We start from the raw sequence: 62,393 nt of genomic DNA, 5'->3' as shown, positions 1-62,393 counted from the left end.
CCCTGGTGCACACACACACACACACACTGGAGGAGCGTGCGGCGCCGGCGCTGGGATCGATGTCCACTGCTCTGCTATTAGACGAGTTTAACTGCAAATAAAAGAGGATTTATCACTGCTGACCGTATGTAGACCAGCACTGCTGCATTCTGGGTAATGAGCTGAGGGGGCGGTGCTCTCCGCTTCACACAGATCATCTAACTCTCAAACACACACACACACACAGATGCCCAGCCGGGAGCAGAGGGAGTTCTTTAGTCTCTCTCTTCTTCATAACAGTAATATATAATATAATAACTCTATAAACCTGCTGAATTATATGTGACGCAGGAGTCCTCGAGGCCTCGAAATGATCAACATGATCTGATAAACCCTTTAGTCCTCTTTAGACTAACTATGAGTAACTTCATGTCCACTAGCGGTCATCAGAGTACCAGTAGAGCGTCTGCTTAATATCTGTTTGATGCTCTATATATATGGTCAAAAGGGAACTACAAGTCCACTCACTCTACGAGCCCGATCCTGACGCTCTGATGACCGCTAGTGGACGTGAAGATGCAAACGGACTCAGAGTTAGTAGAGTTATCTAAAGTGGACTATCACAATAAAGTGGGTTTTACTCCTGTAAACGTAAGAATAACTGATATTATTAGGAATATTTCAAGATGCACACACTTTTAGAGCTGCGAGTGTCTTGAGTGTGTGAGAGAGAGTGTGTGTGTTTGTGTGAGTGTCTGTGTGTGCTTGTGTGAGTGTCTTGAGTGTGTGTCTGAGTGTGTGTGTATGTCTGTTTGTGTGAGTGTCTTGTGTGTGTGTGTGTGTGTGTGGCCCTGAGTGTTGTACTGGTGTGTGTTGGCTGTACTCAGTGAAGAGTTTGGCCGCGGTGGAGGAAGTGAGCGTTTCTAGCCTTTATTCTGTTCCCAGATCAGTTCTGCTCGTCTGAGATAGAAATCACAATCATCTGCTGTCAGAGCGCTGCATGTTCAGGGACACACACACACACAGACACGAATGCCATATGTTGAGACGCTCAGGCCTTTACTTCACTCGTATCAGACCGGCTCCATGCGGCACAGCAAGTGAGAGGGACATTAGACAACATTTACATTTCCATTTATTCATTTAGCTGACGCTTTTATCCAAAGCGAACTACAATTGCTATATATGTCAAGGGGTTCAGTGTGTTGCTCAGGGACACAGTGGATTCGAACCCGGGTCTCTCACACTAAAGGCATGTGTCTTATACACTGCGCCACCACCACCCCTTGTGTATTGAACACCACCAGTTTGATTTATATGATTTATTTTCAATGGAAGCTTGTTAAATCCACAGATTAAACAAATATAAATGGTAATCGCAGCGCATTTTATCACACAAATCTGACTTCTGAGTTTAAATCTTGACTTCTCACGATTCAGATTTTATCTGTAGACTCACTACTCAGAAACTTGAAAATAAACTTTCCCTCAAAATTGTGAGGAAAAAAATAGTCAGAATTGTGAGATAAAAATCAACCTTTTTATTTCTTTCTTTTATTTCGTGGAGGAAACACATTCCCATACTTTTCTTCAGCTGTGTTTCTCCATCAGGTCTTTCCTTCTGCAGTGTGTGTGTGTGTGTGTGTGTGTGTGTGTGTGTCTGAAGTCCGAGTGCTGAGAAGTGAAGTTGGTAAGCGGAGAGCCGTGAGCACACACAGGGAATGATAAATGAACAGATGTCCAGTGCAGGAGTGAATATTACCCTCCGAACGCTCGCTGAGAATTGATCATGTTCTGTGTGTGTGTGTGTGTGTGTGTGTGTGGCCGAGGTGGAGCGCATATAAAGGTGCCTCTGTGTGTGATATCGATCCTCCCCGCGGAGACACACTTTATTTGCTCAGATGTGTTTATTGTGAGCTGTAACGGCGTCTTGTTTGTCGCTGTGATGAGGAGACGCCGCTGAGTACTTCATCATTTCCCAATTCACTTTGTTTTGTTTTGTTTGTTTTCCTCCAGGTCGTGTCCGGCTCCGGCTACAGGAACACACACACACACCGGGAAGCTGACACAGGTCTGATGATGGGCTCTGTCTGTCCCAAACGCATGTGAGCTGATTCTAATTTAGTTCAAACGTAAAGGTGCTTAAATACTTGACTTTTTGACATTAAAGTCCTGGAAAACCCTTGAAAACAGACATTTTTATGAAGAAGTACTAGTAAGACAATATAAAGAAATGAATGCTGGGCAACGATTAATCGCATCCAAAAGAAAAGCTTGATATATATGCAAATATTTCTTAAGTCAGTGTATCCATGCATATTGTGTGTATTATGTATATCATAAATATTCAGAGCCGGTGTCTCGTGAGCTGTGTGTTTCTGGGAAGTTGATTAGTGAGAACTGAAGGAATAACAGGTTATCATCATCATCTGCATATGAACACACTGTAAAACTCCCGCCTGATTAAAATCCCTTTGATCCCGGGCAAACGCTCCATAAACACGGGCCGAAAGAGAGCAAACTCGCGGCTCTCGCTATGCTAATGTTCTTCTGACCTTCTAAAGCGTCTAACGGGACTTTCCTTCAGGCCCGATCCGCCACTAACTCCATGCTGGATGATGAAGACGCGTTCATGCTTCACATGATTCCTCGAAGCCTGGAGGAAACATAGGCTAGGGCTAGATATTAAATATCCAGGATACGTGTACAATAAAATACATATTCTTACAGATGAGTGCATTTAATATGCACTTTTCCCACTTATAATGTGTTAGTCGAGATTTTTTTCTCCTGCTTTCAGATTCGAACCGGTTCGTGCGGCGATGTCACTTTTAGAATGTTTGAGCGAGTTGCTAGGTTACCACCGGCTGTCAATCACGAGCTCCCGCGTTAAATATTCATGTCCGGTGTGGATCAGTGTGAAGACACCGAGGACAGTCAGGAGTCGTTTCTTTCGCTGCTTCTGCGGTTTATGTGTGTGTGTTCGAGCTCTTTGTCTGAAGTAGTAATGAAACACAGTTTACTGCTCCACTGACTTTCTATTAGTCGTGCTGTTTGCAGCCTCTCCGCGAATAAAGCAGCCTCGTGTTGGATCAGATAAACCTCTGCCGCTGTAAAGGTAAAGCATCTGTTACTAGAAGAACATCAGGAGTGTGTGTTAGGGCCAATCCCAATTCTACCCCTTACCCCTTCCCTTTCCCCTAGCCCTACCCCTTGGCCTTCCCCTTGACCCTTGAAACAGAGTGGCAATGCGTAGGGGTGAAAATATTTCCCTAAGAAATGGGACACCACTACGCCTCCGTTAAACGTCATTATAAGTCGTCGCTAGCGCCTACGTCACAGGAGATGCGCCGATGTTTATCACAACTTCCAAGATGCCGTCGACAGCTGCAGTTATCTCAGTCGCGTGGGTTACAGCTATTTTCTTGCATTTATCTTGTGAAGTTCGCAGGAAACAACGGAGACGACGAAAATATGTTGCGGGACTATCGTTAGCAAACTACAGTAATTTTAGCGATTTTTTTTTTTTTTTACAAACGTTTCTGTGAAGAAACTGACCGTAAATATGAACACAATATTGAATGTAACATAAAGCAAATCATTATTTGTCGTTATAATACTTATTAAAGCCACAAATACTTAAATTTATGGGTCTCCTTTGTCGCTTGGGCAGCCAGCCTGGGTTAGCAGTGACACTTCTCATACCCCTTCGTTTGAAGGGCTATCTGGCCCTTCACCCTAGCCCTCCCCCTCCAACCAAAAGAGAATTGGTGCAGCCCTACCCCTTCACGTGGACGCGCAAAACGGAGGGGAAGGGGAAAGTGAAGGGGTAGAATTGGGATTGGCCCTTAATGTGTGTGTGTGACTTAAACTCTACAGACGTCACGACTTTACACACTCACAGCAGCTGTGGAGATACTAGTATGATTCTGGATGCGATAAATTGCATCCAAAATAAAAGTTTGTGTTTAAATAATAATAATAATAGTAATATTTTTTTAATAATTAAATTAAATAATAATTAAACTTTTATGCATAATGTATGCATAGGTAGTGTATATATTAGGGCAATGCAACGATTAATCAATTCAATTCAATTTAAGAAATATTTGCTTGTGTATATATATGATATATACATATATTTAAATATTAATAACACATTTTTACTAACTATATGCATGTGTTTGTATTAATATATACAAAATAATTATTTACAGCACACATTCATTATATAAACATAAACTTGTACTAATAAACTAATATATGCCATACCTGTGCATACATTGTGCAAATAAAAATTTCCAGAGGACACGGTGTGAGAGGCTGTATCCCACAATGCAATGCGTTCAGTCTTAAAAAAAAAATCTCCAAATCTATTCCAGGCGTAATGAGAGTTTGTTTAGTTGTAATGCACACAATTCTTAGTCCTAAAAATGTATTTAGTTTGTTCTTCTGATTTTGTGGGGAGAAACAGTCCAAACATTTTCAGACACCTTCAACATTTCTCACATTATCAGTTTATTCACTATATAGTCGCTGTATGAAGAATATGGGAATAATATGTCAGTTTACTTTATTTTGCTCTCCTCGCGCATATAAGTGGACTATATAGTGTCCTGCACACACTAGAAAAGAAATATCAGAAATGATATCTGGTGTCTGTATTATTTTTGGTTTGACTGAGGTTCTCTCTCCACCTTCAGGTGTGTGTGTGTGGCTGATCTGAAACTGTGTGTTTTCTCAGGTCTGTGAGTAGTTTCGACAGACCTGAGAGTCGCACACTTGATTAAACACAGCGAGAGTTTGAGCGATGGCCAATCACACACTGCGCTTCTGTAGAGACACATATAATCAGCATTCGGCGTGTGTTTGCTTGAATGTTTCAGGGAATATGATGATGTTTCATCAGCAGTGCTCAATTGAGTCTTAACCACGACGTCCCGTCTCCATCCCGCGCGTTCTGTCTGTTCCTCTCCGAGTTTAATTGCCTTTCAGAGCAACTGCAATTATCCTGTCAGACGCTCATAGTCTCGCTCGCTCTCTCTCTCTCTCTCTCTCTCTCTCTCTCTCTCTCTCTCTCTCTCTCCCTATTCAATTCAATGTAAAATGTGCTTTATTGGCGTGACAGATATGTATTTCCAAAGCATTTCTAATTTTACAGTGAATCATCATGTATGTTAAAAGTAAGTGGAACAAATAATCAACATTTTAGAAACAATTTTGTGTGTGTGTGAGAGTGAGTGTTTGAGTATGTGTGTGTGTGTAGTCAGAGGTCAGAGGCTCTTCTTCTCTCAGTGACTCGAGGGTGATTTCGCGTATGCAGGGCTGGTGTCTCAGATGTTGTTCTTTCATTGGGTTTAAACGCAGATAAACCGGTGCTTTTATACGCGAGATCACGGTGCAGCAATTACAGCCATACAGAAACACAAAGCAGCACATTTACATATCTGAGGATTACAGCGGCAATTACTTCGAGAGGCTCACAAGAGCACACACCTGGACCCGACAACACCTGAAAGTGGAGACCAGAGTGTGTTCAAACTCACAGAGGACAGTCCCGCCGCACACAGGGACAAACACACTCCTGTAGCGCCACCAACAGGTGAAACACACACACGACAGCTGACAGAAACACACTCCTGTAGCGCCACCAACAGGTGAAACAAACACACGACAGCTGACAGAAACACACTCCTGTAGCGCCACCAACAGGTGAAACACACACGACAGCTGACTGAAACACACTCCTGTAGCGCCACCAACAGGTGAAACACACACACGACAGCTGACAGAAACACACTCCTATAGCGCCACCAACAGGTGAAACACACACACGACAGCTGACAGAAACACACTCCTGTAGCGCCACCAACAGGTGAAACACACACACGACAGCTGACAGAAACACACTTCTGTAGCGCCACCAACAGGTGAAACAAACACACGACAGCTGACAGAAACACACTCCTGTAGCGCCACCAACAGGTGAAACAAACACACACACACAATCAGTCGAGAGGAAAGGGGAAAGATAATGTAGAAACATGTTTGATAAGTTTGATAAACTCGGAAACACTTTATTCTACAGTGTTATTGTTACACACGTCACATGTACTTACCATAGTAATAACTGCAATATATGCATAATTACATGCAACTAAGTACTTAAATATATAATCACACTAATAATGAATGAGCCCCTCATGTGTTTCTGACGGCTTCTCATCAACTTTTCTCATCAGATGATCTCAGCAAACTAACCTACAGTTCTGCTGTTACTGCAGACAACTATTTGTTTCATAATTGATGGACTTTGACAGTTATTGAACTGAACTGAATCAACATTGATCTGAAATGGATGAATAATGACAGGTTTTTAGCGTGTGGAAGTGTTGATGTCTGAGGCTCGTGTGTGTGTGCTCTGAACTCCACATTCTCCTGCAGGGCGACAGCGCCAGTGAAAACAGCGTTCTCTGGAAACACAGCGTGTCTGAATTCCTGAGACTGACCGATTTCTTAAAAACATCCCAGATCTCATCTAGACGAGTCCTCAGAAATGAACTAAACATGAACGGAGGAGTCTTAGAGTTACTCTTTATTTTAAGGTGTCATTATTACAGTGTAAGTACTGAGAAATAATAATTAACAACATGTGCTTACTATGGGGTTAGTTACATGTAATTATGCATAATTCACTGTTATTACATGTAACAGTCAAACCAAAAATGATTCAGACACCAGATATTATGTTTGATATTTCTTTTCTAGTGCGTTTAGGACACTATAGTTCATTTCTGTGAGTGAGGAGAGCAAAATAAAGTAAACTGTGACATATTACAGCCAGATATTCTTCATACAGCGACTACCAGTCAAAAATATGGCACCAAATATTCTTCCTCCACTTTGAGCTGATGATGTTTTCTGTAATCGCTAATGCTCCTTTTACACACACACTGAACAACATGAAGCATTGCTTGGTCACTGGTTGAGCTAAACTGCTATTATCTAATTGTGGAGTTCAATTTAACAGCTGACCAGTCACAAAACCAGTGAGTTATTATCATATTTCATTACTATAGCGAATATAATGTGAGAAATGTTGGGGGGAAAAAAGACATTTTGTTTAGACTGTAACAAGGACACTGTAAATAAAGTGTTAGTTCTAGTTAATGATAATAAGGCTGATGAACTTGAGAAAGAAGGATGACCGATTACACACACCGATTGACCGATTACACACACCGATTGTCTTGAGTTTAATGACTTCCAGATGAAACACACATTCCAGCCTGTCAAAGAAGGAGGAGAAACAGGGACTACGGTCTCTCTCTCTCTCTCTCTCTCTCTCTGTGATCTTCTGTTTATTTCCAGGTCGTGGTGTCGGTCCGGACGGGAGGAACAGAATGACGGTCCTGCAGCTTCTGCTGATGTGTCAGATGTCCATCACAGCGTCCCTGCACTGGAGGAAAGGTAAGGATCTCTCACACACACTGTTCACATGAGCACACTGTAAAAAATGCTGAGTTGTTTCAACCCAAATTTGGGTCAAATATAGACAAACTCAAATGCTGGGTTAAACATGTAATTAAAAAATTTACAGCTGAAAGTGAAAGTTGAAGTTGGGTTAAAATGTTAAATGACATGTTTAACACAACATTTGGGTTTGTCCATATTTGACCCAAATTTGGGTTAAAACAACCCAGCATTGTTTAGAGTGTACGGATTGCTCTTAAAAGCTTTTGCTTGCTGCAATTTAATTAGTGGACACATATATATATATATATATATATATATATATATATATATATATATATGTTTAAGCATATTAAGCATAAACTATTGAGCTTAAAAGTTGAGAAGCATCTGAGATGAATAAATAAATAAATGACAAGTTTCCTGAGCTGTGGATGAGGTTGTTTGAACCCAAATTTGGGTCAAATATAGACAAACCCAAATGTTGGGTTAAACATGCAATTTCAAATTTTAACCCAACTTCAACTTTCACTTTCAAATGTAATTTTTGAAATTGCATTTAATTACCCAACATTTGGGTTTGTGCATATTTGACCCAAATTTGGGCTTGAACAACACTTTCATTTTTTAGAAAGTGATCAACACGTTTTGCTTTCAGAATCCATATCGCATTAGAGCTGAATATGTGACTATTATTTTATACATGTTTCTACATTATATTTCTTATATATAAAATAAGCTCGTTTCTGCCACAAAATAAAACATTTTAGATAATTGCGACTTTTTATCTCACAAATATCTCGCAATTCTGACTTCATAACTGTGCGATAAAAAGACAGAATTGTGAGATAAAAAAGGCGTAATTACTGTTACATTTGAAGTTCTTTCAGTGTTTTAAGAGAATAATTCACACTGATATTGTTCAAAACCTGCATGTCTTTCCCTGAATAAGACTTGAGAGCTTCAGATGACTTGTGGACTGACAGTGAGTGATTATAATAGTTTTATGGTGCACCAAATAGTAGCTGTTTAAGTCGCACTTTAAAATGCTTTTGAAATATCAAACTCAGATGATGCTCAAGATCTAACTTCACTTTCTGAGCCGCATTTCAATTGCTTTTGTCTTAGCCTATATAGTTTTGCAATGCCACGTTTTCATATTTTTGTCACATGATCCTTAAAAAATCATTCCAATGATTATAATGAAAGTGTGTGTGTGTGTGTGTGTGCGCGCGTGCGTGTGCGTGCGTGCGCGCGCGCGCGCGCGTGTAGCATAACTTTGTTTATTCTTATAGAAGACATACTAACCACCTTGCCTTTCAGTTCTGAATATAACAAGCGTGATTGTTATAAAGACAGAGCGGTGTATATTTTTTGCGATGTGACATCATCACGCACGTGTGGTCTGCATCTCATCTCATCTCCATGGAAACGCAGCGGTCACGAGGAGAAGGCGCAGTCTCGCAACATACGGTGTTTATAATGTTTTAAAGGCAGTTTAAGATGAAGTGTGTGAAGGATGACCGACACACATCTGCAGTTGATCGGTCCAGAGAGCTGAGGAATGCCTGTGATGTCGGCGACATAGCGAGAGAATTTAAAAAAAAATGTTTGGTTTTTTTTTTGCTCTAAGTTAGTTGAGTTTCTGTTTTCTCATCTAAAACACGTAACTTACTATTAAATGTATTAAAAATTTACTGAAGTATATTTTTAGTACATTACAAATATACTTTAATGCCTTTTTAATATATTCAACCATACGTCTAACTTTTTGACCTGCAAGTTCGCTAATATGTTGAATTGAATGACACATCCTTCCTACTTTAAATATATCATGTTGCTGCATTATCCTATTATACGCGCCTCAGATCCCCTGTGTTTCCCGCAACAGAGCTTCACAGATGCCGTTCTTCAGCTGCAGGCCTGTAATGCAGATGTTTAACACAGCTGTAAAGATGTCAGTCATCCGCTCACGTGTTCACGGACAGCCAATCAGAGACGTGCAGCTGCTGAGCACGTGCTGCCAAAACATGTCAGTGCGCGCGCGCGTTACTGGATATCAAAACACGCTGGAAAAATCAATGTCATTTTAACATTTAAAGACTGTACAAATGTTGTTGTTGTTTTTTTACTAAAACCGAGTCCCTTTATATATGCGGTTAAAAACTGTAACAGACGCAATTTTATAGTAAAATACAACCAGAGAATGTCTAATAAAAGAGAATTTGCACTGTTAATAGTTCGTTCAACGTCACCTGGTCTTCAATAACGTTTTCAAAACGTTAGCAAAAAAAAAAAAAAAACATTTATATGTAGCCTATCGTCCATGCAGCGTTTTTTTTCCTGAAACATTAAAATTTTTAGCCTTCTTGGTCTAAAGTTTTTTTTTTCTTTATGTTGCTATAAGAATATTTAGAGAACATGTAACATTCAATTATAACGTTCCCATAACCTTCGCATAAATAAGAAAAAACTAGGAAAACATTCTCAGAAAGTATTTTTGTTTGCCTTGAAAGGAGACATTTTGATTATTTTTCATTGCAATAATGCATTGTTTTTACTTCTGTACATTGGGGTTTTACGTTGTTAAATAAATGTTTATTGCATTATTTTATTGTTATCATGATAGTTTTTGTGCGTATGACACTGTGTAATACTAGCCTATATTTACCTTACCTTGGCTTGTGGAAGAGCTACATTACCCATGATTCTCTCTGTCTCTCAGCGCTGTACCCATCAGCCTTCCGAGTGAGGCGCGGGACGCCAGCTCTGCTCAACCTAGGGGTGTGCGATATGACGATTTTTAATCGTGGACGATTAAAATGTCTCCACGATCTGCTTTTGAAGAAACATCGTAGTATCGTGTTACAGTGCATTCTATCAGTTCAGTTCTGGCGCCTCAGTCTCAACTGTACAACGCGACGTAGCCTATCACATGTTAATGAATAGGTACGGGACACTGCAATTCACAAAAGTTCATTATTTGCATAAGCCTTGCCGGTTAAACATTTAATTCACGCGCTGATGCGCTGTTCTAACGTGCGCTTTCCTGACCGCATATCCACGGCGCTCACAGGCACTAGAAGTCTGTCAAACAGCGCCTGAATACTGGACTAAGTTATCTTTCGAGTCTTATTATGCTAATACTGTTAAATACACACAATGTTTACATAAACAGGCTATGTCTAAAGTGAAAGCAAACATTTGAGAGAATATCTGGTGTAATATGCGTCTATATTAAACGCGTCGCGTGCTGGTCTAAAAGCGACAGGAATAATACTGCCGCATGTCCTTAAAGGGATAGTTCACCAAAAAAAAAAAAAAAAAATCCGTCATTATTTACTCACTCTAATGTTGTTCCAAACCTGTATTCATTTCTTTCTTGTGCTGAACACAAAAGACAATTTTTTTTAATGTGGGTAACCAAACAGTTGCTGGTCCCCATTAACTTCCAGGAGAGAACCTATAAAAAAAACTATAAGGAGACCAGCAACTGTTCGGTTATCCACACTATATAAAATAACTTTTATTTTCAACAGAAGAAAGAAACTTATTCGGGTTTAAAACATCTTGAGAGAGTAAATTAAGACCATTTTCATTTTTGAGGGAATCTCTTTAGTAAAAGAAAAAAAAACACAAGGAGAAAATCACTCACTGACCGAGAACTTTAATAGTAGCTTTAATAAGAATCAATTTATTCAGTGAAGTCTCTGTAGTGTTTTAATTTCATATTTGTTTAATTTAATTACTTTCTTCAATACTACTGCTAAATACACCTAGTGCATCTGAAAAATAAAGCACTATTTATTTAATTTGAATATTAATTTGTGTAATGTTTATCTTGTCTTATTTTTTTAATAACAAAGAAAATAATGACAAAGATTCTTTTACCTAAGGCTTTGTTTTTAACATAAGGACATTAGTTTGGCTGTAATGAACAGCCACTTGCAAAATATTAAAACCAACTTGAAAAAGAATCGTGATAAAAAATCGTGATCGTGATTTTCCTAAAAAAATCGTGATATGATATTTTTTCCATATCGCCCACCCCTAGCTCAACCCCTCGTTTCAGAAATCTGTGGAAGACGCCAGCCTTCTCTATGAGGTGCCGTGATATATACACATAAGCTATGTATATTTGTGAGAAAAATCACAAATCTATCCACTTCAAGGTTATTAATAGCACTTTCACAGTACATATTGTTTCAAAGCAGCTTTACAGGACCTGCTTGTTACAAAGTTTCTTTATGGAGAGATTTAAAGTCAATGTTAAACAGCATTCGCAACCCAGTGAAAGAGAATCTCAGCTAACAAAAATATATTTTTTGTTTTAAAAAAAAATCTTGGTTTTATAAACGTTAACCTTCTGGTGCTCTTCGCGTGTCGGTCAAAAATGACCTACATTTTTTTATTTCAATTAAATGAATCTTCTATATTTTAGTTTGATAATGTTTTTTATTTAATATTTAGCATTTTTATGGGATTTTATGGAACTAAATTATATTTAAGCTGTATTTATAATCCATGTAATCACTTTTTGAGCATGAAAATGAAATGTCCAACTTAATCTGTGGTAAATCTTGCATGCGTTAAAGCACAGACTGAAGTTTGACCTCTTTTCAAAGACAACACTTGGCAGATTATTGCTGAAGTGAAAACAAGCTTAAAAGGGAGAACTTAAACAGAATTTTACGTTTATTGTTATGAAAATTTGTATATATTTTCAAAAAACCCAAGAAATTCAAAGCCATAAATCTAAACAAGTTGTGCTCCAAATTTGAGGTTGATCTCTTATGAGATCAATGAGCGTTCAGTGAGTGTGTGTGTGTTCGGCTGCAGTACCGAACGCCTCCACTTGAGGAAACTCTTCTCACATTCATTTCCGATGCGCTCGTTGTGTTCACACAGCAAGTGCCAAAACCTGAGTTTACTGAGTTTTATACCACTCAGATGAAGAAAAAAATCAGATTATATAGGAATTTAACTTTTGGATACGTCCTGAAACAAGTAGAAACCGTTAGACGAATGAGATTTGTATGAACCACATCTCATCTCGACACTCTCCTGCTATTTTCCCATACCAGTATGTGTAATCAAAAGGTTTCAAAATAGCTCTGCGATTATTCATTCAAGACTGTTTTATTTCTAACAAGAACTTTTTCGGAGCGTAAAGCTTGCTGAGCAATGAAACCGTCCCCCGTGTTGTTTATCCGCAGTGTTTAATGTGATTGGCTGAATGAAGGAAGCGATCAATAGCTCAGCTCTTATTATCTCTTCATACGCTTGAGTTTGCTCAGTTATTGAGTTGTGCTGAGCTCTGCAATCTCTCCTGCTGTCAGACGCACACACACTCACAGACGAGCAACATTTCCATTTAGATCCAATCCCCAAAACAAAAAGAATATTAATATTCCGGCGGCGTGTCTTCATGGCTGATATCTAAAGACTGATGATCGTCACACGCTCAAGACTGATTCAACAAGACATCAGACTGAACTCTCATCAGATAGCAGATATTCATCATCCATAACTGCTGTTTTATTGAGTCGCCTGCTGACTCACTGAATCAATGCCCATGCGAATCAAGAGTTCTTTGGGATCCGTGTGCTTCTTTTAAACTGATATTGTCCGTTTTACAGATCAGCTGACAATTCTTGTGTCTTCTTTAGAGCTGCAGTTTTAACTCAATCTTATAACTCATAATCGATGAATTTTGCATCATTGCGTTATTGAACTGAACTGAATCAACATTCAAATGAGCTGAATAATGGCACTATGGTCTTATAGACTAACATTCTTCCAGTAACAATAATAAAACGTTGTAATGATGTTCTCAAAAATGTTATTAACATCATTTAGGCTATACATCATTCGTGGAAGGTTTTTTCTGAAAAGATTCAGTTGGATGTTCGTCTAATGTGTTATGTTACTCGTTTCAGGACATTCAAAAGTAACAGTTTTTGAAGAATGATAAAATGGAATGTTCAGAAATAATGTTTTCATCATTTAATGGCAAAACCTTAGAACATATTTAATAATAATAATATTACCATTGTATCATTCTTCAAACATTTTGTGATGTTGTTTTTTAATGTTCTCTGAACGTCCTGAAACACGTATACGCTTATGTCCGCCACAGAATAAAACATTTTAAAAGATAATTGCGATTTTTAATTGCGATTCTGACTTCTTTATTTCTCCCAAATGCAAGTTAAAAAGTCACAATTGCGAGTTTATTTCTAACAATTCTGACTTTATATGTGATTGTGAGAAAAAAGTTGCAATTACCTTTTTTATATTTTATTCTTTGGCGAAAACATGCTTCCATTGAAACAAGTAACATTTTAAAAACATTAATGAATCTAAAACATTTCAGAAAAACTTGAACTTCAAGAGTGAATGATGTGTAAATAACATTGTTAGCGTTTTTAAAACATGAATAAAGACCAGATAACGTTCCCTGTTCGCTGGGATTATACTTTCTCAAATGATCCCATAATAGATTTGTGAAATGCTAAAATGGAAGGTTTCCTTAATATAAAAATATCCAAGTTCTTAAGAGAACATTCAAAAGTAAAGTGCTTTATAACTTAAAGGGAACGTAAGCAGAACATTAGACTGAATCTTTGTTATATTCTGTGAAACTGGTTATTTCTTCAGATGTGTTGTCGGTGTTGTTTCACAGGTGTTGTTGTCGGGCGCGTACATGGACGCCTCACGCGGGACGCTCCACGTATCCGATCGGGAACTGGCGTCCATGCGAAAGCTTGAGGTTCTGGAGGTCCTGTGTGAAGACGTGCTTCCCAGAAGCCTCTCTGAGATCCGACGTCTCAGTGCGCAGCTGTCAGTGCGTCGTGGATCGCTGCGGATGGAGGACTTCGAGCGCACGGTCCTCACGATGGTGTTTACTGCACAACAACTACAACACACCCACCCCGGCCACCAGAGGGAGCTGTGGGCAAACGCACTCCTACAACTATATCAAGCCATTAAAGAAGACCTGCGGCCACAAACCACTGCCAATTAATGAGAGGACTGAACACGGAAGTGACTTAATCTGCAGTTCATCGACTGGCCACTAGAGACCGGCTACAAATGAGAGCCAATCCCATAGACCTCCATGTTAAAATGCCCAACTTTACAGCAGAAACAAATGTGTTTACAGCCTGGTGCAAAAAGTAGTTTTGGTCTATATGGTTAATTTTGTCCTTCTTGACGACTGTGAGGGGGTGAATTTTTTTTTTATATAACTCATTCGTTTAATTAATATTAAGCCTTAAAGTTGTGCATAATTAAGGGCGTGGCCACTTGAGTGACAGGTGGATTGCCGCTGATGTCACTGCTAGCCGTTTTTAGCGTCAAGTCTCCTCAGTTAATCCGCATCGGCATCGCTGCCCATTTTCGTTTACTTTCTCCGCCCACTTTGGGCTTAAATGCTCTTCAGAAACCCACAGGTGACATCACAGACACTATGTCCATTTTTTTTTACAGTCTATAGTCTCATATCACGAATCCACTGCTCTGCTTGTCAACCGGTGACCACAGAGATCGCAGATATCAGGGGAAAACAATCCGAAATGCAAATAATAAAATGCATGTAGTCATGTAGAGCTAGTCAAATTAGACAATCGCAATCCAATATATATTTATTTTACATAATATCTGCAAATAACTCTAAATATAATATTTGAATTTGCAGAATTATAATTTAGATAGCAACTTCTTAATTATAGTCCCAGACAGCAACATAACGTGGGCTGGATCTGGGCCGACATTATGGGGTATTTTTCACTAATAATTTGGTTTTGACCCGATGTTAAAGAGGAATTACAGGAGTCTGGTGAATATGAAATCTTGTTTGCATAAGTTCACCTTCACGTTCTCTGCATGTGTGTTTTGTGGGTCCGGCTCACAGTCTGCAGGATGAGCTCTGCTGTCCTTGTGTGGCTTGTCGTTTTTCCTGAGATAATGAATATCCTGATATAATCATTATCGCGTCCTTGACCGTGTTTCCCTGTCATCTTCACCTGGAAGTGTCCCCAGCGGCACACCAGAACCTGCTGAGATGTGTGACTGTGTGATACTGTGAGAATCTGACTGATATTAAAGTTCAAACTTCACATATGACTGCGGTTCTCATTTCACAGTGTTTTATTCACACTACGGCCGTGTTTCAGCATCTCTGACAGCTGAGAAACAGCATTAAGACTGAATGAGAAGATGATCGACAAATGATCAAAACACAGTGGATCCAGATTCCAGACTCACAAAAACTTCCCTGTGTGTCTGTTATGCGCCTGTAGCGCCATCTATATGCTACAGATATAATTAAAGCTATAGAGAACTTTTGTGGCAGTATAATATAAGTATAGTATAAAAATATTTACATATAACTGTGTGTTGTTGAAGACTTTTTTTTTGTAAGCCTAATGTTCACAATGTAATCACTGTTAAAAATGTTTCCGTTTTCACATGACATGTTTCTCAGATTTATAACACTTTATGTTTTAAAAATGATACTTATAAAAGTTTTTGAATAATGATTATACACAAAGATTATTATATTTTCTTTGCGGTAAATCATTTTGTTTTTCTGATCAGGCACGTTTTGGGACGCCACATTCAGGGGTCCTATTATTGGAAACTATCAGGCGGCGTCATTTACAGACTTAACTTATGAATATTAACACAAGCGCATGAGGTAAGACTGACATTTCATTGTAAATACTTCTATGTTTACGTCAGCGACAGAAATATGTTCATTCCTATAATTTCTGTCTGTTTTGCTGCTTAAACATGTTATATTTGACAAACGAGCGGCCTCACTACAGCTAACGGCTAATGCTAATTCATAAACACGCAGCCACACATCAAATCGCTTCATTAAAATAATTCAATTTCTGTTTTAAATGAACTGCATATAAAAATGCGACATTATATTGGGATGACAGTGACAGACATTATTCATCTGGGTTATTTAGTCTTTTTTTTTTTTTTTAATTACAGCTGTTGCTGTTTGTGCGTTTGTTTATTCAGTAGTTTTATTGTTGCCTTTGTTATTGAGAGACTTTATTAGGTAATATAACGACACAGTCAGTGGTTGAACTTCTGGTGTGCGTGTGAATTTGTTATTTGAGTATGTCAGTGAGTGTTTTTGTGTGTTTCCGGTTGTTGGGCCGACGGGATCGGTTCTGCTGAACAGGCACTTGCACATCTGAACAACTAACAGTTATAATCTTTATTCCTGCATTTAGATCTGAGATGTTCAGTTCTGCTTCTGGAAATCCGCCTCCCTGCAGAGTTTATTATTAATGAATCACTACCTAATCAAACTCACCTGTACCAGCTGATCACCTGATCATGATTGGCAGGTGTGTGTGAGGAGGACCTGACCTGTCCTACGTCATGTTTATGTTTTATAAGCACAGTTTCTGTGTATGAAATCCCAGAATAACTACTGCGTTGGACAACATGTGCAGTTTGCAGCCAAAACAGACTGGTGGGAAAACATTTCCCATGACGCAGTAGTAACCATACAGATTATCCAGATTGTGCCTTATATAATATTTTTCTATTCACAATTTGTCAAAAAAAGGAAAAATATTTTTTAAAAACAGTATGCAATATGCCAAAATTGATTAAATGAATAACATTTTATTACTAGTGCAAAATCATATTAAAAGTAAAATAAAAGTCATATATGGCTTATTTAATTTCAGTGCAAAATTGCAATTTATGTGCAATTAAAAAATCCTCAAATACACACATTTTTGTCATTTGCAAAATTTGATTGTGTGCAAATGCAAAATATTATTTAAAAAATTATGCCGAATGCAAAATTTTATTATGTGCAAAAAAAATTTCAAATGTGCAAAATATATATTTTTATTTAAACTGTACCATATACAGTATATATTTGAATGCCAAATATTTTCTAAGTGCAAAATGTTTTTAAACGGTATGCAATATGCAGTGCAGTATTCTAGTGCTCCTTTCCAAACACAGCTCTTGACTTTTTACTCGTGCAGTTATTATCAGGTATAGTTTATTTTGAAGTATTGTTATGTTTTGCAGGTGCAGCATGCCTGCTGAGCGTAAGAAGTCCGTCAACATGGAGGAGAGAGAGACAGGCTCCTTCAGCAACAAGGACAGAGACGCCACCGCGTCCCGTGAGAAGAGCAAAGACGAGAGCAAGATGAGCGGAAAGAAGGACGGAGGCAAGACGGCAGAAGACAAGAAGAGACGGGCCGAGGAGGAGAAGAGAAAGAAGGAGGAGAAGGAGCGGAAGAAGAAAGAGGAGGAGAAGCAGAGAGCAGAGGAGGAGCAGAGGAAGAAAGAGGAGGAGGAGAAGAGGCAGCAGGAGGAGCAGGAGAAGAAGCTGCTTGAGGAAGAGGCCAAACGACAGAAAGAGGAAGAGGCTGCGCAGCTGAAGTAAGAGCGCTGGGCTTCTCCACTCCAAACACATGCATCTCTATCAGACTCTTACATTTGATTAAAAAACTCAATTAGAAGAATATACGCTCAGCTGTTACCAATCAAATGAAATCACTGTCAGTAAAATCAGATTATAAGATGATATTTTAGTAAGAGCGCTGGGAATAGAAACAGCAGAATAAAAATATTCATGAAGCTGAAAATACAGACTAGATATATTTAAAATAATGTGTAGGTCACTTTTAGTAGTAACATCAGCCATTTGGCATTATCAGGACACACAAATATTCCCACTCTGCATTATTATACATAATATTCAACATTATGTTTATTATAGAAGTTTAATGTAGTACTGACACTAAAACTCTGTTCATTTTTGCTGAACTATCCACAATAAATACAGGAGGAATTTGCATATGTATATCTTTATTGCTAAGGCACTTTTAGGTAAATTGCCGTATTATATCTCTAAACTCTTAAGGCGAGACTCTACAGGGTAACTAGCAGATATCACCATGAACTTTCCCAGTTGATTAAGATCAGAAAAAATGTATTACAAGTTTTCTGTAATTTAATGTTTAAATATGCATATTTAATCTAATTTGCATATGTTTAATTTGCATACTATGGGACATTAGCTAATTTGCATATATAGAAAAAATGACATCTGGGTGTTTGATAAAGCTGGGTTCAAAATTATTTTTTCGTTGTGTTCACATAGTAGATGGGGGGAAATTACAGAGGGATTTATGGATGTCTACTTTTGTTGTCCTGTAAATCAGAATATATAGCCTAAATATTTGTGCCATGTTTTTGGGAATAAAGTGTTATATAAATCAGCCTAGGAATAATATATTTACAAGTCCCTTTGCAAATGTCTTCATAATATAACTAGGTACAGGCCTGGAAGGTTTGGTGTACATAACTGCTACTGAAGTGGAGGTTTCAGACTTGGAGTTTGAGAGAAAAGTCATTTCGAGAGAACAGGCTTTTAAAGATTTAGCATCAGCCAATGAGATTGCGCATTTGCATGCTTTTACTTTCACAATTGGTTGCTGATAAAAAGGAAATGACCATATTTGGACCCGACAGCATTGTACAGGAGAGAGAGAGCTTTCTAACGATGCGTGTGATGACGACGGTGAGAGCAGCAGGATGATTTAGATCCGCAGCTTTTGATGAATTTATGAGAAATCAAGTACACATGCAAACAGACAAAGTGTCATAAATTAAAGACCGAAATGTGTATTTCAGACTTTTTTCACCACAGGTCTAAAAGAAAACATTATTGAAGACAAATTTCCCAAAATCTCAAAATGCCTGCCGTGTCTCGCCTTAAAGGGATACTCCACTTTTTTTGGAAATAGGCTCATTTTACCACTCCCCCAGAGTTAAACAGTTGGGTTTTACCGTTTTCGAATCCATTCAGCCGATTTTGTGAGATTTAGAAGAATATCAGTGACCACACAGTTTCTGGTATCATTGACTTCCATAGTATATATAGCAAGTCATTGGGACCAGAAACTGTGTGGTTACTGATATTCTTCTAAATCTCACAAAATCGGCTGAATGGATTCGAAAACGGTAAAACCCAACGGTGCCTATTATTTCTAAAAAAAGTGGAGTATCCCTTCAACGATACAGATTGTTGCATTTTTGTAATGCGATATGAATTGTGGCCCGATGTATTGTCACACCCCTAGTGTTTGCTTTGTGTTTGGTCAGGGAGAAGGAGGAGGCCGATCAGCTCCAGCAAGAGGCGTGGGAGCGTCATCATGGCCGAAAGGATCTGCGGGTGAAGAACCAGCACGTGCAGGAGACCCGACCAGAGGAGGCTTTCTTCAGTCGCCTGGACTCCAGCCTGAAGAAGAACACGGCCTTCGTCAAGAAGCTCCGCACGCTCACGGAGCAGCAGCGCGCCTCGCTGTCGCAAGACTTCGACTCGCTCAACCTCAGCAAGTACATCGGCGAGGCCGTGAGCTCCATGGTGGAGGCCAAGCTGAAGATCTCAGACGTGGGTTGTGCTGTTCATCTCTGCTCTCTGTTCCACCAGCGATACGCTGAATTCGCTCCGTTGCTCCTGGGTGCCTGGAAGAGACACTTCGAGGCTAGGAAGGAGGAAAAGGCGCCTAACGTGAGCAAGCTGCGCACCGACCTGCGCTTCATCGCGGAGCTCACCATCGTGGGCCTGTTCACCGATAAAGAAGGGCTCTCGCTCATTTACGAGCAGCTGAAGAACATCATCGGCACCGACCGAGAGACGCACACGCACGTGTCCGTCATCATCAGCTTCTGCAAGCACTGCGGAGACGATATCGCCGGGCTGATGCCGAGAAAAGTCAAGAACGCCATCGAGAAGTTCGGATTGTCCTTCCCTCCGAGCCAGATCATTAATGCGGAGAAACAGCAGCCGTTCCAGAATCTGCTGAGAGAATATTTCACATCGCTCACCAAACACCTGAAGAAAGACCACCGAGAACTGCAGAACATCGAGAGGCAGAACAGGTCGGTTTGTAGATCCACCCTCGTCACTTTTCTGGGGTTTCTCAGAAGTTGAACTCGTCGCAGTTGTGTGGGTGAAGGTCTGATTTTTTTTTTTTTCAGACAGAACAGGTCGGTTTGAATGAGGGCTGAACGGTTTTGGAAAATAATCTTAATTGCGAATATCATTATTGTGATTGTAATACTTTATCTGTAATAGAGCCAGACCGATATATCGGTAGGCTGTTATTATTGGCCGATATCGGTATCGGCAGTTATAATGGCCGATAAATGAATATTTAAAAAATAAAATAAAACGGACGAAACACGCTTGAACTATGTCACGAGTGTTGGAGTTGTATAGTTTGTCCACCAGAGGGCACTCTACACCGTTCCTGTTGGCAAGCTAAACACTCATAGACTAGCTAACTATAAAGCTAATGCCAATATCATCAGTCTGTTCTGTTGTGACAATTAAAGAAACAAGTTTCTTTTTAAAATGCATTATCATTTTACATATTATTTTAGTTAAAACTCATAAATAACTACAAATAACTAATGTTAGGGAAATCTGTTAATGTTTTGTTGCGCGTTTCTGAAATAAAAAATAAATAAATAAATAAATATCGGCCGATATATCGGAATATCGGATTTTAAAACCAAAAAATATTTGTATCGGTATCGGCCTTCAAAATCCTTTTATCGTTCGGGCTCTAATCTGTAATATTCAACGAGAAATCATTGTATAATGGGGTGGGAATCTTTAGGGACCTCATGATCCGATCCGATTCTGGGAGTCACGATCCAATTCCTCAACTATTCTCAATCTACTTTTTATTCTTGAATAAACGGTTCGTTCACTATATTGCTCACGGACACTCAATGCTTTTGCTCTTGCTTTGTTTGGAAGTATTTTATTGCTGTTTTAATAACCTAAATCATGTTTGCATTTGTTTTTTTTGTTGTTGTTTTTTGCAATGGACCTGTTTTGTGTCTCTGTAGGCGTATCCTGCACTCTAAAGGAGAGCTGAGCGAGGACAGACACAAGCAGTACGAGGAGTTCGCCACCTCCTATCAGAAGCTGCTGGCTAACACTCAAACTCTGGCCGATCTGTTGGACGAGAACATGCCTGAACTCCCTCTGGATAAAACCGTCCAGGAAGGTACGAACGCCGGCACGACTTCTCCTGAGAATCTCCTGAGAATCTGCCTTGGCATGCACATGATTTGTTGTTTTGTGTGCAGAACACGGTCCAGGCATCGATATCTTTACACCGGGGAAACCCGGAGAGTACGATCTGGAAGGAGGCATCTGGGAGGACGAGGACGCTCGTAACTTCTACGAGAACATGGTGGATCTGAAGGCATTTGTTCCTGCCATTCTCTTCAAGGACAATGAGAAGAGCAGCCAGAACAGCAAAGGTACTGAATCATTTAGGAAAGTCCTGCATGGAAGATGGGATTCTTGCATAATTTGTGCCAGAACGCACTGCAGTATGTACTTATGTTAAAAGTTTTTTGTTTTCTCTAGTCTAGTGTGTAATGTTGCTGTCTGAGCATGAAAAATGTTTCCAAAGTCCCTCCAGCGGGAGTTCTTCTCTATATCAGTGTTTCTGAACTCTTGGAACGCCTCCATTGTAGTCTTGAGTTTCTTCCGGGAACACGTCACAATATTCCTCATTATAATAATTAATGCGCAGAATAAAGGGACGGGGCCTGTTTGAGTTATTTAGTAGTGTGTTAAACTGGTGGTTATGGAAAGGGCGGGACATTTCCCAAACACACTCGACCAATCACAACACACTGCTTCTGACGACCAATCAGAGCACAGCGTGCTTTCAGAAGGAGGGGCTTCACAGAGACAGGAAGTGAACAGAGCGTTACTGACAGACTGGAAAGAGAGGAGCCGCAACAATGGAGAATATGAGGAGAATAATCAACATTCAAGCAGGAAAACCTGTTCTAGAAGAGCCTGAAAACAATACTTTGTAAGCGGTTCCTTTAGTATCATGGGAAACAGTATGTAATTGTAATTTATGTTGTGTGTGTGTGTGTAGAGGTACGAGAGATAAACAGCACCGAGGAGTTGGAGATGGAGTTAGAAGTGCTGGACATCACTGATGAACCGATAGATCTGGATGTAGCCGACGAGACCGAAAGTGAAGAACTGGCCAAAAAGATACTGGACGAGCAAGGTATACACACACACACACACACACACACACACTATGGAGCCTCTAAAGGGACATGGTGATAGAAAATCAATTCTTTTGCAAAAGTTTTGTGTTCCCCGAGGATTTTCAGAACTCAAAATTTTGAAAAAGGAGACAAAAGCATGGTTTCCACCACCATGTCCCTCCGTACACATATACTTGCTTTCTTAATAAAACACACTGAATAATGCCTCTCCAAAACCTCCAGAGGGCAGGAAAGGGAAAGTTTCAGGATCAGTCCAACTTTATCTGTATTTAGCATTTTTTGTCTATTGCGTTATTTTGAAATTATTTATCTGTCACTCGCTGTATTTTAGAGCATGGGTTTGATTCAGAGTAAATGCATGAACTAAGAAAATGATTTGATGTGCATAAAAGCATCTGCTGTTAAATGCATAACTTTAATGTAATGTGATGATGTTGGTGTGTGTGTGTGTGTGTGTGCGTACAGAGCAGGAGGACGAGGAGGCCAGCACCGGCTCTCATCTCAAACTCATCGTGGACGCTTTTATCCAGCAGTTGCCGAACTGCATCAACAGAGACCTGATAGACAAGGTGAAGAGTACAAACACACACAGCGCTTGATCATAGCCAGTGTTATTTTAGTATTATTTATATAATATTTGTATATATACAAAGAAAATGTAATTAGCTTTTATTTTTATGTTTTCAGTTTGTTGCCTTCTAATCGTTGTATTTTATTTCAGCTTGATTTGAATTTTTCCAGAATGATTTTCATTAGTGAACAGTAACAGTGCTGGTGGTTTTCCCTCTCGTGTGTTCAGGCTGCTATGGACTTCTGTATGAACATGAACACCAAGTCCAATCGCAGGAAGTTGGTTCGCGCTCTCTTCACGGTTCCCAGGCAGAGGTGTGTTTGCTGTGCGTCTGTAGCTGTGCCGGGGTGGAGCATATCACGGTCGATGCCCCACGGTTCGGTGATGCGCGGATTAACTGCTAAATTTAACCATCATGGAGTGAAAGTTTATAATTTAGACATGTTTTGTCTTGCCAGTTTACACATTCAAACAATTTTAAACGCAGAAGAAGAGGAGAAAATCGGGACTCGTGTGTTATCTGCGCACAGCCACACACTCACACAGAGAGAGAGAGAGCACGTTTCAGAAATAAAGATTAAAAATTTCATCGAGACAAAAGTTGGCTTGTGAAAGTTTGAAGAAGTTTAAAGTACTTTATAGTTAAAAATTAGTTTAAAGTTTAAATGAGTTTGAATTTTAAATTAGTTTAAAGTACTCAAACACTGAATTGATTCCTCTGTCACGGTTATTTTTTATCACTGACCGTTCACTTGTTTCAAATAATGTGTGAACTTAATCATTTAGGCTAGTCTTTTTTGATGTATCATTGAAGAACTTCAAGTGAGCTTTAAGCAATAAATGAAAAGCAAAGTCACTCCCCATCACCCAGTACATACTCTTGCTGATCCGACCTGCGGCTTAAAAACCGTAAATGCTCCGAACCGTGAGTTTTGTGATCCGTTCCACCACTATAGTTGTGAGTGTTCAGTGATTGGATCTGATCTGGTGTGTGTGTGTGTGTGTGACTCAGGCTGGATCTGCTGCCGTTCTACGCTCGTCTGGTGGCCACGCTGCACCCCTGCATGTCTGATGTGGCCGAAGACCTCTGCTCAATGCTCAAAGGAGATTTCAGATTTCATGTGAGTGTGTTTCTCATTAATCACACAGAAGCCCTGCTCTGAAGTCGTCCTCACTCAATACACTGTGGGATTGCCTTTTCCACACACACCAGGGCTGTCAAAATGGCTGAAAAGCTAAATTAGAATTTCTTTCTTAAATATTGGCAAAATTAGAGTTGTATTCAAATTCTTAAATCAAATATAAACCAGTCAAGCATCGCATCTTTTATTGCAATGAAATGACATTCACTTGTGAAACAATTGTTCTCAAATAAAATATAATTCCTTTAATGTGCATGCATGGAGAATTAGGTTACAACTGTGTTCATGCATCAGCAATTTGAGAAAACACTCTTCAGCACACAGCGTAATGAACTACATGAACACACAATAGCAAACTGCCATTCAGAAACACATAACACATATCCATATCTACATACTGTCGGTCAAAAACACTAGACGGTCAACTTGATCTGCAGCGAGTGCTGAAAACACACATTGAGCTCTGACCGATGTGCCAGATATGGTCAAGGATGTTTTTTTTCTGCGAGTATTCAAAATTAAAATTTTATTTGACAGCCCTACTCACAATGTGCACTCGAATTTTGCCAAAAGTCTATTTTAGGAGCAGGATATGTTAAAATGCATCGAAGTCAGTGTTTGTGTGTGTGTCTTACAGATCAGAAAGAAAGACCAAATCAACATTGAGACCAAGAATAAGACGGTGAGGTTCATCGGGGAGTTGGCCAAGTTCAAGATGTTTTCCAAGACGGACACACTGCACTGCCTCAAGGTGAGATCAGATGAAATATCATTGACATACTATTATAGTTTTATTATTATTTTTATATATTCCAGTTTCATTTTAATTTAGCTAAAGTTGTAGTTATTTTGTTGGGTTTTGTATTAGAAATGTCTAAATAGTTTTTTATTAATTTCATCAAGTTAAACTAAATGAAAATGAGAAACGTTGCTTGGCAATTTGCTAAAATAAAATAAGACACAATTTTTTAATAAAATAAATATTAAATAAATAAGCTTTTGTCTATTTTATCTTATTTTGGTTAACTTTTTTAAGGTAACTGTAATAAATCTGCTTAGAAATTTTCAAAATTAGAAAATGTTAATGAAATAAATAAGAAAACTTGCTGAAGTAATTAAGTCTAAACTGATGTATAAAAATTACTAAAACTGAAATTAAAATAAAGCTACATAGAAATGTTTAAAAAAAAGCACAACCCAAAATTTCTATTACTTTAACATTTAAATGAACTGAAAATAAAATCGTTCAAAAGCATTTTACTTTGCTTTGATACAGAAGTTAATGTGATGAAAATGGCACTGACTGCTGAATCTTTGGTGTTGTTGTGTGTGTGTGTGTGTGTGTGTGTGTGTGTGTGTGTGCAGATGCTGCTGTCTGATTTCTCTCATCATCATATCGAGATGGCCTGCACTCTGCTGGAGACCTGTGGACGCTTTCTCTTCCGTTCACCGGACTCTCATCTGCGCACAAGCGTCTTACTGGTCCGTCCTCACGCATACAACGTGCAAAACTCACACCAGAGCTGCTCGATCAACCGATCTCGATTCAAACACACACATGATCTCAGTCCAAAATCACAGTGATTCGGCTCTAAGTACGATCACACTGATTCAGATCTGTGTTCTGGTCCAGTGAGTCGTCATGTTCAGTGTGAAACAGTCTTTTCAACCACAGTATCATTATTTCTGTTATAATAATTATAAATATCACAGAAATACTGCCATACAAGTTGGAATATAAACACTGATGTCTACAGTAGTGATCAAAATAGAGAAAATCACCTTTTTAAAGTAACGTGACGCTTCAAGTAAAGATTGTATCCATTACTTTGTCACACCAGTAGACAAGAGACTGTTAAAATGTTTTTAAATGAATGTCAATCATTCGAGATTCTATTAAAAATGCAGATTCATCCAGTAATGAAACAAGTCTTTATGAGTAACTCATTGAATCATTCATTCAAACCGATTAAAAAAAATATATAATAAAATATTTTTATAAATAGACTTCAGCAATTAACCTTTTTTCAGAAAAGTAAAGTCCATGTGATTTTTATCCGTAATCTCACAGCTCTAACTGACACTATTGCACATGTCTGTGTGTGTGTTTTCAGGAGCAAATGATGCGCAAGAAACAGGCTCAGCATCTGGATGTGCGTTACGTGACGATGGTGGAGAACGCGTATTACTACTGTAACCCGCCGCCGATGGAGAAGACTGTGCGAAAGAAGAGACCCCCGCTTCAGGAGTACATCAGGAAACTCCTCTACAAGGACCTGTCCAAGGTCACCACTGAGAAGGTCATTACACCGCCATTCATTTCCTGCTCCACTAAATATCAACATCTATTATTCTTTTCTCCTCAAAAGCAATGTGAATATTAGGCTGTGTGGGCATTTAGTCACTTCTGACACTGTATAAGTGAACATTGGTTCTGTTAGCCGAAAGAAAAAACAAACTTTTATTCGAAGAGCGCTTCCTTTATCACTCAATCACTTCAGTTCTGCAATCGTGTACAAGAGTGGTGCTTACTACTGTTCTCTACACACACACACACACACACACACACACTCTCTACTTATAGAGTAAGCTTACTACAGCAACCACAGAAAAGATCGTCACATTTTTACAATTTCTGTATGAATGGTTTTCCGAAGTACTGGTACTTTTGACGACACACAATAAACACACGGTGAACTAAACGCCTGAAAACACTCTAATGAGGAAAATACCACGCTTCTGTAAAATCAATAGAATTTGGTCTCCTCCAGGAATGATGGCATGCTTATCTGGTAATCATTTTAGGAACCATATTAATATTAATGTTTCTGTTTTATTGTAGAAATGATGCCTTAGGCATTGTATGTGCTTTCTAAAGAAACATTTTTTTTAATGTGCTACATTTTACCCGGTAGTGCTTGCTTTTATAGAAATACTTGGTACGGTTACAATAATAATACTAAAACCTTTGTAAAGCAACCTTGAGTGTGTGTTTGTATATATATATATATATCTTGTATATATATATATATCTTGACTTACGCAGTTGAGTAACTCTGTTGAGTATGTTTTGAGTTTACATAATATATGGGCAACGATTAATCGGGATTAATCACATCCAAAATAAAAGTTTTTATTTACATAATATTTGTGTGTGTGGTGTGCATAATTAATTTGTATATATAAATACCCACACATGCATGTATATATATTTAAGAAAAATGTATAATTAATATATCAAATATTTATATATAATATTAATTATGTATAAATATATATAAAGTATATACATGCAAATATTTCTTAAATATATACATTCATGTGTGTGTATTTGTATATACAAATTAATTATACACACTACACACACAAATATTATATAAACACAAACTTTTATTTTGGATGCGATTATTGGTTCCCCATCCCTAATATATATAATGAGCTGTAACAAGGTTTTAAAGGCAACAATGCATATTAAAAAATGTAACAAACTGATTTATTTAATCAAAGACACAAAAACAAGGCGTATACAGAAGTAGTGCATTTAGCTTTTTGCTTCTGATAGTTATTGCCCATTTGCATGACGTAAATAGGCCTTTACGTTTTACACGTTAGTTAAGAGGCTGCCTGTGTGTGTGTGTGTGCAGGTGTTGAGGCAGATGAGGAAGTTGCCCTGGCAAGACCCTGATGTGAAGAGTTACCTGATCTGTTGTATGGTCAACATCTGGAACGTCAAGTACAACAGCATCCACTGCGTGGCAAACCTGCTGGCCGGACTCGTGGCGTATCAGGAGGACGTGGGCATTCATGTGGTGGACGGCGTGCTGGAGGACATACGTCTGGGCATGGAGGTGTGTGTGTGTGTGAGAAGTGTGTGATGTTGATAGATACAACTTTTGATTTTATAATATATTAGTGAATGTTGAAATCATCATTAAATTCCAACATTAAAGTATTTTTCATTCTTAGATCATGCAAACTAATGTAAAGTGTTCCTAATAATGTTTTTGAAATAACTTGTTTACAAATAAGCAGCATGTGTTTTCTTTCAGTAATTATAATTTATTCACAGACTAATGCATTGAGTCAAATAATGTGTTACTAACTTTAGAAATTACTACAGGACGACTGTACAATTAGAATAATCAACATGAAACTAACCTGAACTGAATAATGACACCATTGTTATTTTAGAGCTGAAATTCAATTTGATTCACAACTGAAGAATTTTGAACGTTTATGACTGTACATTATATAATGCACTATATAAATGCATGTGACTTGACTAGAAGTAATGCAATGAAGTAATAATGAGTTGTAATTGAGTTAACGAGGAGTGAGTGAACACACTTGTTGATATCAGAAAGTATCTGAAACAAAAATAATGATCAGGAACATTGGTGAACATTAGTGAAAGGAGAACGTCACTGCTGGCTTTCATTAAAACATGGCTCTGCCTAAACGCTAGAGGTTATGCACTGACGTCAGGAACACACCGAGTGGCAGAAGAGCTGCGGAGTGACTGGATTTAACACGGAAACACCAGTAAAACTGACCAAAGATCCAGTGATCCGTGGATATTGACACACAGCCAGAAATCATGTTTCTTGACGTTTATATGAGCCGGATTTCGACGCTGGAGAAATCCATAAAGCAAATTGGCCTGTGAATGCTTAATATAAATACAATATAAGTAGGTCTAAATCCATGTGATCACTCATAACAATGTTATATATATCATAGGGCTGTCAAACGATTAATCGCGATTAATCGCATCCAAAATAAAAGTTTGTGTTTCCATAATATATGTGGGTGCACTGTGTATAATTATTTTGTATATATATGTACACACACATGCTTGTATATTTAAGAAATTTTTTTTATTTATATATAAAATATTTATATTTATATATAATATAAATTATATATAAATCTATATACAGTATATACATGAAAATATTTCTTAAATATATACAAGCATGTGTGTGTTTATTTATATATATATAAAATAATTATACACCGTGCACCCACATATATTATGGAAACACAAACTTTTATTTTGGATGCGATTAATCGCGATCATATCATCCAGCCTTAAAACTTGTAGAGTTTTTTGTCAGTGTTTATTTAAATATATCCAGTTATGCAGAATATACAACGGCAAATATTTAATTGATGAGTTGTCAATAAAATGTATAACTATACAACATATTGGGTATGATTTCACCCCTAAATTCAGCAGATTGCCACTAAATAATCACTGCAAATGGATCCAGTTGTGTCTGTGAATTGCAGCGATCTGTTTGCTTCTGTTCTGCAGCTTTAGATGTGCTTTTTTCTCTATAGAAAGGTAGAAAATCAGTGTTTCCTGATGAGAAAAAGCTGACACTTTACAATAAAGTTCAATAAGGTAGTTCACGTGAACTTAGAATGAACACTACTTCTACAGCTTTTATTAATCTTAGTTTACTAATACATAATTAAAATGAAAGGTTGCATGCGGCAACATTAGTTAATGCATCGGGAACCGACTAACATTAACAAAGATCAATCAATAATGTAACAAATGGATAGCTCTTTGTTGGTAAATACAGTAACTAATGAACCTTAGCAAGAAAAGTTCTCATTGTTAGTCATGTTAGGTCATGCTAGCTGACTGTGAACGTGAGACGTTTGTGTTGATGTGTGTTTCACTCTCAGGTGAACCAGCCCAAGTTCAACCAGCGGAGGATCAGCAGCGCCAAGTTTCTGGGGGAGCTTTACAACTATCGTATGGTGGAGTCCGCCGTCATCTTCCGCACGCTCTTCTCCTTCATCTCGTTCGGCGTGAACACGGACGGTTCTCCGAGTCCACTGGACCCACCCGAACACCTGTTCCGCATCCGCATGGTCTGCACCCTCCTGGACACCTGTGGGCAATACTTCGACCGCGGATCCAGCAAGAAGAAGCTCGACTGCTTCCTCATTTACTTCAAGGTCAGCTTTTCCCTCGGAAACAGCCAATCACAGACTGACGACTCTCGATTTGTGCTCGAACTTGGGCTGTCGATAGATTGAAGTCGTAAATGTTTGGTGTGTTGAGCTGAATTAAAATTTCTTTATTTCTAAATAACCTTTAGTTACATTTTTAAGTCGAAGTGGAAATGAATAATTTCCAAAACAGAAAACTAATAGAAATGGCTTAAAACTAAACAAAAAATAAAACCTAATTCAAAATATTAATAAAACTGCTCTGTATTAAATATTTATTATAAGTTTCTTGAGCATCAGATCCTCATATTAGAGTGATTTGTGAAGGGTCATGTGACACTGAAGACTGGAGTAATGATGATAAATTCAGGAATAAACTACACTTTACTGTATATTCACATACATTGGAATCATATTTCACTGTTTTTACTGTACTTTTGATCAGATAAATGCAGAAGAGACTCTTTCAGAAACAGGAATATATGGTAACTGCAGATGTGAGGTTCAGTGCAGTGAAACATGTTCGTGTCGTGTGTGTTGTAGAGGTACATCTGGTGGAAGAAGAGTGTTGATGTGTGGACTAAAGACCAGCCGTTCCCCATCGACATCGAATACATGATCACAGACACACTGGAGCTCCTGCGGCCCAAGATGAAGCTGTGCTCGTCTCTGGAGGAGGCCTGTGCTCACGTCACGCTGCTGGAGAGAGAGTTCCTCGTCAAACTGGGTAAAACACTCGTGTGTGTGTGTGTCTCAGGTGATCTAATACTGATCATATTTACTTTGAGTGGGACACTACTAAGAGTGTGTGTGTGTGTGATGCGTAGGTTTAGGGGTAGGGTTAGTGTAAGGAGACAGAATATACAGTGTGTACAGTATAAAAACCATTACCTCTATGGCGAGTCCTCACAAAGATAGTAAACCAGGTGAGTGTGTGTGTGTGTGTGTGCTTCACATTAGGTTCACAACTAATATTATTGTTAACAGACATTCTGATCAGATGAGACACATTGAAGACACGATGACATAGTGTTAGCATAAATACCATTTTATTTATATTTGTCAACTGCAGTAGAGCAGTGAAATGATCCAGTGACGGTGTGTGTGTGTGTGTGTGTTTAGTTGAGGAAACACCCACATGTGGTCAGACCGCCCAGCCCTAGTGTGTGTGTGTGTGTGTGTGTGTGTAGTTGTTTTTCTAGTTGTTCTGCTCATCTTTCCCTGTCGAGCAGCATTCCTCGCAACGACACAATGGTTTGTTTCATGCGTTCAGTCGTTCTGCCTTCATTCCTGACATGTGCCGAGAGAAAGACATGCATTCCTGCAGAGAGTGTAATAGTATCAGTGTTAAAGCAGCACAGACCCGGAATAGCTCTTCAGGAATGCTGTCGTGTGTGTGTGTGTGTGTGTGTGTGTGTGTGTGTGTTGTCTGTCTGGTTTTAAACCAGCAATTCTGTAGTGCCGGTTTATTTTTGCTGCTGTTTCGGTCTGGTTTGGTTAGTAACAACATTCCTGAGTGTCTGTCTCCTAGTTTAGTAAGTTTTTAGTGAGTTTTACCCTTTAGTTTGGGTACATTTCATTCTGGGTACAATATTATTGACCTCCTGCATTGACACCATTGTATGAGAACTGAGCTGGACGATGGCATCACGTTTTTCTCCAGAGCGGCCTATATATATATATGTGTAGTGTGTGTGTGTGTATATATATATATATATATATATAAGCTGGACTGTGATGCTATTTCTACTGGACACAAACTTTGTTGCATTATTTTCCTGTAAAGCTGCTTCGAAACACTCTGTATAAAGCGCTATATAAATAAAGCTGACTTGACCTGTGTCCAGGCCTGGAGAAAGATGGCCGCTCCTCCAGTGCGATGGATGAGAACGAGCCTCTGGATGAGGATGATGATGATGATGAAGACGAGGGAGGAGCAGAGACTGAGGAACAGTCTGGAAACGAGAGCGAGATGAATGAACCCGAGGAGGAGGTGTGATTGACAGCTGGAAACTCCGCCTTCTTTGTTGTTTGCATACAGTTGACTAATAGAAATGGAGAACGGAAACATTGCATTAGTCACTGCAAAATCGAAATAATTAAAAAATATATACACTCAAAAAATTATCAGAACTAAAAATGATTCAGACACCAAATATTATGTTTGATATTTCTTTACTAGTGTGTGCATTTCACTTCTGTAAGTGAGGAGAGCAAAATAAAGTAAACTGACATATTACAGCCAGATATTCTTCATACAGCGACTACCAGTCAAAAATATGGCAAGAAATATTCTTCCTCCACTTTGAGCTGATGATGTTTTCTGTAATCGCTAATGCTCTTTTTACACACACACTGAACAACATGAAGCATTGCTTGGTCACTGGTTGAGCTAAACTGGTATTGTCTAATTGTGGAGTTCAATTGAACAGCTGACAGATACTCAACATAATTCATGTAGGACGGACAAAACCAGTCAAATATCAAACACTGAGGTCATGAACTATAGCGAATAAACCGATGATGTGAGAAATGTTGAAGGTGTCTGAATACATTACGGTTTGACTGTATTTAATATATGATGAGGTTTTGTTGATGTATACTCTCTGAGTGTTTGAAGACAGTGGGATAAAGTGTGTGTGTGTTGTGTAGGACGGCTCGGAGAATGAGGAAGAGGAGCGTGAGGAGGAAGAGGAGAACACAGACTATCTGACCGACTCCAACAAAGAGAACGAAACGGATGAAGAGAACAACGTGAGTGTGTGTGTGTGTGTGTGTGTGTGTGTGTGTGAGAGAGGGTGTTTAGGTGTGGTTTGAGCTAACGCTGCTGTTTCTCTGGGTCAGGAGGTCACGATCCGCGGCGGAGGACTCAAACACGTGGCGTGTGCCGAGGACGAGGACTTCATACAGGCGCTGGACAAAATGATGCTGGAGAACCTGCAGGTGCGCAATAGGGGCGTTAGCTCAAGGATCGAGCCACCAGGGTGTTTCCTCGAGAACTGACGCTTCCTTAGGAACGTTTCCTGGTTGCGTTCGCAGCGCCTGTGGGAACTCTGAAGTGACGTGAGACGCGCTTGACGTTGTGACTTTTATTTTGACGGCGCTGAGAACGACACACAGTACACAGTTAGATAAAACTGTTATATATAGAAAGCAGACAGTGATGAACAGTTATTAGCGTTTGCCGTGTGGTTTATATCTAGTGTCTCTGAGCGGAAACACATCATCAGGTTTCTCTTGATTTTCTCCTCAGCGTAAAGGTTTAGAGCTTCATCTATCCCTGTTTCCGTGTTCGTAGAGTTAGTTTCTGGAGTAAATGTATAGACTGTAATCTTTTTAAATGACGGGTGCTGGTGTTTTGCGTGCGTTCGGCCAATCAGCGAACACTAACGTCACGGATAGCTCCTATAGTTCTGGTTTAGAGCGAGTAAACTAGTTCCTCTAAAATCGTTCCTGCGGTGCGAACAAACACGTGCGAAAGCCCCTAAACACTTTCACATCCTTCACATGCACTTTACTCTCCTAAACCCTCACAATCAGGAGATTTGTGTTTTATTATTCCACATCAGGATGCTTTGAGCTCAACTATGATCTAGCTGAACGTGTGCTTTATTTTTTACAATTAGTGGATTGCACTCGTGTGCTATTATTACACGGCTTTTAAGTCCTACTGTCTATTTTCATATACTTTTATGGTTGTTTTTTTTGTCATTTTGGGGGCTTTATATATTATTTTAATATCATTAGATGCTATTAGAGTTTTTTTTGTAACACTTTACAGTCAGGTCCCATTAGTTAACATTTGTTAATGCATTAACTTGCATAATAATAATAATAATAATAATAATGATGATGCACTTTCTCATATCCAAAAGCCACTTTGTCAAAAACCCAAAGCACTACAAACATAAAGAAATTAAGCATGAATAGAGAAATACAGACATAATATTTTACATAAACAGACATACAATTAATTAAGAATGAGTAATTTGTTAGTGTTTATTAATCTTTGTTAATAAAAATACATCTGTTCATTGTTAGTTCATATCATCTCAGGTCCATTATATAATATTAACAGAATCAACTTTTGATTTAAACAATGTATTAGTGAATGTTGAAATAAAATATTGTTCATTGTTAGTTCATGTCAACAAATGGAAGCGTATTATAGCGTTACCTAGTTTAAGTTTTCAAATCATAGTAATTTTGTTAGACATTTTTATTAGTTAGGTTTTCTTAGCCAAAATGTTTAATGAAATAAGAAATTAAGAAATAAAAAAAATAAAATAAGTTCAAGTTAAACGTTTAAGTAATGTTTTTTATGGTTTTACTCTTAGATTTAGTCACACCTGGTGTGAAACAGCTGCATCTACAAAAAAGATCATTATATATTAGTCATTTTTAGAACGGATGAATCACTTCAGCTTGAATATCTTAATTTGTAAGTTTCTTGACGAAAGCATCTGTTCAGCCCAAAGTCACCTGTATGATTTATGTGCATGTACATAAGCCTTTGAGTGACTGTGTGTGTGTGTGTGAGCAGCAGCGCAGTGGAGAGGCAGTGAAGGTCCACCAGTTGGATGTGGCAATTCCTCTGCAGTTGAAGAGTCAGCTGAAGAAAAGCCCCGTCCCATCATGCACTGCAGACACAGACTCCGACATCAGCGACACCATGCAGTTCGTCATGCTCACACGCAAGGGCAACAAGCAGCAGGTACCAGTGTGTGTGTGTGTGTGTGTGTGTTGGAATGGTTTGGGTCTGCAGGGTGTGTTCAGGATGTGGCTTTGGGTGTGTAAACTACAGCACATAGACGTTATGGTTTTTATACTGTACAAATTTCTTTCCTCTTACACTAAACCTACACATCACATAAAACTTAAAAAAAAACTTTAATTACTTCATTTTTATACCAGATTTACAAATGAGGACGAGGTTTTTGGAGATTTTTTTCAGGTTTGGGTTACTTCTGGGGTACATCCATCTGATATTCTGTGCCTGTTTTCTCTTTCTCTGGTTCAGAGTGTGTGTGTGTGTGTGTGTGTTTTAACCACAGCTGTATGCACTGGAGTGTGTTAACAACAAATACTGTATTTCAGTCTTTCTACTCCTTACAAATTAAGTAGATTTTAAGTGAACTAGTGCAAAATAGAATTAAGAACTCGGAACTAAGAAAGTAGCATAAAATGTAACTATTATTATATTATTTAAACGAAGAGTAAATGTGATTTTTGTCATTTTAATTGTATTTGAAAGACCTTGTTCACACGTAAGCTGAACATGTGAGTTAACGAGAGTAATGAGTGTGTCTCCGTCTGTCCAGTTTAAGATCCTGAACGTGCCGCTGTCGTCTCATCTGGCAGCCAATCACTTTAACCAGCAGCAAGCGGAGCAGGAGGAGCGCATGCGCATGAAGAAGCTCACGCTGGACATCAACGAGAGACAGGAGCAGGAGGACTATCAGGGTGAGATACAATACAAATATTAGAGACAGATGCAACTTGCTTAAAGTAAAGTAAACTTACCAAAAGCGTTCCTTCCGCTGGAAAAAATAGTCCCTGAGGCACGGTTATGTAAGCAATAAGGTACGAGAGGCTCCGCTTCGCATTGCCTAACAACGCCCTTCAGCCGCCACTTATTCACGATACAGCTCTAGCGTCAAGTACCTTATTGCTTTAAGAAAACGGGTACCACACCACAGTACAAATATTAAATCTGTGCAACTTGCAAAAGCCGTAAACAGCAACAGAAGTTACTTAAATATTTTCGCTATTAATGTTTAAGGAATGTTATTTTATGGTTTTAGTCTTAGATTTAGTTTACCCTTGTGCATCAATTAAAAAAAGTTACACATAGGTAAAAAGAGGACAAAAATGTCCATGTCAAAAAACTGTCATAAAAATGTGACGCTTTGGAGCACAGACTTAAGTTTGGTATCATTTTAAAGAAGACCCTTTGCAGATTATTGCTGAAGTAAATAATAATAATAATAAGTAAATCCAAAAAATGTTATATAGGTATAAGTTTATTAAAATTATTTATAAAAAATATTTCATATAAAATATATATTTTTTAAACCAGGTTGAACTCAAAACTGCAATAAAATCAAAGCCATAAATCTAAATAGGCTGTGTTCCAAATTTGAGGATGATATCTCAAGAAATGAGCTTTGGTTAACAGTTTGTTTGGGCGTAGTAACATATTTTCCCCATTGGGTGGCAGCAAAACCCCACTGGAGCTCACAGTGATTGGATCTGAATTTGCAGTTTTTCTCTCTCAGTATTACAAACACACACACACACACATACTAACCACACTCTGACATCCATACCAACACACCCACACAAATATTGTTGCATAATTTATCCAGTTGGCTCTCTATTATGCCGAACCAGAAAACAGGAATAAAGCGATATTTGTTTTATAGGCCAAACTTTAAAAAAATGACACCATCTGATAAAAAATAGTAAAAAATACAATTTTGAAGCCTTGCCCAGTCAGAATGAAAGCCTCTTAACAAAGATTGCATAATTTTATAGTTAACTGAACCGGGGATTAAAAATGGCAGTTTCAATGGGGACATTTTTGTCCAAAAGGTGCTGAGAGGGAGTATTTTTTGTACCTAATGCATTTTTTGTGCCAAGTTTTTTGCAGTTAGCTTTAACACAGGCAAAGTGACCAAAAAAACAAAACTGAAAAGGACAAACATGTCCATAAGGATGCACAAGGGTTAAACCTGGTGTGAAAAGCAGCTGGATTACTGTAATTAACTGTGAAAATGACTTCCAAATGAAGTACATTTTAAAAGAACTAGTGTGTTTAAAACTATTATATTATTTAGACGTCTTTATGAGTGAGTCAGTAAAGAAAACGTTTATATTGAAACAGCTCGAAATGTATATAGGAGAATAATTATCATACGCAAACATCAGGAAACTGTGGCCTATATTTATGCAAAAAATGTATCCCGATTTGAAGCTTGTGACATATAAACCCGATCACTTGTTTAGCGTTCATGTAAACACTACATTCAGATTCAGATTCAACAATAAACACACAAAGTTGTGATTCATTCTGATCCATCATCATGATGATGATGTTGTTGTTGTTTCAGAGATGATGCAATCCCTCGCTCAGAGACCGGCTCCTGCGAACACCAACCGAGAGCGCCGGCCCCGCTACCAGCACCCTAAAGGAGCGCCCAACGCTGACCTCATATTCAAGACCGGCGGCAGGTCAGACACACACACAAGTAGAAGAGGACATTCATCTGAAAACTTTCACACAACTTTCTAAAATCCATTTGACTGGTAAAATATTTCGGTTGCACTAGCGATTAATCAGAATAAAACTGAAGTGGTGATGCGCCTTAGTGCAATTCATGTGATTTTATCACAGGAGTAATATTCCTTATATTGTTTTACATTTTTGATTAGTATTGATTATATTTTAAATTGTTATGATTGCATAATCTTATAGTGTTACATATTATATTACAGTAGTAATATTTCTTTATTTGTTTCATATTGTTATTTAGTAATCTACACCAGTGTGGGTATTAGATAAAATGTAAATATTTTTTTATTAAAATCTAATCATTATTTTTTTGAAACATACAGTATTTATTTATATTTATATTTCATTTATTGTACTTTACTATATTATTATATTATATTATACTACAACTAAAATTATTTTGATTATTATATTTATTATATGCTTTTGTTTTATACTTGATATTTTTATATTATTTTATATTGTTATATATTATTATTTTGAAAATAAATAATAATAGCCATACAAACAAGCTTTTTAATCTCTCACACATATCCTCCTCACTGACCCTTAACACACTCACTGACCCTTGACCCTGTGCACCGCAGGAGACGCTGATGATGTCAGACTGAGGTAACGACGAGTCAAAGACGGACAGAGAGATGGTCAAGCGGTGCTTTGGACTCGAGACGGAGACACACCTGACTGAGGGTCACCACAGCAACCAGAGAGGAGCTCCATCAACCCACACACACACACACACACACACACACAGGATGGAGGTGATCTTACTTTGGCTGAACGAGTTTGATGGTTGGATAGTGTCCAGTGCCGAAGAGACGGTGGAAAACTCAATGTTTTTGCGTTGTTTCCTCTCCTGATGTTTATTCTCTCTAACCTCAGCGAAGGTTCCTGAGCGAGACGTGCATGGGCTGAACGCAGCCGCTAACATGTTCGCTGTTGCAGTAAAAGTGACTTCGTGTGACCGTGAGAATGTCTCTTTTTGTCTCTGTGCTCTCAAACACTCACCAGTCAGTGAACTCAATGACTAGAGCAGCTGATCAGTCGAATGCTGTCGAACCGGACGCAAACACACACGCGCGCGGACCGGAACAGGTAAGATCAAACCCACAGAAAAGGCCTGGATGATTGTTTGGGTTGGGTTTAAGCGCCAAAACTGCTCACGTCGTAATTTAATTCACCAGGAAAACAGCGACAAGAACATGTAAGATTGGCATAAAATCACACATCCACATGATTAACCTCAGAATAAGAATCGTTTCAATGTACTTTCATATTTAAATGTTTTAGGACAACATTTAGAGGGTTAAATAATTTCTCAATGCCAAAATGTTTGTTTTATTCTGATGTTTTCACCGTTCTGCCGTTTCTGATTCAGTTGTTCTCAATTGTGCTTTGAATTTGTGGTGTAAAAAGACTTTTGCTAGTCTTTTCATCAACTTAACTGATTAAATGTCTCTTGTCAAAGGTGTCTGAGTGAATTATTGAGCTTGGCGCACACCCCATAATGCAGTGCTTCACTGAAGAGCTGCCAAAGAACATAATCATTGACACAAAAAACATTATAACTGATGGTTTCATTGTATTTATTCAGAAACAATTCTATAACCAATGCAGGAAAATATACATTTTTATGTCCAGCAATGTTGTCATTTATATGAAGAGGTGGTAATAAACAATGTTGTTTTGTGTGTGTGTGTAGTGGTGTCACATGTTCACAATCATGCATTCCATGTCCTTCAATAACTGCTTCTCTTGAAGCAAAAAACCGGAGTCAAAAAAAACAAAAACAAAACAATGCACACATCTCCAAAACACACATTCTACATGCATAACACATTAACTCATTCATTGTGAAACTCACAATACACACTACAGGTCAAAACACAACGTGATTAAGGGTTGGTGGTGATTTGAACACGTTCCAGATCTGCAAGCTCTCCATTTGAATCTCTGTGGTTTAGTGTGGGAGGAACTAAACATTTACGAGAGCTTCTGAAGTGTTGCATGCTGGGAGAGAAAGAAGACGGTCATCTAGAAAACCAACCAGTCAAAATCAAGAGAATATAAAAACACAACATTATCATATGAACATGCCGAACATCATAAAGACACGCTATAAGAAACTGAGGTATTTCTTGGGTTATTTCCATCAGTTGATCCTCAAGCACAGACACACTTAAAAAGATAAGCTGACATATTTTACAGCCACACACACTGAGTGTTTAAATAAGTTTAGTTTAGGAATTTTAGCAATTACTAAATTGCTCATAAACAAATGAATCTAACTTAACTAGAGCAAGTATCTTACCTAACTTGAAAATTAAACTGACGTAGCTAAAAAAAAGAAATGAAACTAGGTTAGAAAAATGAAACTTAGTTAAAAAAAAGTGTATGCGAATGTAAAAAATGAAAGTTAAAAAAAGCAAATAAAAGTGACTAACTAATTATCCAATTAATCAATTGAAACTTAGTTAAAAAAAGAAACTTAGTTAAAAAAAAGTGAATGCGAATGTAAAAAATGAAAGTTAAAAAAAGCAAATAAAAGTGACTAACTAATTATCCAATTAATCAATTGAAACTTAGTTAAAAAAAAAAGAAACTTAGTTTAAAAAAATTAAACTTAGTTAAAAAAGAAACTTAGTTAAAAAAATTAAAAATTAAACTTAGTTAAAAAAGAGACGAATTAATCAATTAGGTAATTATCCAATTAATCAATTAGTTTCAAAATGAAATGGAAATTGAAAAGTGAAAGTTTGCTAAGGTTTGAAAAAAGTTGCTTATTATATTATTCGCTTATTATATTATTAAACGTTGCGAAAATTAATGTTAATGCAGCATAACCGCAGCGACGGGCGGTCCAAAACCTCGGGGGAGGGACCACACACACACTAATTTTTATTTTTTTTTGGAAGACGACACACATCTGAAACCGACTCGGCACGCTGACTTTCAACCGTCAGAACCGTGTCGTCTTCAGCGGCTCAGTGGTAGCGGAGTCTAAACGCAACAAGAAGTTGAAATAGAACCAGCAACCACTCGCTTCAGAGCCGGTACCGCTACCACTGAGCCACTGAAGACGACGAGACAACGAGAGTGGTTCTCTTCGTACATTTATCTTTATGGAGGAATCTTAACAGTGTTTTAGGAGTTCAAATATGGAGTGTTTAATCACATGACAATTAGGACTCAATGTTCTGGAACCATGTGACGATGAAGTAAAGATGGCCGAAACCAGGCCATGCGCTTCCAAAGCAGCATGTGGAGCTTGAGATGAATGTGAATCCTGAGTTAGTGTTTGATAAAGATATCAGGTCTGTCAAGCTCAGTCTAAACAAGTGCTAGTTGACTAAAAACATAAATCTGTTGAACATCCCTAACCCTTCTGAACATCTTCAAACAAGGTAATGCCAACACTGTTTGTTTTTGTATATATATATATATATATATATATATATATATATATATATATATATATACATATAAACGATTAGTTGAAGTCAGTGCTGGGTAGTAACTGATTACATGTAATTTAATTGATTACATGTAATTTAATTGACTCACAAGTCAATAATTTAACATTAGCATGTTCATGTTTCTCTGATGTCGTATAATGCAAGTAAAGAAAGCATTGCATCATTATTAAGTGTTTTAGTTTGTTTTAAATTTCTTTAACTTTTTTTTATTGAACTATTGATTCTTCATGAACTTAGATACTCCCTGAAATTCCTTCACAAACCCTGGTTTGGGAAACCCTAACATCAGGTAATGGGTTTAACAAAATTTGGTATAATATGGTATTATCTTCAAATATTCAAATCTAAGTGTTTAGAAATAGCTTACGTTACCAACTACAATTTAGTCATGTACAATGCATTCAGCAACAGACTAAGTATTGTAAGTAATCTACCCAGCAATGGTTGAATTATAACTTCGCAAATGTTTTTGTATTCGAGTCAAAAGGCGCCATGTGAGCTTTTAAGACGAGTCTCTCAGCAGTCCTAGTTTGCGTAGCGCGTTACGTCTGGCCTCATCTGTGGCTCCTCTCCCAGAAAACTGGACCGTTATTCCCTGAGCACGGAAGGATGGCTTTGGCAAGGGCCGTGACCCAGTGGGACTCAGTGGGCTCGGGTGACGCGCGGGTCTCGGAGCCGCGATGGGCGGATTAGCGTTGGATCTGTTTTCACAGAGCGACGCATTCCTCTTGGGTAAGTCTTCCTTCACAGTCCTGTTGGAACAAGGTTCTGGGAAGGAGGTTCTAGATCGGGCTCCGTGAAATGGCTCAGGTGTACTCGTGATTCTTGATCTGCCGCCGTAGTTGTTGAGATGGACCTCCGAAGCCTCTGTTTTGGGTAACGCACTTGAGGCGTGCTCAGTCCTAAAGGACATTGAGGAGTTCAACTTTATGCTCTTCCCGCCATAGCAGTTAAAATCACTATGCGAGACTTCTGCGCTCGTCAAAATTGGTGCAGGGCTTGATTTGGTTTGGCAGTGATCTGTGGTGTCCATAGCGCGGGCGACAGGATTAGCGTTTGCTGGTAAGCTAGTTTTGAATGTGGTGGTGGTTTTGGTGCTTTCGGTCTGACGAGTGTTTGCTGGGATGCTAACGGCTTTCACACTTTCTGTCTCCCTCGGAGAAGCATGTGTGATGGATTGCGATCGCTTGGTTTGGCAGTGGTCTGTAGTGTCCGTAGCACGGACATCAGCACTAGCGTTAGCTGGTAAGCTAGTTTTGAATGTGGTGGTGGTTTTAATGTCTTCAGTCTCCCTCGGAGAAGTGTGCATGATGGGTTGTGATCGCTTCTGAGCAAGTCCGAGTTTCGAAAGCGCCTCCATCCTAGATATGTCCGGTGTGGGATCTCGAAACGATATGCTTCGCGTTGGAAGCTTGCGAACGCAGACTGGCTCTCCGCCGTCCAGAGGGTGCGCTGAACCGGAGAGGTTCGAGAGCATTAGCGCCCGGCGCTCCTGCACGGTCACGGCTTCGGTGGCGATTGAATGGGGAATGTGTTCGCGGCTGCCCAGTAACATGCTAATGCCGCCAGGGAGACGCGTGGGCTTGGCGTGAAGAGGAGGGCCGTGTTTGACCAAGGGGTTTTGTGGCAAATCCAGACTGCTTCTGCGCTGGAGAAGCGGTGAAGAGGACGTGATGCTCTCGTGCTCGACAATCTTGTTGCCGATTATTGATGAAGCTGAAGGCGGATGGTGTCCAACTTCTTGTGGTGGGTCTCGTTTCGCCTTTACCTCGTAATGAGTATCTGGGGCCGCTTGGAAATCTGATGAAGAAAACACATTCACAACTGCTTAATGAATCTCAAATACAGTAAAGTGGATCAAAAACGTTTATCAAAGTTGTCCAAAGACAAGAACATGTATTGTGAACTACTCCTTTAAGTTATTTATTTGCAGTAGATAATTTTAAATTAAACATAACTCATATTGAAGCAGGGTTACAATCGTTGATTAAGATCAGAATTTGAATGTTTTTACATGGAGTTGCGGTTTCATTAGAGGTTCGGTCAGTAAGATGGGTGGATTTGTGTTGTTTTCGGGTACCTGGCGTGAAGGGCAGCGTGTCTTTATGTTTGTTGGCATCGGGTGTAGGGTGGACCAGGTCAATGATGTCATGATCTACAGGGCTGTGATGTCGTGCCGTTTGTGTGTGTGAGGCCGGACGCCCCACCGTGAGTCCCGTCCTCTCATCGTCCTCCTCCAGGGAGCCGATGGTCTCCTCAAAGAACAGAATACACTCCCTTTCCTCGAGACTGAGGAACTGCAGATCATCTTCCTAGAGAGAGAGAGAAAGTTAAAGAAAACATTGAATGACTGCTAGTTGGCACATAGTATATCATGCATGTCTCAATACAAAAAGGCAATATGTGTCATGAATAGTTCACCCAACATAAAAAATACAGTGTGAGGGGGAAAAAATTAAAGTTTTAGTGTCAGTACTCCATTAAACTACTGTATATAATGTATAATAATGCATATTAGTGTGTCCTGATAATGCCACATGTGTTGTTGCGGTAAAAGTGGCCTATACATTATTGTAAATAAATGCATGCAGTGAAAGAGTGCAAGCATTCGTCTAAAATAATTATCATGAATATTGTTATTCTGGCGTCTCTATTGTTCATTGGGTTTCAGCACCAAGTCCAATTCTATTCATTCACACCCATAATGTAATATCAAATTTAGCATTTTAATCAACAGTTAATTTTTTGCAGTATCGCAGTAATATCGTATCGGGTATTGTTACACCCCTAGTAGTTCCTAATATAGTCGAATGTCTAAAGTGGGACGCATGAGCTTTGTGACCTCCAGAGAGCGATCAGTGTGAGGATTTACTGAGGAGCCTCTCCCTGCTCAAACAGCCCAACACAGACCCTACTCATGTACAGCAGCTCCTCTCACAGGTGTGTGTGTGTGTGTGTGTGTGTGAACAGTGGGCTGCTTGTTCACCACTGGTGTACACACCCTTCACCCTGAACAGCCCCACTGTAAGTGATGTCCAGGCAGCTCACACACACACACACACACACACACACACACACACACACACACACACACACATATTGCATCACTTTTGTGGGCTGTCTTTGGTCTGTGCCATTCAGTTTTCAGAAAGCAACAGAAGCAGGACCGGCTTTTCCTCTCTGTTTGTAGAGAACAGCTGATGGTTTGTGTGTGTGTGTGTGTGTGTGTGTCACTCCTTTATCAAACGCACAGGTTTGGATCAAATTACAAACAGCACAATGATGTCATGAGGAAATGATTGTGTGAAAGAGAGAAGAAAGAACTGATTGTGGCATATAAATACAGCATAGTGAGATCTTCTGAATTAAAATCTGAGGTCATTTTAAAATAAAACAGCATTCTGCTCATACTTTTATTATAGTAAAGAAAATGCATTATTTTGGGGGTTGGTTAGATTTTTAATGTTTTGGGAAAAAGTTTATTTGTTTTATTTTTAGAAAGAGTGAAATAATTTTATTTGCTGTTTTCTATGTGAATATCCAGTAAAGTGTAATTTATTCCTGTGATCAAAGCTGAATTTATCATCATTACTCCAGTCTTCAGTGTCACATGACCCTTCAGAAATACGATGCTCAAGATTCATTTGTGATTATTATCAGTGTTAAACAGTTGTGCCGCTTTATATGTGTGGAAACTGTGATACTTTACACTTGCTTAGTTCATTTTAATTTAAAAGTTTTGTCATTTTGTTTTGTCATTTCAATTATTTTATATTTTTTAAATGTGTCTATAAAGTTATTAATTGTATTTTATCACATCAATTTAAACTGAATGAAAATACAGACTTAATTTTAATAATTTCGTAACAGTGCATCTCTTCTTAAAACACACGATTTGAGGAATCATTCATGTCAAATGGACACATACTTTGAGTCTGTAATAATAGTAGAGCTGAACGACTCTGGATAATCTGACAATCATGCTTTTTGTTTAATCGAGATCATGATTATCCCAAGGATCTGAATTGACAACTGAACAATAACGTGTAATTTACTAGAAGTGACAAATTCAATTCAAATATTGATTCGCTTTGAAAGAATGACTCACTCTCAAAGGCTTCACTTGTTTCATTACTGGATGAAACAGCATTTTTGATTGAATCTTTTGAATGATTCAATAACTCACTCATAAAGGCTTCACGTGTTTCATTACTGGATGAATCAGCGTTTTTGATTGAATCTTTTGAATGATTCAATGACTCACTCATAAAGGCTTCACTTGTTTCATTACTGGATGAATCAGCATTTTTGATTGAATCTTTTGAATGATTCAATGACTCACTCATAAAGGCTTCACTTGTTTCATTACTGGATGAATCAGCGTTTTTGAATGATTCAATGACTCACTCATAAAGGCTTCACTTGTTTCATTACTGGATGAATCAGCGTTTTGATTGAATCTTTTGAATGATTCAATGACTCGCTCAGAGACTTCACTTGTTTCATTACTGGATGAATCAGCGTTTTGATTGAATCTTTTGAATGATTCAATGACTCGCTCAGAGACTTCACTTGTTTCATTACTGGATAAATGGACATTTTTAAACGATTCAATGACAAACAGTCTCTTGTCTACTGGTGTAACAAAGTAATGGATACAATCTTTACTTGAAGCGTCATGTACTTTCATAAGGTGATTCGCTCTATTTTGATCACTACTGTAGACATCAGTGTTTATATTCCAACAATAAACTTGTATGGCAGTATTTCTGTGATATTTATAATTATTATAACAGAAATAATGATACTGTGGTTGAAAAGACTGTTTCACACTGAACATGACGACTCACTGGACCAGAACACAGATCTGAATCAGTGTGATCGTACTTAGAGCCGAATCACTGTGATTTAGGAATGATTCATGCGTTTGAATCGAGATTGCGATCTTTAAACAATTAATCGTGATACTAATCAGAAAACCATCTGAAAATGACTGTGCCATCCAGAACCTGCTGGTTTTGTATAGATCATGTCATGTTAATGTTTCACATGCTGCTCGACTACATTCTTGTCTTTACTACAGAAGCACATTCCTCTGAGAGAGTTCAGCGCTTTATACGAATGCAGTGATTATCACACACACACACACACCACACCTGTCTGAGGACCGAAACACAATGACTTTCCTGTCATGCTTTGAACTGAAGGAACTGGTTTCCCTGCATCAATCAGTTTGTGTGTAAACGCGTGGGTTCATTTCCTTTTACTGACCAAAAAAGTGTTTCATAAATCTATTTTAATCATAAATAAGGTGTGGTCAGGCTTATCTGTAGTCATTATTATCGGCTTAAACGATTCAGGTTAAGTGTTGTGTTTTAATACTCACAGAGAAGCCATTTGGACCATCGTTCCGGCCGTAGTGAGGCGTCCGACTGTTGTGCATGTGAACATCCATTACGGCATCCAGGCCACGGCGTCTTGTGAACAAAAGGTAGAGTGGAAAAGGTCAGGGGTCGTGTGAAATGGTCCAAACATTCCCACGTACCCGATTGACTTGTTTCACATGATGCACCTGGAACACACACACACACACACACACAGTCAGAATCAACTGCTGTTCTCAGATCACTGAGGAATATTGTTTTTGCTCACACAGATCTCCTGAGGTCTGACTACAGCACTTATCAACACCACACAGCTTTTATAGTGTCATAAATGCTAGAGAATTATAGAACCTGAAAATAAAATATAGAAATATAGAACCTTTACAATATACAAGATAGTGACGCAAACAAATAAACATGGTAACAGAACATTCTGGCAAGGTTCTCTCAAAGTTATGAACAAACGTTTTTCCAGTAACATAAACAGAGGGTTTGTTAAGAGTCTGGTCGGTAGAACTTGTTTAAAATGTAAAATGTTCCAATAAAGTTTGTAAAGTGATCATTTTAAGTTCTATTAAACGTTTTAAACAACTGGACGCTGTTCAGGGAACATTCAGAAATAGCGTTTTCATAATTTATTTGGAATGTTAGCAAAACGTTCTTAGAATTATTTAATCTATTTATTTATTTATTTTTAATTGGTTATCTAGAAAGAGAAACAAAGGTGTAACTATTCTATAATATTAAAATAAAAATAAAAAAGCAATTGTTGCATAAATGTATCTTTTTTAGGACGATGTCTTTTTTTGCATTATGACTTTAACTTAATTAAAACGACTTGTGTTTATCGTTAAACTAGTCGGTACAAATAAATACTACAGTGAGATACGGAGTTTTCAAATTGACTTCAATGTCATGTAAATAATAATGATGAAATCATATTCAAATACATTTCTTTGCGGTGAAATAATGTCCTGTGTCCGTTTTGAATAAGATCTACACACGAGTCTAAGATGAGTAAAAGACATTTAGAGAGGGAAAACTAACTTACCAAAACATCATGAAACATCTGACCAGAGCAAGTTAAACGAATAAACCGAGTGCCATTCCAGTTGTGTTTCTGTACGCTGAGAGTGAATGTGCTTTAAATGAGTCTGTGCGCGTGAACTGGATCATCAGGTTCTACGGGAGCGCGCGCTCGCTATGACGAACACCGACTTCCTCCTCATTTTCTAAGCAAACGTTTCCAAGACTTTAATAATTGATAAACACTAGGCGGGGTTTGGCAGGGAAATGTTTGTGTCTTTATCAGAGTAAATCTGTGTACTGTCAGTTATGTTTACTTTGTTGTAAACAACATTAATGTAGATGTCGCGCCCTCTTGTGGCAGAAGCCTTATCATTGTTTGTGAATAAAATTGTTGAACGTACAAATTATTTGAAATTATTACGTGAAATTATATTACAAATAATAATTGTTTATCGCATGGACACATGTAAATGTGAATCTCATATTCATGTTATTTTATTTACCCCCCCAAAAATAAAATGAATAAAACGTTGAATAAATATTAAATTAGCCTATATTTTGCATAGTGATGTCAAATTGATTAATCTGCTTGCTTTATTAAATTTCTGTGAATGGAAAACTACTGTCACACCAACCTTAAAAGCACAGTTTGTTTCATTTGTATCTGTTACATTGTATTTATTTGTGTTTTTGATTGTAATTTGATTATTTGTTATTTTATTACTGACTATTTACTTGAATTTTAATGTTTATGTATATTAGTTAAGTTATGGTAGAAGTTTTAGCTATGGGTATCAAAATTGGAAGATACAATTGTGAATTTTCTCTGGTATCTCTAAAATGTTGGTGTCGTATCTGCCTGTTTTCGGCAAACCTGCATGGCCAGTAAAAATATATATATATTTTAATTTTATTATTATATTTTAAAAAAATTGTGTCAAAAGCCCTGGTCTTACCAGGGATATCCGAGAAAACTTGCGGGAAAATGAAAATATTTGATTTCAGTCATGTTCATGTGCAGTGAGAAATAGTCTAATATTAATCTATCCAACTGTCCAGTCTTGCTTATACAGATGCTTTTTATGAAACAATCATGACTATATATGCGAACAAAAGAGTCCACTATCAGAGAACAGATGAACTAACATGTACAAAAATAATATAACATCTCTGGCGGGTTATTTTGTAGCCTACATCTATTCTCTGATAGTGGACTCTTGTTTGCATATAGTCATGATTGTTAATGTTATTGTTATTGTCATAAAATATCTAATTCTGTATAAGCAATGTAATGGTTTAGTTTTGCTTTTATAAAATGAACATGCATGTAATAAATCTGTAATACGATAAATGAATCTTCCTAAGTTGATTTGTTGTTAGCTGTAAGTTATAGTGGCAAGAATAACTTTGTTAAACCTTTAGGGGTGGTTTCCCAGACAGGGTTTATATTAAGACAGGGGTAGGCCTTAATCTACTTAATCATGTTTTAAAAACACATATTAAGTGCATATTACTAACAAACAGATTACCAGATTTATTTTCTTTTATTTTAAAGCTGATGTGTGATGTGCAATTTTCTTTTCTTTTTTTTTCTTTTTTCTTTTTTCTTTTTTTTTTGCTTGCATTAAAATATTTCTCTTGGGTTTTTTATGCTTCTCAGTTCCATGCAATTTAAAATACAAACATAAAATATGACTAGTCCTTGACTTGTTAATTATTACAATTATTTGATACATGTTTAAACATATATAGTGTGTGTGGCAACAAAACATGTGACAAACTTGTCTTCTTAAGAGGAAATATTTTGTTAGATGTATAAACTTATGAAACAAGTCAATGGATTGTGTTATACTGTGTACTGTTGTGTTTAATCTAATACTGTGTAGAAATAAATAAATAAATATTATAATTTTAATAAAGCAAGTCAAATAACGCCCTCCTGTGGTTAACTAAGGAAATAACAAGCTACAAGTTAATTATAAGTCCGATGACGTTATTAATAATCTGCCGTTATTGGCCAAATTGATTAATTCAGGTGTGCTTGACCTCGGTAGTCATGGCAACAATAATCAGACACACCTGAATTAATCAATTTGTCCAATAATGGCAGACAGGAAACAAGGAGCTGGCTGAAGTTCAGGAAGTAGTGCAGCTGGGCATAAAGCCCATTAAGTGAATAATCCTAACTAACCCTAACCCTAAGTTAATTAAAGGTCCGAAGAAAACCGTGCATTAAATTAATTTCATTTGATTTCATATTTAACAAATAGTTTATTGCAAAATATTGTAACTCAAAGTTTTCCTCTGACTGCAGTCACAGCTGTAGAAATAAGTTGCAGCAGTGTAATTCACACAATTCACCACAGGAGGGCGACTGGCTAAGTTGCCTTGTTATAAAGTTTTAGTGCTTAACTTTTTGTGTTCAAAATGTTCAAAGGTTATATAGTGAGCGAGTACATGCATCAGTTGTCCAAATCGTGCTTTGTCTTATCCTGAATCACTGTGGTACACCTATAATAAGTGTTTATATTCGGACTATTTTATACTGGTTCTGGTCTTACCGCTGCGGAGGAGCACAGGACCTGCGTGACTCGTCATACATGTTTGGTTCAATATTAAATTATACTCTAACTTAACGTTACCTTTGGCTCGTGGAGAGAATAATATTCATTTGAACTTTTTTCATTTCACTTGAACACACACCAGAATTCTTGCCGAGTCGATTTATCTATTTCGCTGACTCAAATCTTTAAATGTTTATGGGTAAAATGACAGCAGTGTAATTCACACAGTTCACCACAGGAGGGCGATAAAACTCCATTTTAAAGAATATCGCAGCATAGGGGTGGGCTAATGGGGGCTGTTTTCAGTAAAGCCCCGAATGTTTTTTATTCCCATGCATTGTACACACCATCACTGAGAGAATTTAATTAATTAAATGTATATTTCTCGACTCTCGCATCGTAGCGTCCGTCAACATACGCATTGTCATTCACAACCGACAAGAACCGCCCATTCAGGCTAGTGCTTCTGACTGACATGTAAACTGGCCAACCATCGATGAGAAGCAACGCGTCTGTACGATCCAGCCAATGAAATTAAATATTTTGGAGCCATGTGTTTGTTGATGATGTGTAAGTTAGTAATGAATGAGTAAAATTGATACAACAGCTTCAGCAGGTAACTTCTAATCATAGTATTAGATTTCATTCTTTAGATTGTCAGATATGCTACATTTTGATCGTTTAACACTTTGTGCAGCACAGTCAATAGGACGTGCACGTGCGCGCGCGCGCACAAGCATTTTAAGAGCGTTATATGTTTGGTCAGCATGGCCAAACGTAAAGAAAATATTTCGCTAACGAAAATGGTTTCAAACAAAGCATCACAGTGTTTATTAATTGAATTTGCTTGTAAACGATTCACTGACCGCCATTCAAAATCATTTATACTTTTTTCCTAAATGAATCATCTGATTTGAACGAATCGATCGAACGAAGTACCATTTTCATTTTTTCAATATTTCATATTTCTGTATTCCAAATTTGATATTTGATCCATCAGTCTCACACCATTATTTATGCAAATTGTAAGTGCTGTGTAAAATGCATCTACAAGTGCTCCTTCAAAAATATAAGTGTAGACCCATGTGTTTTAATTATAGGACTTGGCTTTTAGCCTTTCTGTTTGTATTATGTATAAAGTAAAATGTAATGTGTAAAATGTAACGTGTGCTTGGAGAATGGGTTAAGATTTTTTTTTTGTTATTATAGAGATTCTTTAGTCACCTCTTTTTATATATTCTCACAAAAATCATGTTGTTAAGTGAATGCTATTTATTAAAACAATAATAGAGCTGAGCTTGCTATTTTACCATGTCAGGAAAGAAGAGGATGTGTGACATTGTGATTTTTAATTTTAATTAGCAAGAAAGATCCACCTTGTTAAAAAAAACCCAAAAAAACAATAAATAAAAAAATATAAAATTTTATTTAAAGTTTATTCCTTGTATCGTGACCCATACATGGATTTCTCTAAGCCCCGGATGTCCACTCACCCTAGAACCGCCCCTGATCGCAGATGTAAAATATATTTATAGAAAATTTGAAAGGTAATTGCCAGATGTTTTACTGCGTCACATGGCAACCAACAATTTATTAAATATTACAAAATATTGTAACTCAAAGTTTTCCTCTGACTGCAGTCACGGCTGTAGGAATAAGTTGCAGCAGTGTAATTCACACAATTCACCACAGGAGGGCGACTGGCTAAGTTGTCTTGTTATAAAGTTTTAGTGCTTAACTTTTTGTGTTCAAAATGTTCAAAGGTTATATAGTGAGCGAGTACATGCATCAGTTGTCCAAATCGTGCTTTGTCTTATCCTGAATCACTGTGGTACACCTATAATAAGTGTTTATATTCGGACTATTTTATACTGGTTCTGGTCTTACCGCTGCGGAGGAGCACAGGACCTGCGTGACTCGTCATACATGTTTGGTTCAATATTAAATTATACTCTAACTTAACGTTACCTTTGGCTCGTGGAGAGAATAATATTCATTTGAACTTTTTTCATTTCACTTGAACACACACCAGAATTCTTGCAGAGTCGATTTATCTATTTCGCTGACTCAAATCTTTAAATGTTTATGGGTAAAATGACAGCAGTGTAATTCACACAGTTCACCACAGGAGGGCGATAAAACTCCATTTTAAAGAATATCGCAGCATAGGGGTGGGCTAATGGGGGCTGTTTTCAGTAAAGCCCCGAATGTTTTTTATTCCCATGCATTGTACACACCATCACTGAGAGAATTTAATTAATTAAATGTATATTTCTCGACTCTCGCATCGTAGCGTCCGTCAACATACGCATTGTCATTCACAACCGACAAGAACCGCCCATTCAGGCTAGTGCTTCTGACTGACATGTAAACTGGCCAACCATCGATGAGAAGCAACGCGTCTGTACGATCCAGCCAATGAAATTAAATATTTTGGAGCCAGGTGTTTGTTGATGATGTGTAAGTTAGTAATGAATGAGTAAAATTGATACAACAGCTTCAGCAGGTAACTTCTAATCATAGTATTAGATTTCATTCTTTAGATTGTCAGATATGCTACATTTTGATCGTTTAACACTTTGTGCAGCACAGTCAATAGGACGTGCACGTGCGCGCGCGCGCACACGCATTTTAAGAGCGTTATATGTTTGGTCAGCATGGCCAAACGTAAAGAAAATATTTCGCTAACGAAAATGGTTTCAAACAAAGCATCACAGTGTTTATTAATTGAATTTGCTTGTAAACGATTCACTGACCGCCATTCAAAATCATTTCTTACTTTTTTCCTAAATGAATCATCCGATTTGAACGAATCGATCGAACGAAGTACCATTTTCATTTTTTCAATATTTCATATTTCTGTATTCCAAATTTGATATTTGATCCATCAGTCTCACACCATTATTTATGCAAATTGTAAGTGCTGTGTAAAATGCATCTACAAGTGCTCCTTCAAAAATATAAGTGTAGACCCATGTGTTTTAATTATAGGACTTGGCTTTTAGCCTTTCTGTTTGTATTATGTATAAAGTAAAATGTAATGTGTAAAATGTAACGTGTGCTTGGAGAATGGCTTAAGATTTTTTTTTTGTTATTATAGAGATTCTTTAGTCACCTCTTTTTATATATTCTCACAAAAATCATGTTGTTAAGTGAATGCTATTTATTAAAACAATAATAGAGCTGAGCTTGCTATTTTACCATGTCAGGAAAGAAGAGGATGTGTGACATTGTGATTTTTAATTTTAATTAGCAAGAAAGATCCACCTTGTTAAAAAAAAAAAAAAATTATTTAAAGTTTATTCCTTGTATCGTGACCCATACATGGATTTCTCTAAGCCCCGGATGTCCACTCACCCTAGAACCGCCCCTGATCGCAGATGTAAAATATATTTATAGAAAATTTGAAAGGTAATTGCCAGATGTTTTACTGCGTCACATGGCAACCAACAATTTATTAAATATTACAAAATATTGTAACTCAAAGTTTTCGTCTGACTGCAGTCACGGCTGTAGGTATAAGTTGCAGCAGTGTAATTCACACAATTCACCACAGGAGGGCGACTGGCTAAGTTGCCTTGTTATAAAGTTTTAGTGCTTAACTTTTTGTGTTCAAAATGTTCAAAGGTTATATAGTGAGCGAGTACATGCATCAGTTGTCCAAATCGTGCTTTGTCTTATCCTGAATCACTGTGGTACACCTATAATAAGTGTTTATATTCGGACTATTTTATACTGGTTCTGGTCTTACCGCTGCGGAGGAGCACAGGACCTGCGTGACTCGTCATACATGTTTGGTTCAATATTAAATTATACTCTAACTTAACGTTACCTTTGGCTCGTGGAGAGAATAATATTCATTTGAACTTTTTTCATTTCACTTGAACACACACCAGAATTCTTGCCGAGTCGATTTATCTATTTCGCTGACTCAAATCTTTAAATGTTTATGGGTAAAATGACAGCAGTGTAATTCACACAGTTCACCACAGGAGGGCGATAAAACTCCATTTTAAAGAATATCGCAGCATAGGGGTGGGCTAATGGGGGCTGTTTTCAGTAAAGCCCCGAATGTTTTTTATTCCCATGCATTGTACACACCATCACTGAGAGAATTTAATTAATTAAATGTATATTTCTCGACTCTCGCATCGTAGCGTCCGTCAACATACGCATTGTCATTCACAACCGACAAGAACCGCCCATTCAGGCTAGTGCTTCTGACTGACATGTAAACTGGCCAACCATCGATGAGAAGCAACGCGTCTGTACGATCCAGCCAATGAAATTAAATATTTTGGAGCCATGTGTTTGTTGATGATGTGTAAGTTAGTAATGAATGAGTAAAATTGATACAACAGCTTCAGCAGGTAACTTCTAATCATAGTATTAGATTTCATTCTTTAGATTGTCAGATATGCTACATTTTGATCGTTTAACACTTTGTGCAGCACAGTCAATAGGACGTGCACGTGCGCGCGCGCGCACACGCATTTTAAGAGCGTTATATGTTTGGTCAGCATGGCCAAACGTAAAGAAAATATTTCGCTAACGAAAATGGTTTCAAACAAAGCATCACAGTGTTTATTAATTGAATTTGCTTGTAAACGATTCACTGACCGCCATTCAAAATCATTTATACTTTTTTCCTAAATGAATCATCTGATTTGAACGAATCGATCGAACGAAGTACCATTTTCATTTTTTCAATATTTCATATTTCTGTATTCCAAATTTGATATTTGATCCATCAGTCTCACACCATTATTTATGCAAATTGTAAGTGCTGTGTAAAATGCATCTACAAGTGCTCCTTCAAAAATATAAGTGTAGACCCATGTGTTTTAATTATAGGACTTGGCTTTTAGCCTTTCTGTTTGTATTGTAAAGTAAAATGTAATGTGTAAAATGCAACGTGTGCTTGGAGAATGGCTTAAGATTTTTTTTTGTTATTATAGAGATTCTTTAGTCACCTCTTTTTATATATTCTCACAAAAATCATGTTGTTAAGTGAATGCTATTTATTAAAACAATAATAGAGCTGAGCTTGCTATTTTACCATGTCAGGAAAGAAGAGGATGTGTGACATTGTGATTTTTAATTTTAATTAGCAAGAAAGATCCACCTTGTTTAAAAAAAAAAAAAAAAAAAAAATTATTTAAAGTTTATTCCTTGTATCGTGACCCATACATGGATTTCTATAAGCCCCGGATGTCCACTCACCCTAGAACCGCCCCTGATCGCAGATGTAAAATATATTTATAGAAAATTTGAAAGGTAATTGCCAGATGTTTTACTGCGTCACTTGGCAACCAACAATTTATTAAATATTACAAAATATTGTAACTCAAAGTTTTCCTCTGACTGCAGTCACGGCTGTAGGAATAAGTTGCAGCAGTGTAATTCACACAATTCACCACAGGAGGGCGACTGGCTAAGTTGTCTTGTTATAAAGTTTTAGTGCTTAACTTTTTGTGTTCAAAATGTTCAAAGGTTATATAGTGAGCGAGTACATGCATCAGTTGTCCAAATCGTGCTTTGTCTTATCCTGAATCACTGTGGTACACCTATAATAAGTGTTTATATTCGGACTATTTTATACTGGTTCTGGTCTTACCGCTGCGGAGGAGCACAGGACCTGCGTGACTCGTCATACATGTTTGGTTCAATATTAAATTATACTCTAACTTAACGTTACCTTTGGCTCGTGGAGAGAATAATATTCATTTGAACTTTTTTCATTTCACTTGAACACACACCAGAATTCTTGCCGAGTCGATTTATCTATTTCGCTGACTCAAATCTTTAAATGTTTATGGGTAAAATGACAGCAGTGTAATTCACACAGTTCACCACAGGAGGGCGATAAAACTCCATTTTAAAGAATATCGCAGCATAGGGGTGGGCTAATGGGGGCTGTTTTCAGTAAAGCCCCGAATGTTTTTTATTCCCATGCATTGTACACACCATCACTGAGAGAATTTAATTAATTAAATGTATATTTCTCGACTCTCGCATCGTAGCGTCCGTCAACATACGCATTGTCATTCACAACCGACAAGAACCGCCCATTCAGGCTAGTGCTTCTGACTGACATGTAAACTGGCCAACCATCGATGAGAAGCAACGCGTCTGTACGATCCAGCCAATGAAATTAAATATTTTGGAGCCATGTGTTTGTTGATGATGTGTAAGTTAGTAATGAATGAGTAAAATTGATACAACAGCTTCAGCAGGTAACTTCTAATCATAGTATTAGATTTCATTCTTTAGATTGTCAGATATGCTACATTTTGATCGTTTAACACTTTGTGCAGCACAGTCAATAGGACGTGCACGTGCGCGCGCGCGCACACGCATTTTAAGAGCGTTATATGTTTGGTCAGCATGGCCAAACGTAAAGAAAATATTTCGCTAACGAAAATGGTTTCAAACAAAGCATCACAGTGTTTATTAATTGAATTTGCTTGTAAACGATTCACTGACCGCCATTCAAAATCATTTATACTTTTTTCCTAAATGAATCATCTGATTTGAACGAATCGATCGAACGAAGTACCATTTTCATTTTTTCAATATTTCATATTTCTGTATTCCAAATTTGATATTTGATCCATCAGTCTCACACCATTATTTATGCAAATTGTAAGTGCTGTGTAAAATGCATCTACAAGTGCTCCTTCAAAAATATAAGTGTAGACCCATGTGTTTTAATTATAGGCCTACTTGGCTTTTAGCCTTTCTGTTTGTATTATGTATAAAGTAAAATGTAATGTGTAAAATGTAACGTGTGCTTGGAGAATGGGTTAAGATTTTTTTTTTTGTTATTATAGAGATTCTTTAGTCACCTCTTTTTATATATTCTCACAAAAATCATGTTGTTAAGTGAATGGTATTTATTAAAACAATAATAGAGCTGAGCTTGCTATTTTACCATGTCAGGAAAGAAGAGGATGTGTGACATTGTGATTTTTAATTTTAATTAGCAAGAAAGATCCACCTTGTTTAAAAAAAAAAAAAAATTATTTAAAGTTTATTCCTTGTATCGTGACCCATACATGGATTTCTCTAAGCCCCGGATGTCCACTCACCCTAGAACCGCCCCTGATCGCAGATGTAAAATATATTTATAGAAAATTTGAAAGGTAATTGCCAGATGTTTTACTGCGTCACTTGGCAACCAACAATTTATTAAATATTACAAAATATTGTAACTCAAAGTTTTCCTCTGACTGCAGAGGAACATTCATCTACAAGTGCTCCTTCAAAAATATAAGTGTAGACCCATGTGTTTTAATTATAGGACTTGGCTTTTAGCCTTTCTGTTTGTATGTATAAAGTAAAATGTAATGTGTAAAATGCAACGTGTGCTTGGAGAATGGCTTAAGATTTTTTTTTGTTATTATAGAGATTCTTTAGTCACCTCTTTTTATATATTCTCACAAAAATCATGTTGTTAAGTGAATGCTATTTATTAAAACAATAATAGAGCTGAGCTTGCTATTTTACCATGTCAGGAAAGAAGAGGATGTGTGACATTGTGATTTTTAATTTTAATTAGCAAGAAAGATCCACCTTGTTAAAAAAAAAAAAAAATTATTTAAAGTTTATTCCTTGTATCGTGACCCATACATGGATTTCTCTAAGCCCCGGATGTCCACTCACCCTAGAACCGCCCCTGATCGCAGATGTAAAATATATTTATAGAAAATTTGAAAGGTAATTGCCAGATGTTTTACTGCGTCACATGGCAACCAACAATTTATTAAATATTACAAAATATTGTAACTCAAAGTTTTCGTCTGACTGCAGTCACGGCTGTAGGTATAAGTTGCAGCAGTGTAATTCACACAATTCACCACAGGAGGGCGACTGGCTAAGTTGCCTTGTTATAAAGTTTTAGTGCTTAACTTTTTGTGTTCAAAATGTTCAAAGGTTATATAGTGAGCGAGTACATGCATCAGTTGTCCAAATCGTGCTTTGTCTTATCCTGAATCACTGTGGTACACCTATAATAAGTGTTTATATTCGGACTATTTTATACTGGTTCTGGTCTTACCGCTGCGGAGGAGCACAGGACCTGCGTGACTCGTCATACATGTTTGGTTCAATATTAAATTATACTCTAACTTAACGTTACCTTTGGCTCGTGGAGAGAATAATATTCATTTGAACTTTTTTCATTTCACTTGAACACACACCAGAATTCTTGCCGAGTCGATTTATCTATTTCGCTGACTCAAATCTTTAAATGTTTATGGGTAAAATGACAGCAGTGTAATTCACACAGTTCACCACAGGAGGGCGATAAAACTCCATTTTAAAGAATATCGCAGCATAGGGGTGGGCTAATGGGGGCTGTTTTCAGTAAAGCCCCGAATGTTTTTTATTCCCATGCATTGTACACACCATCACTGAGAGAATTTAATTAATTAAATGTATATTTCTCGACTCTCGCATCGTAGCGTCCGTCAACATACGCATTGTCATTCACAACCGACAAGAACCGCCCATTCAGGCTAGTGCTTCTGACTGACATGTAAACTGGCCAACCATCGATGAGAAGCAACGCGTCTGTACGATCCAGCCAATGAAATTAAATATTTTGGAGCCATGTGTTTGTTGATGATGTGTAAGTTAGTAATGAATGAGTAAAATTGATACAACAGCTTCAGCAGGTAACTTCTAATCATAGTATTAGATTTCATTCTTTAGATTGTCAGATATGCTACATTTTGATCGTTTAACACTTTGTGCAGCACAGTCAATAGGACGTGCACGTGCGCGCGCGCGCACACGCATTTTAAGAGCGTTATATGTTTGGTCAGCATGGCCAAACGTAAAGAAAATATTTCGCTAACGAAAATGGTTTCAAACAAAGCATCACAGTGTTTATTAATTGAATTTGCTTGTAAACGATTCACTGACCGCCATTCAAAATCATTTATACTTTTTTCCTAAATGAATCATCTGATTTGAACGAATCGATCGAACGAAGTACCATTTTCATTTTTTCAATATTTCATATTTCTGTATTCCAAATTTGATATTTGATCCATCAGTCTCACACCATTATTTATGCAAATTGTAAGTGCTGTGTAAAATGCATCTACAAGTGCTCCTTCAAAAATATAAGTGTAGACCCATGTGTTTTAATTATAGGACTTGGCTTTTAGCCTTTCTGTTTGTATTGTAAAGTAAAATGTAATGTGTAAAATGCAACGTGTGCTTGGAGAATGGCTTAAGATTTTTTTTTGTTATTATAGAGATTCTTTAGTCACCTCTTTTTATATATTCTCACAAAAATCATGTTGTTAAGTGAATGCTATTTATTAAAACAATAATAGAGCTGAGCTTGCTATTTTACCATGTCAGGAAAGAAGAGGATGTGTGACATTGTGATTTTTAATTTTAATTAGCAAGAAAGATCCACCTTGTTTAAAAAAAAAAAAAAAAAAAAAAATTATTTAAAGTTTATTCCTTGTATCGTGACCCATACATGGATTTCTATAAGCCCCGGATGTCCACTCACCCTAGAACCGCCCCTGATCGCAGATGTAAAATATATTTATAGAAAATTTGAAAGGTAATTGCCAGATGTTTTACTGCGTCACTTGGCAACCAACAATTTATTAAATATTACAAAATATTGTAACTCAAAGTTTTCCTCTGACTGCAGTCACGGCTGTAGGAATAAGTTGCAGCAGTGTAATTCACACAATTCACCACAGGAGGGCGACTGGCTAAGTTGTCTTGTTATAAAGTTTTAGTGCTTAACTTTTTGTGTTCAAAATGTTCAAAGGTTATATAGTGAGCGAGTACATGCATCAGTTGTCCAAATCGTGCTTTGTCTTATCCTGAATCACTGTGGTACACCTATAATAAGTGTTTATATTCGGACTATTTTATACTGGTTCTGGTCTTACCGCTGCGGAGGAGCACAGGACCTGCGTGACTCGTCATACATGTTTGGTTCAATATTAAATTATACTCTAACTTAACGTTACCTTTGGCTCGTGGAGAGAATAATATTCATTTGAACTTTTTTCATTTCACTTGAACACACACCAGAATTCTTGCCGAGTCGATTTATCTATTTCGCTGACTCAAATCTTTAAATGTTTATGGGTAAAATGACAGCAGTGTAATTCACACAGTTCACCACAGGAGGGCGATAAAACTCAATTTTAAAGAATATCGCAGCATAGGGGTGGGCTAATGGGGGCTGTTTTCAGTAAAGCCCCGAATGTTTTTTATTCCCATGCATTGTACACACCATCACTGAGAGAATTTAATTAATTAAATGTATATTTCTCGACTCTCGCATCGTAGCGTCCGTCAACATACGCATTGTCATTCACAACCGACAAGAACCGCCCATTCAGGCTAGTGCTTCTGACTGACATGTAAACTGGCCAACCATCGATGAGAAGCAACGCGTCTGTACGATCCAGCCAATGAAATTAAATATTTTGGAGCCATGTGTTTGTTGATGATGTGTAAGTTAGTAATGAATGAGTAAAATTGATACAACAGCTTCAGCAGGTAACTTCTAATCATAGTATTAGATTTCATTCTTTAGATTGTCAGATATGCTACATTTTGATCGTTTAACACTTTGTGCAGCACAGTCAATAGGACGTGCACGTGCGCGCGCGCGCACACGCATTTTAAGAGCGTTATATGTTTGGTCAGCATGGCCAAACGTAAAGAAAATATTTCGCTAACGAAAATGGTTTCAAACAAAGCATCACAGTGTTTATTAATTGAATTTGCTTGTAAACGATTCACTGACCGCCATTCAAAATCATTTATACTTTTTTCCTAAATGAATCATCTGATTTGAACGAATCGATCGAACGAAGTACCATTTTCATTTTTTCAATATTTCATATTTCTGTATTCCAAATTTGATATTTGATCCATCAGTCTCACACCATTATTTATGCAAATTGTAAGTGCTGTGTAAAATGCATCTACAAGTGCTCCTTCAAAAATATAAGTGTAGACCCATGTGTTTTAATTATAGGCCTACTTGGCTTTTAGCCTTTCTGTTTGTATTATGTATAAAGTAAAATGTAATGTGTAAAATGTAACGTGTGCTTGGAGAATGGGTTAAGATTTTTTTTTTTGTTATTATAGAGATTCTTTAGTCACCTCTTTTTATATATTCTCACAAAAATCATGTTGTTAAGTGAATGGTATTTATTAAAACAATAATAGAGCTGAGCTTGCTATTTTACCATGTCAGGAAAGAAGAGGATGTGTGACATTGTGATTTTTAATTTTAATTAGCAAGAAAGATCCACCTTGTTTAAAAAAAAAAAAAAATTATTTAAAGTTTATTCCTTGTATCGTGACCCATACATGGATTTCTCTAAGCCCCGGATGTCCACTCACCCTAGAACCGCCCCTGATCGCAGATGTAAAATATATTTATAGAAAATTTGAAAGGTAATTGCCAGATGTTTTACTGCGTCACTTGGCAACCAACAATTTATTAAATATTACAAAATATTGTAACTCAAAGTTTTCCTCTGACTGCAGAGGAACATTCATCTACAAGTGCTCCTTCAAAAATATAAGTGTAGACCCATGTGTTTTAATTATAGGACTTGGCTTTTAGCCTTTCTGTTTGTATGTATAAAGTAAAATGTAATGTGTAAAATGCAACGTGTGCTTGGAGAATGGCTTAAGATTTTTTTTTGTTATTATAGAGATTCTTTAGTCACCTCTTTTTATATATTCTCACAAAAATCATGTTGTTAAGTGAATGCTATTTATTAAAACAATAATAGAGCTGAGCTTGCTATTTTACCATGTCAGGAAAGAAGAGGATGTGTGACATTGTGATTTTTAATTTTAATTAGCAAGAAAGATCCACCTTGTTAAAAAAAAAAAAAAATTATTTAAAGTTTATTCCTTGTATCGTGACCCATACATGGATTTCTCTAAGCCCCGGATGTCCACTCACCCTAGAACCGCCCCTGATCGCAGATGTAAAATATATTTATAGAAAATTTGAAAGGTAATTGCCAGATGTTTTACTGCGTCACATGGCAACCAACAATTTATTAAATATTACAAAATATTGTAACTCAAAGTTTTCCTCTGACTGCAGTCACGGCTGTAGGTATAAGTTGCAGCAGTGTAATTCACACAATTCACCACAGGAGGGCGACTGGCTAAGTTGTCTTGTTATAAAGTTTTAGTGCTTAACTTTTTGTGTTCAAAATGTTCAAAGGTTATATAGTGAGCGAGTACATGCATCAGTTGTCCAAATCGTGCTTTGTCTTATCCTGAATCACTGTGGTACACCTATAATAAGTGTTTATATTCGGACTATTTTATACTGGTTCTGGTCTTACCGCTGCGGAGGAGCACAGGACCTGCGTGACTC

General features: G+C 37.6%; 3 protein-coding genes across 4 annotated transcripts; 2 read left to right on the top strand and 1 right to left on the bottom strand.

The window, feature by feature from the left end:
* Positions 1 to 6,712: 6,712 nt before the first annotated feature.
* fam180a (family with sequence similarity 180 member A) lies at positions 6,713 to 15,799 on the top strand. The gene is made up of 4 exons (XM_089127060.1): positions 6,713 to 7,449; positions 10,178 to 10,236; positions 11,507 to 11,557; positions 14,138 to 15,799. Exons 1-4 carry the CDS (start codon positions 7,383 to 7,385, stop codon positions 14,477 to 14,479), a joined length of 519 nt encoding a protein of 172 aa, XP_088983186.1. The 5' UTR covers positions 6,713 to 7,382; the 3' UTR covers positions 14,480 to 15,799.
* Positions 15,800 to 16,064: 265 nt separating this feature from the next.
* On the top strand, positions 16,065 to 38,217 carry upf2 (UPF2 regulator of nonsense mediated mRNA decay). Of its 2 annotated transcripts, none has more exons than XM_039660809.2 (22): positions 16,065 to 16,153; positions 17,527 to 17,883; positions 19,612 to 20,391; positions 21,370 to 21,530; positions 21,613 to 21,789; positions 22,425 to 22,562; positions 23,032 to 23,135; positions 23,366 to 23,451; positions 24,150 to 24,258; positions 24,917 to 25,030; positions 25,645 to 25,761; positions 26,394 to 26,579; positions 27,924 to 28,127; positions 29,977 to 30,252; positions 30,790 to 30,973; positions 32,094 to 32,239; positions 32,899 to 33,000; positions 33,091 to 33,189; positions 34,790 to 34,960; positions 35,568 to 35,709; positions 37,359 to 37,479; positions 38,128 to 38,217. In XM_039660809.2, exons 1-22 carry the CDS (start codon positions 16,149 to 16,151, stop codon positions 38,135 to 38,137), a joined length of 3,789 nt encoding a protein of 1,262 aa, XP_039516743.1. In that variant the 5' UTR covers positions 16,065 to 16,148; the 3' UTR covers positions 38,138 to 38,217. The 2 variants fall into 2 exon arrangements, with proteins under 2 accessions (XP_039516743.1, XP_039516742.2); XM_039660808.2 differs by lacking the exon at positions 16,065 to 16,153 and adding an exon at positions 16,707 to 16,823.
* Positions 38,218 to 41,381: 3,164 nt separating this feature from the next.
* Positions 41,382 to 47,578, bottom strand: proser2 (proline and serine rich 2). The gene is made up of 4 exons (XM_039660573.2): positions 47,452 to 47,578; positions 46,403 to 46,588; positions 43,097 to 43,328; positions 41,382 to 42,816 (listed from the first exon to the last, which is right to left on the bottom strand). Exons 2-4 carry the CDS (start codon positions 46,469 to 46,471, stop codon positions 41,519 to 41,521), a joined length of 1,599 nt encoding a protein of 532 aa, XP_039516507.2. The 5' UTR covers positions 46,472 to 46,588; positions 47,452 to 47,578; the 3' UTR covers positions 41,382 to 41,518.
* Between the last annotated feature and the right edge of the window lie 14,815 nt (positions 47,579 to 62,393).

Source organism: Pimephales promelas, chromosome 24, assembly GCF_988280905.1.
Source record: "Pimephales promelas chromosome 24, fPimPro1.hap1.1, whole genome shotgun sequence".
Lineage (NCBI taxonomy): Eukaryota > Metazoa > Chordata > Actinopteri > Cypriniformes > Leuciscidae > Pimephales > Pimephales promelas.
Note: the sequence above shows the minus strand (reverse complement) of the source record. Positions and strands in the feature narration are given on the sequence as shown.

Bases quoted from the DNA above. Each gene is read 5' to 3' on its own strand.
- fam180a (XM_089127060.1), top strand. From the start codon at position 7,383: ATGACGGTCCTGCAGCTTCTGCTGATGTGTCAGATGTCCATCACAGCG. The intron at 7,450-10,177 runs GTAAGGATCTCT...TCTGTCTCTCAG, and splicing joins GTCCCTGCACTGGAGGAAAG to CGCTGTACCCATCAGCCTTC. The intron at 11,558-14,137 runs GTGCCGTGATAT...GTTGTTTCACAG, and splicing joins ACGCCAGCCTTCTCTATGAG to GTGTTGTTGTCGGGCGCGTA.
- upf2 (XM_039660808.2), top strand. The intron at 17,884-19,611 runs GTAAGAGCGCTG...GTGTTTGGTCAG, and splicing joins GAAGAGGCTGCGCAGCTGAA to GGAGAAGGAGGAGGCCGATC. The intron at 23,136-23,365 runs GTGAAGAGTACA...TCGTGTGTTCAG, and splicing joins ACAGAGACCTGATAGACAAG to GCTGCTATGGACTTCTGTAT.
- proser2 (XM_039660573.2), bottom strand. From the start codon at position 46,471: ATGGATGTTCACATGCACAACAGTCGGACGCCTCACTACGGCCGGAAC. The intron at 43,329-46,402 runs GTGAGTATTAAA...CTCTCTCTCTAG, and splicing joins ATGGTCCAAATGGCTTCTCT to GAAGATGATCTGCAGTTCCT. The intron at 42,817-43,096 runs GTACCCGAAAAC...TTTCTTCATCAG, and splicing joins CACGCTGCCCTTCACGCCAG to ATTTCCAAGCGGCCCCAGAT.